The sequence below is a fragment of the Marmota flaviventris genome, chromosome 7, assembly GCF_047511675.1.
Source record: "Marmota flaviventris isolate mMarFla1 chromosome 7, mMarFla1.hap1, whole genome shotgun sequence".
Classification (NCBI taxonomy): Eukaryota; Metazoa; Chordata; class Mammalia; order Rodentia; family Sciuridae; genus Marmota; species Marmota flaviventris.
In genome coordinates this window covers 54400770-54468336 of record NC_092504.1, presented here as the reverse complement: position 1 = coordinate 54468336, position 67567 = coordinate 54400770, and the positions used below count along the sequence as shown (strand labels likewise).

At 34.3% G+C, this 67567-nt stretch overlaps 1 pseudogene; it reads left to right on the top strand.

Moving 5' to 3' along the window:
* Nucleotides 1–9714: 9714 nt before the first annotated feature.
* On the top strand, nt 9715–39065 carry LOC139706501 (UDP-glucuronosyltransferase 2B31-like; annotated as a pseudogene).
* Nucleotides 39066–67567: the final 28502 nt, after the last annotated feature.

The following is a 67567-nucleotide window of genomic DNA, read 5'->3' as shown; positions in this document are numbered from 1 at the left end:
ATTGCTGTTGTGCACAGCTCATTCTTTAGGATGTGTTTATATTGGTAGTAGAAATAGTGGGAAAGTGTTGAGTCATTTATGAACACTTAAGTCTGCTCCAATAAATGGAACTCCAAATGTATGTATTTGACAGTAGATGGGGTACATTCCCTTTTTCTCCCAGTGATTTTTTTAGTTTTATTTCACTATAGTCAGATTTATCTCATTTTAAAAATTTAAATTTGCTGAGATTTCATCTATGACCATGCTTGAGATCTCCTTCATGTTTCATTTGCACTTGAAAATAATATATGTATTCTCAAAATATTCTCTTCAACTTTGGAAGACAAATTATGTTGCTTGACTTTAATATGCATCCAATTGTTGTTCTACATTTTTCTTCTAAAGGACATGGCAAAATCACCATCTCACTTCATTTCTCAGTGGCAATGCACATGGAATTAGAAATACTTTCACCTCAGTCTACTTCCTATACCTTTGAGCTGTTTGGGAAAGTCTTGGTTCCACTAAGTAGTTTTTTTTTTGTTTGTTTGTTTTTTTCACTGTGGGACTTTACAAAAATTTATATGGATGATTTGATTCTCATTTTTAAAAATTGACAGTAGATACACGGTAAGCTCTGACTTACAGGTTGTGATAACATAAAACCTGTACTCTAACAGGATATAGTCAATTTTCATTCTCTCTCACTGACAAGTAAATATATATATATTCATTTCTTTCAGAAGGACAGTGCCATGTAGCTACCTTACAGTATTCTGTGATGTTAAATGTGTTTGGAGAGGAGTGTTTAAAAAATGCCAGTTATACTATTTGGCAATACTATAGTGAATATTCCTCCTCTTCTTATTCCTTCTTTTTTCTCAGGAGACTCTTGCTGCATCTTTCCATAAACCGAATACAAAAACATTAAATAATTTGTAAGACTTAAAGTAATATAATGGCCATTTCATTTTGAACCTGGACATATTCTGTCCTACCATAATCAGTAACAATGCAAAGGAGAAAGAAAGAAAGAAAGAAAGAAAGAAAGAAAGAAAGAAAGAAAGAAAGAAAGAAAGAAAGAAAGAAAGAAAGAAAGAAAGGAAGGAAGGAAGGAAGGAAGGAAGGAAGGAAGGAAGGAAGGAAGGAAGAAAGGAAGGAAGGAAGAACTCTAAAACATTTTATGAAAACTTGGCAAATAAAATCAAAGAGACTCTCAATGCCTTCCTGAATACTTCACACCACTTTAAAATCAAAATGATCCAGGTTTAGTAAAACCTATTAATCTTTATGGGCAAGAAGTCCAGTATCTAAGACACAAAAAATTCTCTAGCCTCAGGCATGATTTGTTTGTAAAACAAAACATCAGTGTTAGGGAAAGTATAGGAACAGTTGGTGGTTTCAGGCATTCAGTAAATCTTAGTTTTCTGAAGGCTAACAGAATACTGAACCATTAAAAGTAGCTGTCAAAGAGTGTTCTGCTACCAGCTCTGCCATCACAAGATCTATGAGCATGAAAAATCTACACACGTGAGAGAAAATTCAAAGACTAACCACTGTAGTAGGAGAAAGTTTTCATTAAAATAGTTCATCTTAAAACAAAAACCAATTATAATCCACAGAAGGAGATCTAATATCCAGAATTAGTATATTCTATTACCCAAAATTTTGGAGGTGGAAATTTAGTCTAATAGTACAGCACTTGCCCAGCATGTGTGAGGCCTTTGTTTTGATCTGCAGCATTGCAAAAAAAGTTTTTAACAGAAATTGAAAAGACATGCCAATAATCAGGAAATTGTGATCTTTACATCTGAAACAAACAGGCAGTAGAATCTGCTAATAGAGGGATGAGTTATATTTAACAGGCAAAAGCTTCAAGATAGCCTGCTGTGGTCCCATCTCTCAGCCATGGCTGTTAATTCAGAGGGGTAAAAGAAACAAACAAACAAAAACAGGAGGAGGGACAAAGGGGGATTGAGAAAAGACAGGCACACAAGGAGAAAAAGGTGAGGCCAAATGGAATATCACCCTCTGAAAGAGGATGAATGGCCCAGAATTAGTACAGCACATTTATTATATAGGTTTCTTCAAAAGATTATTTTTGGTAAAGTTTCAGCAAAGCAGGTAATATGAAGAATGCAGGACTGGTGAGATATTAGGTTCATCTTGTTATGCTCAGAATTCTCCATCCCTGTGAGTTGGTGCCTGAACTCAAAGTCCCAATTAATACAGCTCAGTGCCTTTGTACATAGCCTCCTTGCACTAGTGTCAGCATAACAACTGGGCCATCTTGACCTGTACCTTTCTACAGGTAGTTCCAGGTGAAAATACAGCCATAAGCAATCAGAAACCATGGTTCAAGTCACTGCTCTTCACAATAACCACTATAAATATGTTCAGAGACCTAAAGAAAACAATGTTGAAGAATAAAAGAAGTTGTAATTGGAATCTAAGATCTAATATTGAAGACACAAGTAGTGATAGTAATTATATTGTTCAAAAGAATCAAAAGAAAATATTGGAATTGAAAATTACTGTATTGAAATTAAAAAGTTCATCATAGGGGACCCAAATGTAGGTCTGAAACAGCAGGTGATAAGTCAGTCAACATGGCAGGTTGGTAAACAGTGATTACATGACCCCAAAACAGAGAGATTTAAAAAATGAAGAAAAATGTGTGAGTCCTACATAATTATGGAACATATTTAAGCACACCAACATGTGTAAAGTGGGGGTACAAGAAGAAAAGAGAATGAGCATAAAATAAAACCTTTGAAAATACCTGAAAACTTTTAATATATGATGAAAGACATTGATTTATAAAATCCAGAAGTGCAATGAATTCCAAGTAAGATACACACAGATGTCCAATCACAGACACATCAAAGTAAAAAGTAATGACTAAAGAGAGAAAATTTTGAAGTAGCAAGAGAAAAACAATTCATGACACTCGAGGCACTCCACATACAATAACTATTGACTTCTTATCATAAACTGTGAGACCCACATGGGGCTAATATGTCATATTCAAAACAATGATAAAATTGTGTTGAAGATAAATCCTATGTACCATTATGATGTGGTTAGTTAGTTGCTTGGCTACCTCATTCATGGTGGGTAGAGACACGGAATCAACACACAGACTCTGGGAGCTGGTGAGAGAACTGGCTGGAGACCCACCTCAAGTCGTCGTCCAGTAGCTCAGTTTATTTTTGGAATGCATACAATTGTTATAGGGTTCGAGTGGGGCGGGCCATCAATCATATATAAGCAAGACAGTATCCATAAGCCAATCATCTTAAGCCTAATGTAACCACACTACAAGGATGCTCTAAATATTGCTATCATCAGGAAGGGTCTTTGTCCCTAGGGGTGGGTGTTTCTAAGTTAGGAGTTCCATGCCTGGAGCTCCTGTCTATCACTGTCCTGGCTTGGCAGCTTGGTAACACTAACCACAAATGCTAAGGATGTGGCTTAACTAATGGCTCTCTAGAGCATCCCATCCTGCAGGTGTTCCTATCAGGTCTGAATGAGTGTAGATTCTTCAAGCATTCTGAGCTGCTCATAGCTGCTAGCTGCTAGCTGTAAACTGAAAGTTATTCTAACACCATTAAACTATTTTTTTTCCAAAATAAGAAAGAAATAAGGACATTTTCAAACAAACAAATGTCAGCTTCTTTCCTGGGTGTAAACTGAAGTAGTAGAACGGAGGAATTCTATCTCTTCCTTTTGACTGACGTAGTTGCTTTTATCTAAGAATTAAGTGGCAAAATGGTATTCATGGAGAAGGAAAGAATATGATGCATGTATATTATTTTGTGTTTTGGTCTACACATTTAGGAAGAAGTAGAATCACTTTTGCTTGTGAAATACTTAATGAATTATAATTTCAGTTGGTAGCATGAAGTCATAACTTTCCTCATTTGAAGGTGAGTGTGAAGGAATATTTGAAATCAGAGAAATATGTACAGGTGATATTATAAAAGGGAAATATAAAATCAGTGATAAATCTCACAAAGATTTAAGGCTTATTTGCAGGGTTATTTAGAGCTCTGTGGCCATCACTCATTAGGCATTCCAGAATATCCTAATCCTACAAATTGAAGACCTTAGAATTTCTCTAGAAATTATACATTTATTTAATGCTATTTTTAATTTCATTTCCAAAAATAACAATTATAAACCTCACTGAATGTCTTTACATAGTTATATAGGTGTGGAGTTATGAACAGTTCTAGCACCACTTTTTGTATAGAAATGAGAAATAGTTTTCTCTCACATTTCTGTTTCCTCCTCAGAAATTAAAATATTTGGCATATTACCTAAGGAATTTCCTCATGTTTTCCTTGGAAATTTTAACTTGCTACCTTATTACAAACTAGACTAATTGTGGCAAAGTATTTATGGATATAGCAAGATCAATAAATTGTGGAGCTACAATGGTTGCTCACATTTATACCTCTTACTTTTAGACCTTTAAACAGAAAACAAAAGGAGTTTATTCTACAGTGTTTTATTTTAATGATTTTTTTAATTGAATATACTGAAGTCACATAAAAGATTTTTTCTCAATTTAACTTTGCTTTGCTCATACACTATGTATATAATATACATATAAATTAAAATATGGATTCATATATATGAATGTGTATGTATTCAAATATGTAAGTATCGAAATGCTTGTTTTTCATTTCTCAAATATATAAATATATTGGTTTTATAAAACCACAGTTTATACATCTATGATTATATGATTCCAACATTTTTTTCCAAACATTATCTAATATATTCACATGAAAATTTTCTAATTCCCTGTAGCTTTTTTTTCTTGTTTCCTTAAAGGAAGAATCACAGCATTATTTGAGAAATGAGGAAATCCAAAATGTATTTCATTCAAATCTATCACAATTTGTTATTTTCCCCAAACTCCCTCCCCTACCACCACTTTTTGATTTAGTTTTAAGACTCCCATGGAAACCAGTTAAAACCTTGTCTAAGGTCAACACATTCCGGTGTTTTGTTCTATTTTATTTGAATTTCAGTAGGGATGAATTTTCACCATTCATCCAGAGTTTTAACTCATAGATGGAGAAATATGCAAAGTAATATGAAGGTATCTTTCTATTAGAAAGCCATGTGTTTCTACACTATCACAAATGACTGCATTTCATTATTATTGTAGAATAAAGAGAAATACATGAGATATTTTGAGAATAATGTCAGTTAAATTAAGTTCGTCCTTATTCAATACATAAGTATAAATTATTCAATCAAAAAATACTTATAAACTGAAGAGTATGCAGCACAGGTCAGTAGTGTATATGCAGAGGAACAAATCAGACATTTACTTCCCCCATGTACCTTACATAATACTTGGAAAAATAGCATGTAAATAAGTAATAAAATGAGTTTCAAAAAGGTTATAATAAAGGAGGAACACAATGCTAATGTAATATATCTGGTGCTTAGCAGTCCAGAACTAACACTATGCATTGTCATTATTGCTACTTTTGTTATTATTAATACTACTAAGTGCCTAATTTACATGAGCCACGTTAGATATAACTTCTCACTTAATGGGAAATGGTTTTTCAATAGATCAACCCTGTATTCTCTAACACAGTGCTAGTGAACAGACACTTTATAGATTGGATTAAAAAGAAATGTGTTCACAGTCAAATGTACAAATAGAAATGTTAAAATACTGTAGCAAGTATTATGGGTTTTCTCCAATATCCTAGCTTATATAGAAGATGTTTTTGAGTTATTTAACTAAATATCTATCCCCCCACGATATTGCAGCCAAACTCAACATTCATTTTCTTGTCATTCATGCATTTTAACTATTTTTCACTTCAGATTCCAGGCTTTTATGTCTCTGAGCTTAAAAGTATAATTTATCTTATCAAAATGAATTTGTTTAGTGCCTTCCACCAAGTTTCTAGCCCATTTCTGTAAAGCTTCCTTGAGGAACATGAATCTCACAAACAAAATGAATTCTCAGAAAATGTACATTGTATATAAAATAAATATCTAAAAATTCCTACCACCTGTACCTGAAAAATTACTCTTAGATTATAACTAAGAAGTAATTCTGTCAATATAAAGCAAGATATTCCTTAAAAAAGAACATAGATCCTACTGTATTTTAATTCAATATCAAACTTTAAGACATATATAGAAAACAAGTGTTCTATGTGTATTATTATTTAATCTTCAGAAAATTATCTTTGTCTCCATTCTTGATAAAAAGCAATATAAATAATGATATATTGTTTAAAGAATAAACCCAATATTATCTGGAATGGAACTAATTTAAACTATTGTAACCTTTCACTAGGTACAAGACCTGAACTAAGTCTTGTGGAAGTTTTGTATAATCCAATTCTATTCATTTTTTTTTGGTGGTGGGGCAGGGGTACCAGGGATTAAAATCAGGAGCACTAAAATACTGAGCCACATCCCCAGGCCTATTTTTTGTATTTTATTTAGACACAAGTTCTCACTAAGTTGCTTAGGCTCACCAGTACCGAGGCTGGCTTTGAACTTGAGACCCTCCAGGCATGGGCCAATGAGCCCCAATTCTAGTTCTATTGTTGAAGGAATTTGTTGTTCACTTTAAGAGAAAGTGGCAGTGGCAGTTTGTGTATGGGGCAGGTGTGGGTAGAGAGTAGGAAGAAAATGAAGATAAGGAATAAGATGAAGAATAATGCAACATCAATAATTAGTATTACCAGCTATTGTTATTAATTCATAGAAACATTCAAATTGGCATCAACAGTTGTGAATATTTCTTCTAAATTTTGTAGAAAGAAATTATTCCCCCACATATCTTGTTTTCCTGTTAGATTCATAGATAACTTCAGAATATATTAGAGAAGAGACATCTGTCAAAATTCATCAAGAATCTTAAAAATTAATATAGTCGTTGTTTAATAAGATATTCATAATAATATAGTGGAAAATGATCAAGGTGTACAGAATACTATCTATTGCAGTTATCTATAAAATGAACACTGGATATACTGTGATTATCTTACCTTGCTGAATTAATTAAATCCTTTATCTGCATAATGCATCATTAAAAAAAATTTCATTCAAGAAGGTATAGTTTACCTAAGTCAGCCTCATTATGAATTTAGCTGGAAACTGAGGACAATGAAGAAATATAATAGATTAGTTGAAAAAGTAGAAAGTCAATCTTATTTCATTTTTTTTTACTTTTCCACAATTTTCTCAAATTGAGTTTGTACTATTTTCATAAGGATATCACAGAATGAGAACAAATCCATGTTTGTAATTAGTTCACCAACTGAGGTTGTATGACTCTACCTTTTTTGTTTAATATCATCTACTGAATGAATAGCTTTGGACCACAAACCTGTGAGACAAAGGTTGAACATAAGTTAATGGTGCTATAGTTTACTGGAAACACACAGAGTACCTTGATACCCCATGCAAGTCACAGAAATAATACAATGGTCTCCCTACAAGAAAATAATTATACTTTTGAATAATGCTCTGGACAATGTACAGTCTGCATGGTCAATATTTAGAAAAGTTTTAGCTTGTTTATCTCTTCTCTAAGTTTTTTTTTAAATATAAGCTCTCTATATTAGAAAATATACATTTATGTTCAAAGGTTGCTCATTATTATACAGTGAAAAAAGAACAAATCATGCATATAAAATGCAATGAAGAAAAGAAAAGAAAGAATATCATTTTGGTTTTGAAAACACAAGTAGTTAAACTTTTGTCTCCTCCACATTTGTCTTCCTTTTGTGGGGAAAATGGTTTATACATTGAATCTTGAATGTGTCCCAAAGGATTGGTCCCTGGCTCAAGGCACCATTGGGAGGTGATAGAATTTTTAGATTGTTAGGCCCAGTGGAAGAAAGTTAGGTCATTTGGCATATGCTCTTGAAAGGAATATTGGGATCTAAGACTCTTCTCTTCCTCTCTCTATGTCTCTTTTTTAATTCCTAGCCATTTTCTCTGACATACTTTTCTACTGTGATGTACCCCCTCAAAATCAGCCCAAAGCAATGGTGCCAACAGACTGTGAAATGTCCCAAACTGTGAGCCAAAATAATATTTACTTATCAGTTCATTATCTTAGGAATTTTATTAGAGTAACAATGGAAATTAGACTAACTCACAACAGAGTTTAAATTGAATGATATGGGATTGCTGTTATTTTAGATAATAATTTAGCAGTTGGTATGTATTGATGATATGAAATAAGAATAATTTTCAAGGAATCCCAATCAAACATGCTTTTATCAGGAGCTTTCTAAAGGATGAGGTGAATTAATCAAAAGTTTGTACAGGTCTACACTGGAGAAATGCTGACTGAACCTCTTTGATTGTGGTATAAGTGCTCCCTGTGGGACACAGAAAAGTGAAAAGAAAGACTACTCAAATCCAGTTACTTAATAGCACATTCTACCATAGTATCAACTGGATATCAGGGCAAATTTGCCGTACAGAAACAATAACCTAAGAAATATGATAATTTAAACATGTAGCTATACATGTATACTTCTAGATTCTAAACAGGACTCTTGGAACGGTTTCATTGAAATTCTAAACCATACCACCATAATCGTAAAAATCTTAACCTTATTGAAGGAGTGATTTAAGGGGTGGTGATTGGAAAAGTTCACCAAACTTTAAGATAAGCTATACAGGAATACAGATCTGAGAGAAAGTGAAATCAAATAATTTCATGTGTAACTTCATTTTAGTATTCTTAAATTGAAAAACATAATAACTAAACTAAAATGTTTCTTCAGATAACTTGAGTTCAACACATTTCTTAGTAAAACAATAATTATAAATATCTAAAGGTGAGTTAAGTTCCTAAGTATTTTATTTTTCTAATTTTTTTAGTTGTATATGGACATGTTAACTTTATTTTATTTATTTATTTTTATGTGGTGCTGAAAATTGAACCCACTGTCTCACACATGTCAGGGAAGTGTTCTACGACTGAGCCACAACTCCTGCCCCAGTTCCTATGTATTGTGTGCTTCTAAGAATATATTAAAAATATAAAAAAAAACAGTAACATTAGATTAGATTAGATTGTTTTACACTACTGTTAAAAAGCATTAACAATAACTCTTAAAAATAGTAAGGTAGACTTCATTCAAGTATCTGCATCACAGAAATCGTATTTTCAGTAGGGGAGTCTTCTGGTTTGAACATAGCTTGTCACCACCCATGTTTGTGTTGAGGTTTGGTTGTACAATATTGAGAGGTGTGATTACTTTGTCAACTTTTTCATCGCTGTGACCAAAATACATAAGAACAACTTAGAGGAGATAAAGTTTATTTGGGGCTTAAGTTTTCAGAGGTCTCAGTCCATTGATGGCTAACTCCATTGCTCTGGGCCTAAGGTGAAGTAGCACATCCTGAGGGAAGTCCCAGCAAAGAAAAGCCACTCAGCTCATGTCAGTATCTGGAAGGAGAGAGGGAGAGAGAGAAAGAAAGAGAGAGGGGCATCACAGGACAGATGAACCCTTCTAGGGCATACAAACTTTTATAACCTTGAGGTACTCTACCTTGTGTTTGTTCTCCTAAGTTCCACATGATCAGCCTGTACAATTGTACTTTGAAGTGCAGGAGTTATACTTTAACTTTGGATTGATTTATCCTGAGACATATAAGCCTGAGAAATTGAAGAAAAGAAGAGCTGATAATGTAAAAGAAGCATTACCTTGTACCAAGATGTCTGTGAAAAGGAACTCAGTCGTTCTGCTGATACAACTGATGTGTTACTTTAGCTCTGGAAGCTGTGGAAAAGTGCTGGTGTGGCCCACAGAATACAGCCATTGGATTAACCTAAAGACAATCCTGGATGAACTTCTCCAGAGAGGTCATGAGGTGACTGTTCTGACATCAACAGCTTCCATTCTTATTAATCCCAACACAACATCCTCTATTAATTTTGAGATTTACCCTGCATCTTCAAGTAAAAAACAAATGGAAGAACGTATCACCAAATGGATCTACGAATGGATTTATGATACTCCAAAAGATGATTTCTGGCAATATTTTTCATTAGTGCAAAAAATTTTCAAGAAATATTCTGATACAATTGAACAACTCTGCAGAAATGTAGTTTTAAACAAGAAACTTATGGTGAAACTACATGAATCAAAATTTGATGTTGTTCTTTCAGATGCTATTGGCCCCTGTGGTGAGCTGCTGGCTGAGCTACTTAAAGTACCATTTGTATACACTCTCCGCTTTACTCCTGGCTATACATATGAAAAGTATAGTGGGGGACTTACATTCCCTCCTTCCTATGTGCCCATTGTTATGTCTGAATTAAGTGATCAAATGACATTCATGGATCGGGTTAAAAACATAATGTATATGCTTTACTTTGATTTTTGGTTCCTAACATTTGATGTGAAGAAATGGAATCAGTTTTACAGTGAAGTTCTAGGTAAGCTGGTTCTTTAATTAGTGCTGTGAAACCTAATTTTCCTGTGACTTTGAAGCTGAGCTTGCGTGAATATATAATCAGAAGAACTTTCTCTTCTGTAACTAAAAGGATGGAATGAAAATATAATATGAACAAGTAGTCTCACCAATATAAAAGGGCCCTTATATTATAGGGCCAGTTAGAAACCAGTGGCAATTACTTATTCAAAATGCTTCAGAAAATAATAACCTCCAAATTGAATCACTGAATATTTCTCTGAGCAATTACGTATCCATTTTAGTATTCTTTTCATCTTTAAGGACAGTCATTATTAATCTCACTAAATGTTTTAATGTTGATAGATATGTACATTAATAACATACACATGTATTTCTAGCACAACCATATATATGTACCATGGAGGAAATTGTTTACTTTTGAATAGAATTGTTTACTATGTAAGAAATTAAAATAATATTTATTTGCATTGCTGTGAAGATTCCTTCACAGTTAAAAGTGTCTCTATCTCAGGCACAGAAAGTTATAAATTATGATAACTTATATTTCATATTCCTTTGATAAAATCAAACTAATCATGTGTTAAGGCCTAAAACCTTGGTGTAGAGTGGAACCACACCTTATAAGTCTATATTTCTTAAACTGCATTTACCATTTAAGACAATATGAACTAAATTAAGCATCAGAACCAATCTCTATTTTAATATTTGTGTAACCTTTCTGGCTGTTACCTTCAAAATTGTATATTTTTTACCAAGTTAATACTATTAATTTCTTAATATGAGGCAAATGCAGTAGAGGTTCACTAGGAATTCAGGCATACTCCCTGAATCATTACAGTTCACTTGAAGAATCAAGGATCAAGGGAATGGTTTGCTCAATTGTAAGAATTAGACTGACTACTCCTAGAAAAGATATCTCTACAGTTATGGGAGCACTGATTGTTAATGGATATCACAAAATTCTAAAAATTTAGGTTACTTTTGCACTTTTAGAGAGAAAATAAAATGTGTGTTTACTTCTATGGAGGCATAGGTTAATAACTTAATTATTTGTGATTGTAAATATACTAATGGAACACTAGAAAGTACCCTCACAACTAGTTTATGTACATATTAACATATGTAAAACATCAAATATAGTATGCAAAATGTGCTCAAAAAAACACATACACACGTGCATTTGAACACCTTGCCTACACAAATCCAACTCATTTCAAGGCAAATATATGAAGCATTCAAGGTACATGTCTCTCATTTTCTTTTCTTCTCTTTTCTCCATTCAGGGAGACCCACTACAATATATGAGACAATGGGGAAAGCTGATTTTTGGCTCATTCGAACCTATTGGGATTTAGAATTTCCCCGTCCACTTTTACCAAATTTTGACTTTGTTGGAGGACTCCACTGTAAACCTGCCAAACCCCTCCCTAAGGTAAATCTTCTCCTGTTTGTTTTGTTCAGTTTGATTAACATTTTTGGTAGAAGTGACTCTGCATTCTTAATTCAGAGTGTTTAACTCAGAGATATGAAAAGCAAGATAAAGAGTTCTTCCAATTATAGACCCAGGCATTTCTATGCCATCACATGTAATGGTATTTCATTATTGTCACAGAAGAAAGTAGGATATCGGGCATCCTTGAGAATAATCAGGAAAATTGAGGCCTTCATTATGTAATACATAATAAAGAATCAATCATTTCTTCTAATAAATACAAAGAATATTTATTAAGTGACTGTCATATACCAGAGATAAGTGCTGGATATAGAGAGTTATAAAGTTGACACAGTTTCTGCATCAACCAGACCTTATATTCCATCTGGGTACAGAGACTGTAACAAGTAATAAATTTGTGTGTGTTTTCATAAGGAAATCATACAATACTAATGAAGCCTCCAGCAAAGATCATTAAAAAAATCCTAAAAGCCTTAATAACTAAGGTGAATTTTAAGAATCCACAGGATAGAAAAAGGGGTTGAGGGAGGGAGGAAGACACAAAAGGAAAAGCATATACAATAGTATGGGAAACTACCAAGAACTTCAAGAGTAGTTCTGCAAGAGAAGGCTCAGCAAAGTGCAGATGATGCTAGAGAGGTAAATGAAAGCCAGATACTTAGTAGTTATTTAAAATATCTGTGAAGTGCATTGGGTAGCCAATGAAAAGAGTTAAGCACAAGAGAAATATGAATAAAGATTCCATTTTGAAAAATTTCAAAATGCAGTCACCAAGCAGGATTTTAGAGGGAAAGGCAATGCATAGGAACCACTCAGAAAGTTGTTGCAAGACTGCAGATAACAAGTGATGTAAACATGGATGAGGTTGCTCTTACATGTGACTATGCTTTTTTATCTATTAATAGTCAAACTTCACATTCTGTTACCTGAAAAAAGTAGATAATACTGATTCACTATGTCCTTGGTACAAACATAGGACCCATAGCAATATTCGCTATTGTAATTATTCCTTTTTTGTTTCTATAAAACTATTTTTCCTTCTGAAAAGCTGAACTTGGTTATCTACTTTTAAAGACCCCAACTATACCCAAAAGGTAGGATTAACTCTTCGAAATAGAAGTATTTGGGTATTTTTACATTTAATTCATTTTAGCATACCCTAAACACTGCTGTGTACATTAATTTGGATTATATTCAAATTGAGAGATAGAAACTCACAATATGGCTGAAACAAACTACCATAGATGTTCTCTTGTAAATGTAGGCCACCCAGGTACAGTATGATAGCTCTATTACCAATAATATTAATTAGGTAATATGTGCCAGGCACAGTGGATACAATTTCATATATAACAGAAACTAGATTTCTGAAAAATCAACACTGTATTTTCAGCCAAAGACCTAGAGAACAGATATTCCATCAATTTGCTTAAAGGTAAATGCATGAGTTTTGGCAATCAAATGAGTAAGTGGAATTGCTGAAATTATATTGTAAGTGTTCAAGCTCTTCACAACCTTTTAGCTTTAAAGTAATTGCTTTTTTCAATGATATGAATGTGTGGCCTTTACTTGTCTTCATTCCAGATTTGAACTCACCTGAGAAGTGAGACCACTACATCTTAGATGATGATAGGGATGTTACATTGAGAGAGCTTTCTGCCATATGCCAATCTTAGAGGACACCTCAGGAAAACTCCCTTGGAAAACTTAGGCCTCAACATCACAATTTCCTGACAGAATGATCATAGAAAATTGCAAACATAATGATGATCTAAGATTTCTTGTCATTTATTTTTTAGTCCAGCCCTTTAGTTTACAATTACAAAATCATTCTGTCAGCAAATAGGACAATATTTCATAGGAGGAAACAGAAGAGTCTTAAACATTTTAATTAAATATCATGCTTAGAAGAAAACATTACTTTCCATACTGTTATGTGATCTCTTAAGAGTTTCTTTTTTTCTACCTTTTTAAGGCACCATCATATTGAGATCTTACTCAAGCCTCATATTCAATAGAATTATTATTTTTTTGTGATAAGTTCCATACAATACAAACAGAAAACCAAAGATAGTGAAAGTTCTGACTAAAAACTGAGACAGAGTTATTGTAAGTTTTAAACCATTAACCTCTGATCTTGAGAGATTTCCCCATTCACAGTAGGAGAGAGTGACCAGGTCAATAAAAGGGAAAGACAGCAGAGAGAGGAGGAGGAGGATGAGAAGGTAGATAGCAGTGTGATCATGATACGGAATAATAGTAGCAGGTGTTATTTAATAGAATAAACAAGGTTAGAATACAAGCCAATATTACAAACACTGTCTTCTTGATCTTTATTATATAAAGTAATGCTACTCCAAATTACTTGCCTTTCCATTAATAAATAGATTCTCAGACAATTTCTGTATTGTTTAAATACAGAAATTTGTCAAAATGTCAAAGATCCAAATGTATCATTACTCTTAACAATGCAAATAGCCTTGGGTTTCACAGTACACCAATTGTAATTATACAAACAAAAATCAAATGAATGTAATCTGTGTTCATGGCAGTTACTTATAGAATACATATTGGAAAAATGTCTTACATTAATTAATTAACAAATTAAGTGATGTCATACATTAAGTAATGATCTTAAAAGTTATTCTGGTACATACGACATCATCACAATCAATTTATTTACTTGTATATTTATTTTTGTCTCTCTTTTGGTACTATGGATTCAACTCCTGTGCACTCAACTACTGAGACATGTTCCCAGCCCTATTTTAGATTTTATTGAGAGACAGGGTCTCACTGAGTTGAATAATGTTTTGCCATTGCTGAGGCTGGCTTTGAACTTGAGATCCTCCTATCTTAATCTCCTTAGCTGCTGGGATTACAGGCATGTACCATCTTGCCCAGTACAATTACTTTACAAATAAATGCTTAACTACATTAAGTCATAACACAAGTTTAGTTGGAGATTAAAATGCAAAATACTGATTATAATAATATCATTCTTTGTAAGAAGAAAATAATTTTATATATACAAAAGAATTTTAATCTTCCATTGACATTATATATGTGCATGTATCTATTCATGTACTTACATGAACAGAAAAAAAAACACAATGAAAAAAATTCAAATTTTGAACAAACAGTATCTCTAAATGAACCAAAGATCATTTTGGCAAATGTTCTTAAACATTGCATACTTTTTTCATGCTCTTCCAAATTTTCATATGATTAAATTATTTTTCCTTTAAAAATAATGTTGCAGAAAGAAAGACTGGGACCTGTCGATGTCAGAGATTAATTGGTTTAACAAAAGGGTATATTTATAAGACAGTAGTAGTAAGAAATCTTTTACAATACAAAATTAAGAACATTTTGAGCAGGGAGAAAATATATTGAATATATTGTTGTACACATTGCTCTAGGTTACTGGAATCACAAAATAGTCACAAGTTCCAAGGAGTAGTGTAATGTCCAATATATGTGAATGAGCTACTCAACAAGTTGACCTGTTCTATAAAAGGGCCAGAAGAAGTCCCACTGTGGTGCAAGAGCTCCCATGGTTCATAATGAGGTGAAAAATAAGGGTTCTTTACAGCCACTGATACACAGTTCATTCTCATAGGACTTTATTATCATTAAAAAATTTCAGGGAAAAAGATGAGACATATAAATAACCCAAAGATATGATTACTCAAGTATATGTATCATTCCAATGCAGTGAAAATGCTGATTATGGATCAGTATAGTTCTGGACATGTACAGGACTGTTAGGATCATTAGAATTATGTAAAAGAAAATCCAAACCATAATATTAATCTACTGAATGCTAGTGTTTGTTCATCTCCAGTTTTTATGAGCTATTAAAGAGGAAAACTTGGGAAACTCTCACAAATTATAAAGTAAGGAATGAAATACTATAGAGATAGGAAACATAAAAATGTACAAAAATCCTATGCACAGGTAACTTTACTCTGGGCTCACAAGGACCGAAATAAGTACTATTAATTCCAAACTAAAAAAATCATCCAGATTAAAATCCTGGAATAAAATCAAGTGAATTACTATAACAATAAGAATTATAACCAAGTGCTAGCTATAGCATTTATCACAAAAAATTAACATTAGTAATGAATAAAATTATAAATTAAGAGTCTACATATAATAATTTCTAACATCATCTCTTGAATTACTATTTAATGGCTCCATGTCATTTCTTACATACACACACACTTATTTCTACAAGTAAGCCAATGGAGCCTTCTATGTCATTACACAATCTCTTTCCAAAAAAAAGTGAGTGACTGGGTCAATTTAAAAATATCCATAACTTCCAAATTCTAATAATACATGCTTTTCCCTTCTTAGTATACATACCAATTATTTCTCTGCTTTTCCTACATTTTTATTGGTTCACTTGAGTGTACATAATGATGAGATCTGATGTTACATAATCATACATGTACACAATATAAGAGAATAGTTTGGCCAATAAAACTTCCCAGGAATTTCCCTTCCCTTCCCACCCCCCTCCCATTGGTCTCTTTCTCCACTGACCTCCCTTTGATTTCCATGAGATCAACCCTCATTTTTTTTCCATTTTTCCTCTCTAGCTTGCAAATATGAGAGAAAATATACAACCCATGACTTTCTGAGTTTCACTTATTTCATGTAAAAGACTCTAATTCCATTCATATTTTTTTTTGTAAAATGACATAATTTTATTTGTTATTTTGGCTGAATAAAACTCCATTGTGTATATATACCACATTTTCTTTATTCAGTCATCCATTGGCAGACACCTAGACTGGTTCCATAGTTTGTGTATTATGAGTTGTACTGCTATAAAATGGGTATGCATGTATCACTGTTATAAGATGACTTTAATTCTTTAGGGTAAATACTGAGAAATGGTATACTGGGTGATATGATATTTACATGCTTACTCTTTGAAAACTATCCATACTGATTTCCCTAGTGGTTGTACTCATTTACAATTCCTCCAATAATGTAAAATTTTTTTCTGCATATCCCCTCCAGCATTTATTTTTCTTTTTATTCTCAATGACTTCTATTTTGACTAGTGAAAGATAAAATCTCAGTGTAGTTTTCATTTCCCTTGTTTGTAATGATGTTGATCATTTTTTGTTTCCATATTTTTGTTGCCTATTTATATTTATTCTTCTGAGAAGCATCTTTTTAGTTCATTTTCTCTTTGATTATTTGGGTTGTTTGAATTTTTTTGGTGTAAAGTTTTGGGAATTCTTTATATATTCTAAATATTAATCATTTGTCACAAGGTGTAATCAAAGATTTTCTTCCATTTCATAAGTTATATCTTCACAATTCTAATTGTTTCCTTTGCTGTTCAGAAGCTTTTTAATTTGATGCCTTCCAATTTATCTACTGTTGGAATTATTTCCTGACCTTTAGGTGTTCTATTTGAGAAAGCCATTGCCTGTGCCTATATGCTGGAGTGTTGACCCTATATTTTCTCCTAGGAGTTGTATAATATTGGTTCTAATTTCTAGGTTTTTGATCCATTTTGAGTTGATTTTTGTGTAGGGTAAGAGAAAAGAGTATAGTTTCATTTTTCTGCAATATTCCCAGCATCATTTATTTAAAAGGCAATCTTTTCTCCAAGTATATTTTTTGGCATGTGTGTGGTTTTCTCTGTGTTTTCTATTCTATATTACTGATCAATATGTCTTATTCATGTCAGTACCACATAATTTTTGTTACTGTAGCTCTGTAGTATAATTTGACATCAGACATTGTGATGCCTCCAGCATTGCTTTTAGGGTTATAATTGCTTTGACTATTATGGGTCTTTTTTTCTTCCAGATGAACATTAGGATTATCTTTCCTAATTCTGTGAAGAAGGTCATTGATATTTCATGAGGATTACATATATATATATTATGTATATTGCTTTGTATAGTTGGTGATTTTAATAATATTAATTCTACCTATCCATGAACATGGGAGGTCTTTTCATCTTATTTTATGTCTTCTATAATTTCAATCTTCAATTTTAGAGGTTTTTAACTCTTTTGTTAGTTTTATTCCTAGGTATTTGTTGTTGTTGTTGTTGTTGTTGTTATTTTGTTTTGAGGCTATTGTGAATGAAATAATGCTCTTGATTTTTTTTCTCTGCAGACTCATTGTTGGTATATAAGAAAGCTATTGATTTTTATATGTTGATTTTGTACTCAGCTACTTTGTCAAATTCATTTATTAGCAATATCAGTCTTTTGTTGGAGTCATTTGGCTCTTCTAGATATAGGATCATATCATCTACCAACTAATAATTTGACTTCTTTCTTTCCTGTTTTCTCTCTCTTATTCGTTTATCTTTCCTTGTTGCTATTTTACTGGTTTTGGAATTGATTTGTTCTTCTTTTTCAAGGGCCATGAAATGAAAAAATAGGTTTTATGTGGAATCTTCATGATTTTATTATACAGGAACTCATAGCTATAAACTTTTCTTTTAGAAATTCCTTCATTCTGTGCCAGAGGTTGTATTACTATTCTCAGTTGAGTTTAAGAATTTTTAAATTTCTCCCTTAATTTCTTCTATAATCCATTTTTATACAATAGAGATTGTTCAATCACCATATGTTCATATAGATTTTGTATGTTTCTGTCATGTTGATTTTTAATTTCATCCAATTATGATCTGGTACAATATAATAAGTAATACCACTTGTTTTGTATTTGATGAGAGTTGCTTTGTTGCCTTAAATATTGTCTGTTTTGGAGAAGATTTTCTTGAGCTGCTGAGAATAAAGTATATTCAGATGCTGTTGAATGAAATGTTCTATAGATATCCATAAGTTCATTTGACTGATAATATTTTTCAGGTCCAAAGATTTCTAATTATTCTATGTCTGGATGACCTATCAAAAGATGAGACAATTGTGTTGAAATTACCAAGAATCATTTTATTCAGATCTAACTGAGGCTTCCATTGGACTAGTGTCTCTTATGTAATTAGTTGGATCCATGTTTATGACTTAAATATTTATAATTGTTATATCTTCTTGTTGGATTATTTATTTTACCAGTATGAAGAGACCAGCTTTTTCTCTTCTGATTAATTTTGGCTTGAAGTCTGTTTGCAGATAAGAGTAGATAATCCTGCTTATTTTCTGATTCCATTTGCATTATGTATCAATTTTTATCTTGTTACATTCAGCCTATGGCTGTTTTTACCTGTTAGGTGTGTTGTTTGTGAACAAGATATCATTTGGTCTTGTTTTATAACCCATTCTTCCAGACTATATATAGTTTAATTAAAGAATTGAGACAATTTATATTCAATGTCATTACAAAGAGATGTTTTTTAATTCCTGTTATTTTGATTCATTTATGTTTAATGTGGTCCTATTTCTCATTTGCTTAGCTACTCTTCCCATCAGATTTGCTCATTTGTGAACTTCAGGGTTTGTTTTTTTATTTCTTCTATATGGACTCTTTCATTAAACAATTATTATCATCATGGTTGCTTATTTTCTTTACTTTAGTACTGTCTGAATATTCAAATTGGCCACTTTTTCTTTTATATCTGATGTTCTGTTTTCAGTATTGTCTACTGTAGTATAAAGATTTTCAACTGTCCTTTTATTTGATTTATTTTATCATTGACTTTCAAGATTTATGTTTGGTTCTTTTTCAATATTTCTATCTTGTTGAATTTTTCATTTATATTCTGTAATGATTTTTTTAATACATTCAATTGTTTTTCTGTGTTCTCTTGGAATTCATTGATCATTTTTATAATTCATTGATCATTTTAAAATATGATAATTTCATTGATTATAGTTTATAATTATTTACTTTTTGAATTGTATACCTGATGTTTTAAAAATATCAATATATTTGGCATCAGTTGTTGCTAAGTTAGGAACTTTTAAGTGATTTCATGTTACCTTATTTTTGCATAATTCTTATAGGCTTGTGTTGGGTTTTATGCACATGTTAGAATGGATTTGTCTTCCATACTTTTAAAAAAAAATTAGTTACAGATGGACACAATACTTTTATTTTATTTAGTTAGTTTTTTTATGCGATACTAGGGATCAAACCCAGTGCCTCATGTGTGCTAGGCAAGCACTCTACAACCTAGTCACAACCCCAGGCCTCTTCCAATGTTAAGGCATAATATTTGCCTGATTTAAAAAAAAATTCCAAAGTGTCTTGGACTGATCTGGATTAAGACTCCTTTATAAGTATGGTGTTCACAACCTTTGAATTAATTCTCTCTATTTGTCCTGTGCAGTGGATTTCCATAGGTGGAAACCATGAAACCACCCCCAGCTGTTTCTTTCTTTTTTTTTTTAATTTTTTAGTGTTGGTTGTTCAAAACATTACATAGTTCTTGATATATCATATTTCACACTTTGATTCAAGTGGGTTATGAGCTCCAATTTTTACCCCATATACAGATTGCAGAATCACATCAGTTACACATCCATTGATTTACATATTGCCATACTAGTGTCTGTTGTGTTCTGCTGCCTTTCCTATCCTCTACTATCCCCCCTCCCCTCCCCTCCCCTCCCCTCTTCTCTCTCTGCCCCCTCTACTGTCATTCATTTGTCCCCCTTGTATTATTTTTCCCTTTCCCCTCATTTCCTCTTGTATGTTCTTTTGTATAACCCTGAGGGTCTCCTTCCATTTCCATGTAATTTCCCTTCTAATCTTCTTCTCATGCTCTTCGACCCTACTCTCTTCTTAGTTCCTCTCCTTATATCAAAGAAGACATTTGGCATTTGTTTTTTAGGGATTGGCTGTCTTCACTTAGCGTAATCTGCTCTAATGCCATCCATTTCCCTGCAAATTCTATGATTTTGTCATTTTTTAATGCAGAGTAATACTCCATTGTGTATAAATGCCACATTTTTTTTTATCCATTCATCTATTGAAGGGCATCTAGGTTGGTTCCACAGTCTTGCTATTTTGAATTTTGCTGCTATGAACATCGATGTAGCAGTGTCCCTATAGCATGCTCTTTTTAGGTCTTTAGGGAATAGACCAGAAGGGGAATAGCTGGGTCAAATGGTGGCTCCATTCCCAGCTTTCCAAGAAATCTCCATACTGCTTTCCAAATTGGCTGCACCAATTTGCAGTCCCACCAGCAATGTACAAGTGTACCCTTTTCCCCACATCCTCGCCAGCACTTGTTGTTGTTTGACTTCATAATGGCTGCCAATCTTACTGGAGTGAGATGGTATCTTAGGGTGGTTTTGATTTGCATTTCTCTGACTGCTAGAGATGGTGAGCATTTTTTCATGTACTTGTTGATTGATTGTATGTCCTCCTCTGAGAAGTGTCTGTTCAGGTCCTTGGCCCATTTGTTGATTGGGTTGTTTGTTATTTTATTGTCTAATTTTTTGAGTTCTTTGTATACTCTGGATATTAGGGCTCTATCTGTAGTGTGAGGAGTAAAGATTTCTTCCCAGGATGTAGGCTCCCTATATACCTCTCTTATTGTTTCTTTTGCTGAGGAAAAACTTTTTAGTTTGAGTAAGTCCCATTTGTTGATTCTAGTTATTAACTTTTGTGCTATGGGTGTCCTATTGAGGAATTTGGAGCCCGACCCCACAGTATGTAGATCGTAGACAACTTTTTCTTCTATCAGACAGCATGTCTCTGATTTGATATCAAGCTCCTTGATCCATTTTGTATTAACTTTTGTGCATGGGGAGAGAAAGGGATTCAGTTTCATTTTGTTGCATATGGATTTCCAGTTTTCCCAGCACCATTTGTTGAAGATGCTATCCTTCCTCCATTGCATGCTTTTAGCCCCTTTATCAAATATAAGATAGTTGTAGTTTTGTGGATTGATTTCTGTGTCCTCTATTCTGTACCATTGGTCCACCCACCTGTTTTGGTACCAGTAACATGCTGTTTTTTTTTTTTACTATTGCTCTGTAGTATAGTTTGAAGTCTGTTATCACTATACCGCCTGATTCACACTTAATGCTTAGCATTGTTTTTGCTATTCTGGGTCTTTTATTTTTCCATATGAATTTCATGATTGCTTTCTCTATTTCTACAAGAAATGCCGTTGGGATTTTGATTGGCATTGCATTAAACCCATAGAGAACTTTTGGTAATATCGCCATTTTGATGATGTTAGTTCTGCCTATCCATGAACAGGGTATATTTTTCCATCTTCTAAGATCTTCTTCTATTTCTCTCTTTAGGGTTCTGTAGTTTTCATTGTATAAGTCTTTCACCTCTTTTGTTAGGTTGATTCCCAAGTATTTTATTTTTTTTGAAGATATTGTGAATGGAGTGGTTGTCCTCATTTCCATTTCAGAGGATTTGTCACTGATATACAGGAATGCCTTTGATTTATGCGTGTTGATTTTATATCCTGCCACTTTGCTGAATTCATTTATTAGCTCTAATAGTTTCTTTGTAGACCCTTTTGGGTCTGCTAGGTATAGAATCATGTCATCTGCAAATAGTGAGAATTTAAGTTCTTCTTTTCCTATTTTGATGCCTTTACTTTCTTTCGTCTGTCTAATTGCTCTGGCCAGTGTTTCGAGAACTATGTTGAACAGAAGTGGTGAGAGAGGGCATCCCTGTCTTGTTCCAGATTTTAGAGGGAATGCCTTCAATTTTTCTCCATTCAGAATGATGCTAGCCTGAGGCTTAGCATAGATTGCTTTTACAATATTGAGGTATGTTCCTGTTATCCCTAGTTTTTCTAGAGTTTTGAACATAAAGGGATGCTGTACTTTGTCGAATGCTTTTTCCGCATCTATCGAGATGATCATATGGTTCTTATTTTTAAGTCTATTGATGTGGTGAATAACATTTATTGATTTCCATATATTGAACCAGCCTTGCATCCCAGGGATGAATCCTACTTGATCATGGTGCACAATTTTTTTGATATGTTTTTGTATCCGATTCGCCAGAATTTTATTGAGGATTTTTGCATCTAGGTTCATTAGAGATATTGGTCTGTAGTTTTCTTTCTTTGAAGTGTCTTTGTCTGGTTTAGGTATCAGGGTGATGTTGGCCTCGTAGAATGAATTTGGAAGTTCTCCCTCTTTTTCTATTTCCTGAAGTAGCTTGAAAAGTATTGGTATTAGTTCCTCTTTAAAGGTTTTATAAAACTCTGCTGTATACCCATCCGGTCCTTGGCTTTTCTTAGTTGGTAGTCTATTGATGGTTTCTTCTATTTCCTCAATTGATATTGGTCTGTTTAGGTTGTCTATATCTTCCTGACTCAATCTGGGCAGATCATATGACTTAAGAAATTTATCTATGCCTTCACTATCTTCTAATTTATTGGAGTATAAGGATTCAAAATAATTTTTGATTATCTTCTGTATTTCTGAAGTGTGTGTTGTGATATTGCCTTTTTCATCCCGTATGCTAGTAATTTGAGTTCTCTCTCTTCTTCTCTTCGCTAGTGTCGCTAAGGGTCTGTCGATTTTGTTTATTTTTTCAAAGAACCAACTTTTAGTTTTGTCAATTTTTTCAATTGTTTCTTTTGTTTTGATTTCATTAATTTTAGCTCTGATTTTCATTATTTCTTGCCTTCTACTCCTTTTGCTGTTGTTTTGCTCTTCTTTTTCTCAGATTTTGAGATGAAGTATGAGATCATTTATTTGTTGGTTTTTTCTTTTTTTAAGGAATGAACTCCACGCAATTAATTTTCCTCTTAGAACTGCTTTCAATGTGTCCCATAGATTCCGATATGTTGTGTCTGTGTTTTCATTTATCTCTAAGAATTTTTTAATTTCCTCCTTGATGTCTTCTATAACCCATTGATCATTCAGTAACCTATTGTTCATTCTCCAAGTGATGTATGCTTTTTCCTTCCTTCTTTTATCGATGATTTTCAGTTTCATTCCATTATGATCAGATAAGATGCAGGGTATTATCTCTACTCCTTTATATTGTCTAAGAGTTGCCCTGTGACATAATATGTGATCTATTTTTGAGAAGGATTCATGTGCTGCTGAGAAAAAAGTGTAACTGCTTGATGTTGGGTAGTATATTCTATATATGTCAATTAAGTCTAGCTTATTAATTGTGTTATTGAGTTCTATAGTTTCCTTATTCAACTTTTGTTTGGAAGATCTGTCCATTGGTGAGAGACGTGTGTTGAAGTCTCCCATGATTATTGTATGGTGGTCTATTAGACTCTTGAACTTGAGAAGATTTTGTTTGATGAACATAGCTGCACCATTGTTAGGAGCATATATATTTATGATTGTTATGTCTTGTTGGTGTATGGTTCCCTTGAGCAGTATGTAGTGTCCCTCTTTATCCCTTTTGATTAACTTGGGCTTGAAATGTATTTTATTTGATATGAGTATGGACACACCTGCTTGTTTCCGAAGTCCATATGAGTGATATGATTTTTCCCAACCTTTCACCTTCAGCCTATGTATGTCTTTTCCTATCAAATGCGTCTCCTGTAGGCAGCATATTGTTGGGTCTTGTTTTGTGATCCATTCTACTAGCCTGTGTCTCTTAATTGGTGAGTTTAAGCCATTAACATTTAGGGTTATTATTGAGATATGGGTTGTTCTTCCAGCCATATTTTTTTATTTATGTTACTAAACATGGTTTGTTTTCCTCTTTGATTATTTTTCCCCCTTTACTGTCCATGTCCCACTGTTGGTTTTCATTGTTATTTTTCATTTCCTCTTCCTGTAATGTTTTGCCAAGGATGTTTTGAAGAGATGGTTTTCTAGCTGCAAATTCTTTTAACTTTTGTTTATCGTGGAAGGTTTTAATTTCATCTTCCATCCTGAAGCTTAATTTCGCTGGAAACACAATTCTTGGTTGGAACCCATTTTCTTTCAGTGTTTGAAATATGTTATTAAGGGATCTTCTGGCTTTCAGAGTCTGTGTTGAAAGATCAGCTGTTATCCTGATTGGCTTACCCCTCAATGTAATCTGCTTCCTTTCTCTTGTAGATTTTAAAATTCTCTCCTTATTCTGTATGTTGGGCATCTTCATTATAATGTGTCTAGGTGTGGGTCTCTTATGATTTTGCACATTCGGCGTCCTGTAGGCTTCTAGGATTTGGGATTCTGTCTCATTCTTCAAGTCTAGGAAGTTTTCTCCTATTATATCATTGAATAGATTGCTCATTCCTTTGGTTTGAAACTCTGTCCCTTCCTGTATCCCAATGACTCTTAAATTTGGTCTCTTGATGTTATCCCATATTTCTTGGATGTTCTGCTCATGGTTTCTTAACAGTCTTGCTGAGCTGTCTATGTTCTTTTCAAGTTGAAATACTTTATCTTCATTGTCTGATGTTCTATCTTCTAAGTGTTCTACTCTGCTGGTAGTATTCTCAATTGAGTTTTTAAGTTGGTTTATTGCTTCCTGCATTTCTAGGATTTCTGTTTGTTTGTTTTTTATAACCTCTATCTCCCTGTATAGTTGATCTTTTGCTTCTTGGATTTGTTTATGTAATTCATTGTTGAAGTGATCTTTCATTGTCTGATTTTGCTGTCTGATGTCTTCCTTGAGAATCCAGATCATCTGAAGCATGTATATCCTGAATTCTTTATCTGACATTCCATCTGCTGCAGCTATTACCTCTTCTAACGTTGAGTTGACCTGCATTGCTTGTGGTCCTTTCTTTCCTTGTCTCTTCATATTGTTCGCATTTCTTTCTGCTTGGTGAAACTTTGTGCTATTGGATTTTCCCCCTATATATTTATATTGGTCTTGTATAGTTGCAAAGTCTCCCTCGCAGGCGCGGGCGGCGGCTCTGCCCCTCCTCCAATTGGGGCAATGTGCCTACCATGCCGACAGGCCGCTGGGCCTGTTCTGCCGTTCAGTAGCAGGTCCGCCTACCTTGCAGGCGCGGGCGGCAGCTCTTTCCCTCTGCGGGCCGCTAGGCTTGTTCTGTCGGGGGTCGCAGTTCTGCCTACTTTGCAGGCGCAGGCAGCGGCACTGCCACTCTGCAGTCCTCTGGGGCTGTTCTGCAGGTGGGTCGCAGGTCCGCCTACCTTGCAGGCGTGGGGGTGGGCAGCTATACCCTTCCGCAGGCCACTGGGCCTGTTCTGTCTGTCGGTTGCAGGTCTGGCCTGTTCTGTTGGTGGTCGAAGTTCTGCCTACCTTGCAGGCGCGGGGGGGCGGCTCTGCCTCTCAGCAGGCCACTGCTCCTGTTCTGCAGGTTGGTCGCAGGCCCGCCTACCTTGCAGGAGTGGTTGGCAGCTCTGCCCCTCCGTGGGCCACTGGGCCTTTTCTGTCGGTGGTCACAGTTCTGCCTACCTGGAAGGCGCGGGGGTGGGGTGGGGTAGGGGCCAGCTCTTCCCCCAGCAGGCCGCTGGGCCTGTTCTTTGGGTGGTCACAGTTCCGTCTACCTTGCCGGTGCGGGGTGAGGGGGCGGCTCTGCCTCTCAGCAGGCTGCTGCTCCTGTTCTGCCGGTGGGTGGCAGGCCCGCCTACCTTGCTGGAGTGGTTGGCAGCTCTGCCCCTCCGCAGGCCACTGGGCCTTTTCTGTCAGTGGTCTCAGTTCTGCCTACCTGGCAGGTGCGGGGGTGGGGGGCGGCTCTGCCCCTCAGTAGGCCGCTGGGCCTGTTCTGTGGGTGGTCACAGTTCCATCTACCTTGCCGGTGTGGGGGGCGGGCCGGCTCTGCCTCTCAGCAGGCCCACCTACCTTGCCGGTGTGGTTGGCAGCTCTGCCCCTCTGCGGGCCACTGGGCCTTTTCCATTTGTGGTCACAGTTCTGCCTACCTGGCAGACGTGGGGGGTGGGGGGCGGTTCTGCCCCTCAGCAGGCCTCTGGGCCTGTTCTGTGGGTGGTCACAGTTCCGTCTACTTTGCCAGCGCGGGGGCCCAGCTGTTTCTATTTGAGATCTTATCATTAGTTTGAGTTTTATCTCCATTATTCTCTGTATTAAAGTATAGTTAGTGATTGAATAACACGAATTTTCATGTGGAGCAAGATGAACGGTATTTTGGTTGAATTTATTTCAGCAATGCACTTCTCTACCCTGTAAACCTGTAGTGTCATGGTAGATATCCAGCTACTCACAGAATAAGGGGAAATAAACAATAACAACATTGGATACAAATAATATACAGCATTAAAATAAATACCTGGATTCTATTATGACTTCTAAAATGTTAATTGCTACAAAAAACAGAAAAAGTAGGTGAGCAATTGCCAACAATTAATCAGTGCATAAATATAAACTAAACTGACATGAAGACAAGAAACAGGTGTCAACTATGTCATCCACAGAAGTAATAATTGCAATAACATTACTGGTGGGATCAAGAGTTATATAAACCAATTAGTTTAAAGATGGCAAAATTACAGTCAGTAAGAGGAAACAATGTGAGACAGGAAGATAGGGAAAAAAAGTTTGAAATTTTAAATAGTGAAGAGAGAGAATGCAGAAGAGAGAGCAGGTGAGAGTTATAAGGATGGAGGAGAAAATAAGAGAAATAAATAAATGGAGAGAAAAATAGAGAATAGATTTTTGCTATAACCAGGAGAATAAAAGAGAGATACAGAAACAAACAATTAAAAAAATACAAATATATATATATCCTAACTCTCAAAAGACAATCCAAGGAAAAATAGCTACATTTAAATAATGCTGAAAAAAAAGAAAGAAATGTATATATGTCCATAAACCAATCAGTAATGGAAGAATACACAAACACACAGAAAGAATAAGAAAAGGTAAAATATTCTTAATGATAAATGAAGGAATCATTTCCACTGAGGTGGCCAAAATTGTCAGAATGGATGGTTACTGACTATACTCAACTATTTATCTTTGCATTTCTTTTTTAGCTATGTACTGAGAGTAAAAGCAAAGATTGGATTTTGTTATCACCTTCCTCTTTTTGTGTTTCTCTCTGAGCTACCATTGGGAATAGCCTAAGACTGAAGGTGTTTGAAATAATTCTCAGCTTCCCTTCTTACCAGTATGACATAGGTTGGAAAGGGAATAAGTGTCAGTTGGAGCTTTGTGTGCACAGACCAGATCTAAGCACTCCTGGGGTGGGGTTGCTGCAGTGTTCTATGAAATGAGTTCTGATGGAGGAAACTTAGGTCTAATCAGACCTCAGGGGTTTTGTTTGGTATATACATACTCTGAAGAAATTAGATGGACACACACCTAGGCCCTGGCACTTGCTTATCTCTGTAGGGAGTCTGAGTCTCAGAAGCCTCCTAAGAATTCTACTCATTTCACAGGGGAGCTGATCTTCCACACATTCTGCTGTTCACCTGCACATCTTTCCTAGGCTCAGTCCCTGAACATTTCAATAAGTTCCTTGTTCAGATTCTCACTCACTTCAGCTGGTCACAAGAGCCACCAGCTCAAAGGAAAAGCAAGTTGTGCTGCCCCTTTGCTTTTCTGACTTGAATCCCCTGGGGTAAAATCTTATCTATACCTGTTTCACTCCCATTTAGCTAGGTACACTCTAGGCCACACAGTAAGCATTCTAACGGTGTTTGCTCAGATCTCCTCTTTCTGGTAACAGACACTGTAGAAAGGCCACCTCAAGATGAATCCACCTTATCTGTCCCCAGGCAGTAAATAAAGAGCACTTTTCAATCACAAGTGCTCAGTGGAGCCTCCGGATCAGCTAAGTTCATGTTGCTTCTCTGATCTCAGGTTTTTTTCATACCAAATATGTCCACTGTGTTGCTCCCTGCATTTTTCCTTTCTCTGTGGTAGACAGCACCATTACTACTGCTTGTAGCTGCTTCCACAGTTTGGTGTCAATGTAGTCTTCTTTGTTTAATGAACCCAAACTTCTGAGTTTCTGAGACACTCTCACTGTCCAGTATTGAATTTTAGTGAAATCCTTCTATCACCCATCTCACTAAGAAGCAGTATTCTCACTGCTTGTATTTGGATCCTTGGAGCAACTAGAAAGGCAGCCTTCCTCTAAACTCATATCTTGTATCCTCTCCCTCTTCATCTTTTTTGATGGAGCAAATGTTTTATTCACAGGAAATGGAAGAATTTTTACAGAGTTCTGGAGAAAATGGTATTGTGGTGTTTTCTCTGGGGTCCATGGTTTCTAACATACCAGAAGAGAGAGTTAATATAATTGCATTTGCCCTTGCACAGATTCCACAAAAGGTAAGAAAAAGTGCCCTCTTAGTGACCAAATATGTAAAAAGTTTGTTAAACTTTATAAAGGGTTTGCTTAATGAAGCATCCTTTATGAAGCATAACCTATAGTGATATCTCTAATTGATCTCAAATATCATGTTTTTAAACAAAAATATGTGTGGTAATTCTAAACAGTAGAGAGTGTTTAATTCATGTTAATATTAACATTGTGATCATAAAGAATATATTTTACAGGTCCATTGTGAAATTTAATTGTAAGGGTATCACAGGCATTTATTTACACAGGTACCACATTCTTTCTGGGTACTTCTTTCTTTTCCTTGCAGAATCCCTGAGGGCACTATATACATGGCTAATGTTATCAGAAAGGTATAAAATTAACTCATAACCACCACAAATGCTAAGCAGGTATTAAAGAAGGCTGAATTTTATCATGATTTTAGATACCCCAGGCAATCCCTTATTCCTTGCTTACCCTCATTTAAGAATAGTATTCTTGCCATGATATTCTACTTTATCTTTGGCCCAGAACAATGGAGTCCGCCAATATGTACTGAACTGCTGAAACGGTAAGCCCAAAATATATCCCCTCCCCATTAAAAAAAGTATAAATTTATTTAAGAAACTGTTCCTGAAGTTTTGAGGAGAAAGGCTACCCAAACCATGGGCGAAATTCCCACTCAGTCACATGTATTTGTAGAAAAAGAAAAAACAGTTTGCACCAGTGGATGGGATCCTGACAATGTCTGACAATTAGAGAAAGTGGAGAGATTAGTTCTGCCTTTGAAATGGACCTTGTGCATTATGAAATGTACCCCAAAGGACTTTGCTTCTAAAACATCAGACTAATACATTTTAAGAAGGAAGAAGAGAGTATAAAGAAGAGTCAAGCAGAAACAAGCCTGGCATGTGGTGAAATTCAAAAGTTCCCACCTCCACAAAATGCTTTAATACCAAAATTTCTAACATAACCACTCTCGTGGTCTTTCAGTGTTTTCCATCCGCTTTGCAGTTTCCTATCTGATATAGGTTTCTCCTAATTGCCCAATTATTTTTCCTTCTGTAGACCTAAATGTACTTTGCTGTTCCCATTGCATATAGAGGATAAGCACTTAGAAATTATACTCCAGTTCATGAAGATTGCTTTTAATTTCCAGAGTCAGCTCCTAGACATAAATATATCTTGGATATATATAAGACTAGTAGCAAGATTTGTACTGCATCATTAAATGATAACACACAGTTTTAAAACATTTAGCAACCTCACAATTTTGAACTTTATTTCAATATCCATGTAATTATTTTTAAGTTGCAAATGGGTTCTTCCTTTTAAAACTTAAAGAATTTCCAAATTCACCAATATTGATAGAAGTGTGGGTCAAGGTCCATAAGTACCAGAAAAAGGTTTCTTATAGGTAGGGTTTAATAAATTGAAGTCAAATACAAGTTACATGTAATTCTTAGTTAGTATTCATTTATTTCTCACAGTAGCTGACTGCATTGGTTTGCTTTTATGTATAAAAAACAATGCAAACTGAAATAAGCATCTTAAACAATACATGTCCTGTCTAATCTATGTCACTCACAAGAAATAAACATAATGATATTAATTTGGAAAATGAAATCTAGGATAAAATTGCATAAAACAAAAATAATTATGAAGTTGTATTTTGTATTTTCATAATTCTTGTTACTTAAAATCGTACTTATTTCCTTATGTGTTAAATGTTGAAGTAGATGATCTCTTAAATTTTTAGAATGCAAACATGCTATAACATTAAACTTTAAATCATAGAATAAGGCATAGTCTTTACCAAAAAGGTCATCTGGAGATATCAAGGCAAGAAGCCAGATATATTAGGACCGAACACTCGAATATACAACTGGATCCCCCAGAATGACTTTCTTGTTAAGACTCTGAGATAAGTCCTAAAAGCATGAGTACCATCAATCTGGATGCTTACAATTCAACAGGAAACATTTTATTCAATACTTGTTACTTAAAAAAAAAATCAAACACAATGTTCAACTTCTTTTTAATTATTTTCCAGGCCCAGGGATGGTTTGAAAAAACAAAGCAAAAAGCTGCAATTTCAATATACACCGTCATTATATACAGAATCCAAGTTATCTTTATTTCTGGTGCAATTACCTCTGAAAGAATTTGTCACTCAGTTCCTGGATTGCCTTTCTGTGTTTTTGTATGTCTTTCACTTATTCTTTCCTCTCCTGCAGGTGTATTTCAAATACCTTTCAAAATGGCATCCAGGATTATTTTTATGGACAGTGACACATTATTTTCTCTAGAAATTAATGCACAATCTTCAATAGGAAGTGCAAACACATTTTGTAATGAAGTGTAGGCTCTCTTTTCTCTGAATTCAGTACCATCACCATCCTATTCCCTGCTGCTTTGGACATGCTACATAGCAAACTTAGCCACTTCAGTTTTTTAATGAGATAATATGCTAACATGTCCTTCATGACCCTATTTTTCATAAGTGCATATTGATAATTTTACTAAAAAATATTCTATTTTTTCTACCTATTAATGTTGTATTCAATATTCAAGTCTCAAGTCATGTACTCTCTCTTTCATGTAGTTTTCGGTTAGCACTCTAGTGGACTAAGGTGCTTGTTCCTTTGAGATATGAAAACAATAATTAATGCAGGGTCATGTTTATAATAATTTGTCATCTAAAATACACACTGATCCCTTTAATGTCTTCTGATACACATGTCTCATGTTCTTTCTAAGATTTACATTATTAATTTTTCTCACATTGAATCAATTCTAGGTCATCCAAAAACCAAAGCTTTTATAACTCATGGTGGAGCCAATGGTGTCTATGAGGGGATTTACCATGGGATCCCTATGGTGGGCATTCCTTTGTTTGCGGATCAAGCTGACAACATTGCTCATGTGAAGGCCAAGGGAGCAGCTATTAGGTTGGAATACAGAACACTGACAAGTGCAGATCTTCTCAAGGCCTTGAGGATGGTCATTAATGACCCTTTGTGAGTACAACAACTTTGACATTGGGTAGTATTCATAGAAGGATTGTCTTTTCATCAATGAGTATAAATTTTAGCCCATTTTGAGGAGGGTATTTTTTCAATTAATTAATTTTTTATATATAACAGTGGAATTCATTACAATTCTTATTACACATATAGAGCACAACTTTTTATATCTCTGGTTGTATACATAGTGTATTCACACCAATTCATGTATTCATACCTGTACTTTGGATAATAATTATCATCACATTCCACCATCTGAATAACCCCATGCCCCCCTTTTCCCCTCCCATATTGTTTACATTTCATCCTGTTGAAAATGATGTCCTCACATTGCAGCTTTAGAAGTTATAAGGGGTCTTAGTAGGACGTAGTCCCTTTTAATTATGAACCATAAATATCCACTGAAATCTTATTTCATCCATATTCTCCTTGTCTTTTCAAATGTAAAAGAAAACAACTCTTCTCTTTTAAGTAACTATGAAATTTATTCTATTACAAGTGTAACACTTGAATGGTTTGATTGATACCCCATGGCCATTTTCTATTAAACTTTATTTTATGGTTCATGGTTCAGATGATGAAATCAACTCCTTTCCACAGATGCTCTGATATATACAAAACTTATTGGTGATAGAATTTCAGAGAGTGGAGATCTAGGGAAGTACTGGCTTACCCATGAGGATACTGAAGCATTGAACTGCCAGTTCCAATGTGAATATTACCTCAATAGGTTAAGAGGTACTTATGTCTGACTTACAGATCACAAAGTCTACAAGAACTGGTGAACTAGAAGACTGGAAATTAATTAAAACAATCAGCATACGACAAGTAACTTTATTTCAGAAATGTGAAACAGAGGTTTTATAAATGAGATGTATTTAAAAGACGTAGGGAATGCCCAGTTCTGAGTGATATTTTGGAAGGGAGCCTGCTGTCTAATTAGTAAAATAAATTTTAGAACATATAACTGAAAAAAAATAAGGATTCAACCCATATTAAATCTATTTTCAACCAGTTTAACCATTACTATTTCACAGTTATATACAACTTCAAATATCGTAAGTATTTCAAAGTTGCATTGATCTTATAAATTACATACGTAAATGATTACTGCACCATTTCTACACATACACAAAATGTTTGCCATATTGAGCCATTTGCAATGAGGATTTAATTTTTAAATATTACAGGATCTTCACAAGAAAAGAATGATAAACTTATAGAAGAGATATGACAGTATTTTAAATCCATACTTAAAATTTCTGCAACCATAAATTATTTTACTCAAAAATTATTTCATCAGTATTAATATTTTCACAGATTTTAATGATGTATAACACACAATATACCATTTATATCTGAATTAAAAAGTGTGAATTCAAATTCAAATACATTTGATGTTTCCATAGTTATAAAACTCTTAAATACTATAAATTTGGAAATTTTATCACAACAAAGAAATGTGACAATGCATTGAAGTCATTTCTTATTGCCATCTAGACTAGGCAAACTCCATTTATTTTTTGTCTCTATACATCATCCTATTCTAAATATTTCACATAAAATGATAATAAAAATTATTGTCTTTCAAAAGGTTTCATTCACTAGTGCTGTTAGTTTCATTATGCTTTGCCAAGGGTCAGACTTTATTGTTTTTTATTGTCGAATAACGTTGTGTTTTTGGAAATATTCAAAGTAATTTATCAATTCATCAGTTAATAAAGGTTTCTGTTTCCAATTTTGATTATTATGAACAATGTGTATAATTTGTATGAACATAAGAATTCATGTCTTCTGATAATTTCTAGTTATAGAACTGTTAGATCATATGATAATTTTATATGTATTAAGATCTGCCAAACTATTTTTCAAAGTAGTTGCAAAAACTTTTGCAGCATAAAAGCAATATAAGAGAGTTCCAATTTTCCCATATCATTTTTAGCATTTGTTAATACCTGTTTTTTTTATCGTAACTATCCTAGTAAAAAGGATTGTAGCTCACTGTGGTCTTGACTTGCATTACATGATAGCTAAGATCATCATTTTATGTGCTTTTTGGTCATTCACTTATCTTCATGAGAGAAATGTTAGTTCCAACCTCTTGCTCATTTTTATCAGGTTATTTATATTTTAATTATTGATTTTAATATTTCTCCATCTTTTATGGATATAAGTCTCATTAGGTATATGATTTGCAAATATTTTCCTAATATTCCATATGGTTGATTTTTTTTAACTTTGTGGTAATCTTAGAAGCACAATAAAATTTTCTTCATGATATTTAATAAAACAAAACTTCAGTAATTAACCTTTTCCATGCTGCAAAAGGAAATTATATGGAGTATATAGTTTCAAGGTAGAATGACTGTCTTCAACTCAACTCTCATTTCTCCTAATGATAGTATTATTGTTTAAGAAAGGTATCACTTAATGGACAAGTTCAAAACTACATTTCCAAGAAAAAAAATAGTAACACAATGAATAATAAAAATACTCTGAGAGAAATTAAGAAAGAATGGGAAAAGAGACATAAAACAATATATAAGCGAAAAAGAAAATATAGATTAAAACATCAGACTTAAATATGAATATATCAGTTTTATATTATGTCCTAAAAGACTTTATTTCCCTAAAAATATCTCCTCCTTCTCCCTTGATCCATTTCCTCTTGTATAATTGTCTTCCTGTTACTTTTATATCACCTACCCTGCCAGATTCCACATGTGTGGGGAAACATGAAATATTTGTACTTCTGATTTTTTACTTACTTCTACTGAAATGTATACTTCCATCTATCTTCCTACAAATGACATATTTCCTTCTTTATGGTTCAAAAATACTCTCTCTCTCTCTCTCTCTCTCTCTCTCTCTCTCATGTGTGTGTGTGTGTGTGTGTGTGTGTGTGTATGTGTGTGTGTGTGATTTAACATTTTTTTTTATCCATTCATTTGTTGATGGAAACCTGGGCTGGTTCTATAATTTGGCCACTGTAGATTGTACCATGAAGACTGAAATATGCAGGTATCTCTATAGTATGATAACTTTATTTCCTTTTAGTATATACCCAGCAGTGGTATATCTTCATTATTTGGTAGTTCTATGTTTATGTTTTTTGCGGGAATTTCACCCTAATTTCTATGTTAGCTGCACTACTTCCAATTTCCACCAACAGTATATAAGTATTCCCTTTTCCCTGCATCTTTGCCAACAATTATTTTATTTGGATTCCTGATAATAGTCATTCAGACTGGGCTGAGATGGAATCTCAGCATAGTTTTAATTTGCATTTTCTTGTTGGCTAAAATGTTGAAATGTTGAACGTTTTTAAATATATTGGGTTATAGTCAGATTTCCCCCCCGTGGCCAAAATACCTGACAGGAATAATTTAAATTACAGAAAGAAAATTTTATTTTAGATCATAATTTTAGAGGTTCAGTTCACAATCAGCCAATTCGATTGCTCTGGGCCTAAGATGAGGTAGAAAATCACAGCAGAACATCACCACAGAGGAAAGCTACTCAGCTCATGGGAACCAGGAATCAGAGAGAGAGAGAGAGAGAGAGAGAGAGAGAGAGAGAGAGAGAGAGAGAGAGAGAGAGAGATAAGGATCCAGGGACAAATATAATGCCCAAGTTTACACCCCCAGTAATCTCCTTCTTCCAGCCACACCCTAGGAATAGTTACCACCAGGAATGCATTCACTTCCATTCAAATGAATTAATCTGCTGATGAGGCTGTAAATCTTATCATCTAATTATTTCACCTCTGAACATTTCTGCACTATCATATGAGCTATGCGGGGGATATCTTATATTCAAACCATAACTTGTCTGTTCAGTTCATTGGCCAATTTATTGACTGGTTTATTTGGAGAATATTTTGGTATTAAGCCTTAGAATTCCTTATGTAGTTTGAATATTAATCCTGTCAGAAGAGGAGAGGGCAAAGTTTTTATCCTATTCTATAGGCTGCCTCTGTGGTGGTTGTTTTCTTTACTATGCTGAAGCATTTTAATTTGGTGAGACACATTTTTTGATACTTCCTATAAGTTTCAGAAATATAGGAGTCCTGTTTAGGAAGTCATTGCCTGTGCCTATATCTTGAAGTGTTTCTTCTTGTTGGTTCAAAGTTTCAGGTCTTATACCCTGTTTGTGTTCATTCTTGTACAGGGTGAGAGTTAGGGATTGAGCTGCAGTCTTCTACATATGGCTCTCCAGTTTTACCAGCACCATTTTTAGAAAAGGCTGTCTTTTCTCCAATGTGTATTTGGGGCACCTTTCTCAAGAATCAGATGGCTATAGCTGTCTGGGTTTATTTCTTGGGCTTTTATTATATTTCATTGTTCTGTGACTCTTTTTATCCCACACAATATTATTTTTGTTACTATGCCTCTGTAGACTATTTTAAAATTGGAATTGTGATAATTCCAGCATTTCTCCTTTTGTTCAGAATTGCTTTGGATATTTGGGGTCTTTGGGGCTTCCATATAAATTTTATGATTTTTATTTTAGTTCTGTGAAGAATTCCATTGGTATTTTGACAGGGATTTTATTAAATCTGTAGATTGGTTTCAGCCAGATGGCTATTTCAACAGTATTCTTTCTGCTGATTCATGACTTTCCATCTCCTAGTATCTTCTTTCTTCAATATTCTATAAATTGTATTTACAAAACTTACACTTCCTTGATTACATTAATTCCTACTGATTTTTCTTTGAATGTATTGTTGAAAAATGTTTTTTCTGATTTCTTTCTCACTGAGATTTTTATTTGTATATTAAAAAAGCTATTGTGTTTTGTGTGGTGATTTGTATACTATTACTTTTCTGAGTTTGTATTTCATTATGAGATTTAAGTCTTCTAATTGATTCTTAAGGATCTTCTAAGTGGCATTACATATGACCTGCAAATCCTATAATTTGATCCAATAGTGGGTACATAGGTATTCTTACTTCACCATCCCTGCAAGTTAATAGTGATACTTCCAGGTGATCACTTAGGATATGCTGTGTATTTCTTGTACTATTGGGGGCATATTTTAGAAAATGTAATATATTTTATGTTATTATGAAATACATTTAAAACAACATAAAATAATAGAAGAAATGCCTACGACTGCTGTGCTAGTATGGCCAAGAAAAGTACCTCTGAGGAGTGACATGATGGCCAAGACCTTAGCAATGAGAAAGAAGCAAGACTGGGGGTATTGTATGAAAGGATGCTCAAGGAAAAGCAAGATGAGATTATAAAGTATGAAGGTGTCAAGGGAGAACACAATGGTGACACTGGGGAACAGGAAAAACACACATGTGCCTAAAACACTAAAAACTAGGAAAGGACCCACAATATGATTCACTTATCCGACTTCTCAGTATGTATTCAAAAGATCTGAAATCAGTATACTATAGGAATTCAACTACATTGATATTTATAGTAGCACAGTTCATTGTAGCCAAGCTATAAAACCAATGTAGGTGCCCTTCTACAGATGAATGGGTAAAGAAATTGTAGTGTATACACATAATGGAGTATTGGTCATAAAAGATGAAATTATAGCACTTGCCAGTAGATACATAGAACTGCAGACTATCATGCCAAGTGAAACAAGCCTGTCTCAAAAAGCCAAAGGTCAAAATTTTCTCTCATATGTGCAAGTTAATCCAAAATAATGGGGTGCATCTGGGAGAAAGGGAAAAAAGAAGAGAGAATTTTATCAAAAGAGAGGAAAGATCAATAACGTGAACAAAGGATATTGAGGAGGAATAATCAGGAACAGGAAAAGGGAAGAAGAGTGGAAAAAATCTGGCTAAACTTTATGTGTACATTTGTGGCTATATCACAGTGAATCCCAATATCAATTATACACAAAAAAACACTAATTAAAAAGTATAAATAAATTTCAGAAAGATCAGTAGAGTAGAGAGAGTGAAGCAAGGGGAGGGTATGGGAAGACAGGAGTGCTAGGGGCTGAGTTAGAGGAAGTTATGTTTCTTGCTTTTCCTACTAAGCATAAAACTACCTGTTTACCAGATGATCCCTGCTACACTGAAATCTTACACCTACTGAAACCCTTTTGTCTGTACTGCTATAACTAAAGCAAACGCAGGCTATTTCTAATGTTACATATAACTAAAAAAAGTCAATAAAAATAAAACTAAAAGGACACATATGCCTAAACAGAATGAGTGAGAAAAAATGATATCAGAAATCATGGCCAGTGTCTAACCCATCAGAATCTACTTGTACAAGAATAGACTTCAATTTCATTCTACTTATGATGAGAAGTCATATAAAGATTTTGAGCAGGATAGCTTCATAATTAGATGTGTATATTTTAATAATCCCAAACTGGTTAATGAGTGGAAAATACAGTAGAGGGTAAAAAAGAAGAGGAAATACAGAGAGAATAGTTAGGAAACACTGCACACCATGATATGATTCCTCTTTAAAAGCTTCAAGGTGATCTTTTACAAATTATGTGCTTTCTCTCTCACTTATTGGACTCAGAATTGTTCATAACTATTTCCTCTGATGGAAAGAATTTGACTCACCTTCTTGAAATTCCATGGGCACTTTTGAAATATTTATACATCAGAACATAAGTTAAAATCAGACATTAGATGGTGACAAAAGAAAAAAACAAATCATATGCAGGGCAAGTCTTTGATAATTATTTTAAATCATCCATATGGCACGTGTGAAAAACTTTCATTGACTTCATGTGCATAGACAGATTAACTTACTTTCAATTTGATCCTTTTATGTTTCACCCTTAGATATAAAGAGAATGCTATGAAGTTATCAAGAATTCAGCATAATCATCCAGTGAAGCCTCTGGACCGAGCTGCCTTCTGGATTGGGTTTGTCATGCGCCACAAAGGAGCTAAACACCTCTGGGTGGCTGCCCCATGACCTCTCCTGGTTCCAGTACTACTCTTTGGATGTGATTGGGTTCCTCCTGGTCTGTGTGGCAACTGTGATGTTCATCATCACTAAATGTTGTCTGTTTTGTTGCCAGATGTTTTCTAAAACTGGAAAGAAGAAAAAAAGGGAGTAATTTTATCTAGGCCTGGCTCCTCCCGTTGCTCCCATTAGAGGAGGTTATATGGCCAGGGTCCTACCTACCCTAACAACTTTTCACAAATCACTTTGTCAAGTCAAATTTTATCTCCATGATATTCACTCCCTGTATAAGAGACAGAAATATTTCAGTTCAAGGAAAAGTTATTTGAGAAAATATAATTAAACCATATGTGTTTATATTGCCATTTGTTTCTGTTTTGTAGCTTTCACCCTTTTGAAGACAGAGTTCACAAATTAGAGTGTTGGGATTTGCCTTTCCATTGGTTTTCCAGGAAACTGGAAGTGATGCTTACCTTTCATTGTACATTGATCCCCAGCATCCCTCTTTCCTGAAAGATGAAGAAAACAAAGTCATTTGTCAGTGGCTTTAGAAATGTAGTGATGCCTACCTGCTTTCTCTTATCAAATGGGTGTATGTGGAAAATATTTGGTTTCATGAGATCATTCATTTTTGCTCTTAGCCCTTTAAAAATGTTCACCTAGATGTCCTCATTTTCATTCCTTCTTTCGGTGAATATATAAAATATCAATTTATTAAATTTTTGATTGAACAGTATAGAAGGATCTGACTCTAACAAAGTAATAGCCTGCGTTTGCTTTAATATAGCAGTATAGAAAAAAGGGGTTCCGTAGGTGTAAGATTTCAGTGTAGCAGGGGATCCTCTGGTAAACAGGTTGTTTTATGCTTAGTAGGTCATCTCTGCACACTTCTGGGGAGCTGTTGTTTGATTAAGACTGTGAGCTAAGGCAGAGAACCAGCATGATAAGTTGTTTGGGAATTTCACACAGGAGTTCCCAGAAAAGCAGCTTCCCTGCCTTATGTTGGCTCAAACAAACCCATAATTCATATATGGCTTCCAAAAAATCTTACAAAATTATGAAGTCATAGTGTTAACTGAGCTGGGAACTTCTGAGACACTGAGGCAATGCAAAGACCCCGTTCAAACCCCAAGTCTTGTGATCAGTTCAGAATAATTTCAGACATGTCACTCAGAATAACAGGAATGAGATTACTGAAGGGATATAGCAAAAGGGAAAGGGGACACTCTCAAATGAGAGAATTGTTCCTCTCAGAGAGGAAAAGGAAGACATGCCTCTCCTGCACTTGGGTTTCATTGGGAATCCCAGAGAAGTTTCCAGTAAGTTCTGCCCAGGTCCACCTTTGGATTTTGACTGAGAGCAAGGTGACATCAGACTTTGAAGTACTGACTGTCATGACAACTATAGGTCACTTTGGCCCATGCTGTTTAGTTTCAATTGGATTTTGTTGTTATTTTACAACCTGGAACTGAACTCAGTGCACTTGACCACTGAGCCCATATCCCTAGCCCTATTTTGTATTTTATTTACAGGCAGGGTCTCACTGAGTTACTTAGGCCCTTGCTAAATTGCAAAGCCTGGTTTTGAACTCATGAGCCTTCTGTCTCTGCCTCCTGAGTCCCTGGGATTATAGGTGTGCAGCCTTGTGCCCAGCTTCTAATTGGATTCTTAACCACACATTCTTACATATTTTACATTGAGGAAGAACTATTGTTATCTTCCAGAGTTTCAGAATCTTAAGACAAGTGTCTCTTGGTTTCCTCCCATTAACATTATCTTGAGTCTCCATTTTCCTGAAGTTAACAGGTAATTTGCTGAGGAATGTGACATATCCTGTCCACTTAGTCCAGGCAGGGCTGCAGGTCAATTGCTTCTTGGAAAATAAAGCATGTGGGGGGTCAGCACAGTGAGCCCATTTTAGAGAATTTTTCTCTCAACTTTGTGTTCCCATCATTTCCAAATGTCTGCTTCCTAATGAGAAGAATTATTTTTAAAACTATCACTTAATGCACTCAAAGTATGGAAGAAAAATGTACATTGAAGTGTCAGAAAGCTTTGGCCATCACTTGTATAAGACACACCAGGGACGCATATACCCAACACATGGAACTCTGAGGACTTCCTTAGGCAACTGAATACAGTTTACTATTGCAATGTTCACTTTCTTTATTTTTGAAAACTGATTTCAAACTTCAGGAAATGTCTTGATGAATATAAGCACAAAGATTGAGGACTTATGCACATATTTCTCTAGTACAACTGTCTGTGTAGCACCCAGAAAATTGTTTCCCTTTAGTTCAATTAGATACTTAATTTAGAAACAATTTTGTCATTTTGCCTAATGAATTCCTTCTCAGTTTTGTGAAAATGTTTTAGTCCCAGATTAGGAGGCCTATAAATATGGTTCTAGCACATCCATATTTCTTTACTAAGGGTGTGCAGTTCATTATCTTTAAGGCATATAATGTTAAAGCATAGAAATGCAAATTATTAGTCTTGTGTTTTAAATTGTAAAGTAAAAAACTGACTGAAAGGATTTCTATTATATATTCTTAACTACTTCCATCTCTTCCTTTAAATTATTTTTATATAATAAACATTTGCAAGCTCCTAACATGAACTAAAAGCAGTAGAAGATATAAAGCAAAACTCATATTCAAACTCCTTTCAGTTCACTTGCAGAAACAAGGATCAGAGTTCTTCCTCTGAATTGTACAAAAGAGATGGAAGAATGCTGGAAAGTTCTTTCCATTAGTCTCATACATTGAATGAATATATAACTCAACATATTTTTTACATTTGTGTCTATTATCATTCCAGATTTAGAGGATAAACAAATACATGGTTGCCTCTATACCAGCTGGATTACTATAATGATATTTAAGATTTGGAATAAAGAAATGATTACACATAGTCTGTTCCCCACATTTTCTCAGATTGTGTCATATATATTTTTATATGACACAATTTACAGATATGTAAATATAAGCAACATATATGTAATAAACAGACTTATATACATATTTTCCATGCACACATAGTAGGCTTATTAAACTACATGAACTTTTAAGCATTTTCACCTTCATTATTGAAAGTCCTTTCAGACACCAGGCATATGTGTATTTACATGACAACTTGCCAATAGTTGTAGGACTACAGCTTTAATCTTCCTTTTCCTGTCCAATATATTATCAGAGACAGTGGCCAAAGCAGATATCTGGCTCATTCACACCTACTGGATTCAGAGTTTTCTTTCCCAACCCTACCAAATGTTCATTTTGTTGGAGGACTCCACTGCAGACCAGCCAAACCTCTGTCCAAAGTAAACCTGTTCCCATTTAGTTGTTTCTATCTTTCTTACATCTTCATCAGGTATGATTCTTTCTTGCTCAAAATGACTCACTCACAGTGTCAGAATTACCTGAAATGGATCAAAGATACCTATAAGTTCGAATTCTTGCATGTCTATACCACAACAAGTAAGTGAATTTCATTTTTGTTACAGAAGAATAGGGACTTTTGATGGGACTTTTGAGGATAGGGTCAATTAAATGAAGATTTTCTTTACTTAACACATAAGAAAATAGCAGTCATTCTCTGAAAGAATATTGAAAAGGGAGTAACATGTATCACAGGAAAGTGCTGAATATGCAGAAAAACAATGTAGCACAGACTCTGCCCCAAACACCCTTTCATTCTGCATTGAAAGTTAGACAGTGAGCAGGAAAGAGAAATTGTGTGAAAATTGTTATAATAAGGAAAGGCCGGAAGTGTTTCCTGTCTACCCCAATGGTACTGGTGTTCTCAGGAATACTTCCCGAGAGGACACGAGTCTCCATACCACAGCTGCTGACAGAACAGTAGAAAAATGTATGTTGCACACGTCAAGGAGTAAAAATTGTGTGTTTTTAATGAGTACCTATTAATTTGTACCTCTTGTATTAGTAGGGTGTCCTGATTTATAATCATAAACAGATCTATAAGCATATTCTTTAAAAGAATCAAAGAATTAATGTATACTTAATGAATATCATATCTTCATGACATAATTTGAAAGCAAGCATTTTCTACTACATCATTACTTGATATTTCAAAGGATGCTTTTGGTTACTTTCTTCTTAGTAGACAGAAAATATGATTTTATTCAAAGTTTAGATCCAAAAAATGGTAATTCTCAATTCCACAAGCAGAGAAATGAATATTCTGCAAAGTCCAACCCTTGGCTAAATGATTTCTTCATTCACAATAAGGAATAATGACAGTGTCAACATAAAAGTTAAAAGAATAGGTAAAAGAAGAAAAGAAAAAGGATGATTAGCAGACTAATCATGACCAATAAGAAAGGCTATTATGGTAGTGAAGTTTTGGAAACAAGATTCACATCCACATTGGTGATTGTCAGATCTATGTGAATTCTAATTGTTCCAAAGAGCTTCCTTACCATTTGCTATTACATTCCCAGAAATTTCTGTAATTTACAGGGATCAGATATTTGGAAAATGTATCAAAAATCTGAAAAATACACATTATCTTATTTATTGTGTATTTTAATACAGCTAGATGGATGTAAGGTTTTGGAAAGTTCCCAATATGAAGAATTCATAAACGCCTGAGGTGATACAGGCATTGTCATTACATATTATATATTATATATATGTATTGTACTATCACACCAATATATATATATATATATATATATATATATATATATATATATATATATATATTACTATCACACCAATCTCCTCAAATCACATGACTGTTATGAGAAAATCAAAATTTTACAATTTGTAGTAAAGGAGAAAAAATAAAAGTGCATTTTGCCATTTACTTTACAATAAAATTGATAAATTATGTAGAGACAAATAATTAAGGTGTACATAATATTTATAGTAGTTATTGATAAGACAGACACTGAAAGTTAATTACATACATAATATGGAACAGTGATGTTAAAGCTTATACTTCTTTCATGTTATTACTATCATTTTATCAAAGAATACTCAACTCCACTGTCAGCCATTATGCAAATATATTTGGAAAAAGAGGGCAAATGGTAAGTAATATTATTATTTTCTAGGAGGATGAAAATCTTTATATAATAGTATTAGAGTTCTCTAAATATGTGCCTTATATATACACTTAGTTGTATGAATAGAAAACAGAACAAAACACTCATATTTATATGTGTTTGTTATCTAGGACAGAACCAGGTCCTCCTGAATATTAAGGAAATGTTGAGACACTGAGCTATATCTACAGCCTTTAAAAAAATAATTAAATCAATTTAAATTTTGAACAATAAGGAGATTATTAGTAACTAATATCCTTTTTCATAATATTTCAATATTTATAATAAACTTTTTAATTTTACAACAGTGTTACAGAATGAGGATGTCTTGTCATTATCACTGGTTAGTCAATAATAGAAAGATTTGTTACTCAATTATGTACGTAATACACAAATTAAATAAATAAATTATTTAAATAATGAGAAAATATTTTCCACAACCTGGGTGTAGGAAGATCTAGCAGAGCATCAGTGAGATTAAATAGTGAATAAAATTGCCTACAGTACTAAAGTTCTTCTGAATCACATAGAATATCTGATGTACTGTATGAGTCACAGGAACACTGTATTCATCATGAGCAGATGCCATCAAGCTAAAATTATAATTTTGGACTATACTCTATAGATAATATAGGGCCTGTAAGCTAAATATTATTTTATTTCAATTTTCCTTTAAACCGTTTTTTCAAACAAAATTTAATCACTGGTTTTTAAGCAAAATATACTAATTGGTTTGGCAGTATGTAGACATCCTTTCACAGATGAAAACAGAAAACAATAAATTGAAAATAAAAACAATAAGAAACATAAGAAAATGATTTTGACAAATTTCCAATAATTTTTGGATCCCCATTTCATATTTTGGGAGATACTTTATTGAACAAGCAGTATTATTCTTGTATAGAATATAAATGTAGCAAGAATCAGAAACCACCTGTTAGGATAATTCCAGGAAGACAATTCCAGGAAGCATGTTCTTTTTCTTCAGGACTTCTTTAAAGATTAAAGTGAAATAATGAATTGTGTACCTAGATCTCTACTGGTGAAAAGCCTGGTGGAGCTCTCCCACCAGTGTGCATGTTTATCTGGCAGACACAGTAAGGTGATAACAAGCATCTGTCAGGGTCAGTCTACACAGCAAAATCTACTTAAATCTCAGTTTTACAATGTGAATTCAAGGCAAACATGCCATAACTAAACAAGTAAAGAAATATGTTCATAAAACATGTAGACACAAATTTGTATGGAGAATCAATAGACCTGTAACTATTTCATAGAAATTCTAAATCATAATGCCAGGATCCTAAACTCCAGCGATTCTTAAACTCCCAAGGATAGCAAGGATTTAAGATGGAATTTATTATATTATTATTAAATTATTATATATTATTATTAAATTATTATTAAATTTATTATATTATTATTATATTATTATTAAATTATAGGGAATTTTAGAAAACAGAGAAGGGTAAGTAAAAATTCATCTGAAATGTACCTAATTTTACTTTTAGAGAAAGAAAGGACCAAGAAATGCACCATATTGCATCAAATAATCCTCACCATCATATTATTGTGTAGTATTCTGTACAACAGAATCTTGCACCAAAAACAGGTTAGTAATAAATGTTTTTTTTTTTTTTTTAGTAAAACCAGCACAATTTTTAAAAAGTCTTCACATAATGGCCCTTAAAGAAAATCCAAAAACAAAACAAACAAAAACCCATAAGATCTGCAAAGAGTATTCAGTGAAATTTGGCTTTTTAAAAATTTCCAGATAATTTCCTTGAAATAAACACAAGTGATCTAGCAGAACTACAAACAAGTACAAATAAAGATGAAATAAGATCCTATAGCATACTGTAATACAAGAATATATTTTAATAAATTATGAAAGTAGAAACTATCATATTATTTCATGGCAATATCACCTACATACAAGGTGTCCTAAATATCCACCTCACTACACTTATGTAAAAAGTTTTCATGACAATCTTAGCAAGTTTAAAAGCAGTAAGGAAGAAAAATTTTAGGACCATTTCAGCAGTTCTAAGGATCATTGTGATGGGGTTATGCAAGAGAGGAGAGACATTGTGCTTGTCAATGAATACAACAATCACAAAAAGGATTTATAATGAATATGCATGGTGGAGACCATGGAAAAAATATTAGTAAGAACAAACATTGGAGATCAAGGAGATTCTCATGAAAACAAAGTAACACTGTTCTGCTTTTTAGAAATTTTATTTATTCTTTTTAGTTATATATGACACTAGAATCTGTTTTGACATATTAGGCATACCTCGAGTATGATTTTCCATTCTTGTGGTTGAACATGGAGCACATAGGAAAGATATGTCTGATTCATTCCACTATTTTTCCATTTCCCTCCCCACTTTTTCCCCCAACTTCACCCTGTGCAATCCAATAAACCTCACCTCTCCATCCCCCATCTGCAACCCCACCAATTGTGAGTTGCAAATGAATATCAGAGAGAATATCGTACCTTTGCTTTTGAGGGATTGGCTTGTTTCACTTAGCAGAATAGTCTCCAGTTTCATCCATTTACCAGGAAATGACATAATTCCATTCTTCTTTATGACTGTGTAATATTCCATTGTGTATATGTACCACATTTTCTTTATTCATTCATCTGTTGAAGGGCACATAGGTTGGTTTCATAATTAGCTATTGTGAATTGAGGTATTATAAACATTTATGTGGCTTCATAAATATAGTGTGCTGATTTTAGGTCCTTTGGGTATATGCTGAGAAGTGGGATAACTAGGTCAAATGGTGGTTCCATTCCAAGTTTTCTGAGAAATCTCCATAATGCTTTCCATAGTGATTGTACCAATTTGCAGTTTCACCAGCATTGTATGAGTGTACTTTTCTCCCCACATCCTCCCCAACATTTCTTATTACTTGCATTCTTGATAATTGCCATTCTGGCTGGAATGAGATGAAATCTCACTGTAATTTTAATTTGTAATTCTCTAATTACTAGTTATGTTGAATATTTTTCATATATTTGTTGACTGATCATATTTTTTTTTGTATGAACTTTCTGTTTGGTTCCTTTGCCAATTTATTGATTGGGTTAGTTGTGTTTTTGGTGTTCCATTTTTTGAGTTCTTTATATGTCCTGGAGATTAATGCTCTATCTCAGGTACAAGTGACAAAGATTTTTCCTCATTCCATAGGCTCTCTGTTCATGTTTTTTTTTTTCCTTTGCAGTGAAGAAACTTTTTAGTTTTATATTATCCCATTTACTGATTCTTGATTTTATTTCTTATGTTTTAAGAGTCTCATAACAAGGTTCTCACTGAACACAGAACACTGCTCAGACAACACGTGTAGAATGGTAGAAGGTAAGGAAAATGATAAAATATCCATGGTTACCAGAGAGAAAAGGTTAAGAATTCTTGTTAGACTGATTTGCAGGATTCGAGCTAAAACTGAACTTTGCAAAAAAATAGCCGAGATTCAAACAGTCAGAATCTAGAAGAGAAAAGAGATCTAAAGATTCTTACCAGACTTTTTCAAGGACAGAATCTACATCAATACTCCCTTGTAGTCAATGAGGGAAAAAATCACTTCTTTCTCTGAACAATCTAAATTGATTTACTTATCTCATCCCTCGCTGTTGTTTTCTCAACCAGCTCTGTCCTAGGTTGAGACTGGTAGCAGAGAATATTTGCTGAATGATGTTAGCAGTGAGATATTTAATGAAAAAAAATTCAATTAAAACAAAACAAAAAGTTTAATCATTGGTTGTTTGGTGTCTCTTTTGTGAGGGAAGTCAATTGAGATCTCTAGTCTTCAGTCCAAATCACCATTGATGGAGTGAGGATGAGAATGGCCATCTGATAAATTTTCTGGTGTATGATTTGAATTTTTGGTGATGGTTTAGGTATCAATGTCACAGTCACAGTTATTTCTAAGAGCAAAACCTGAAAGCATTCAACTTCAGTAGATGGGATATCTTTAGAGAGCCCAATAAGTATCTGCGGAGTCAGGATATAGTTCTCTATGGACAAAGTCAGGAGGCCTGGAGCAAATATGGACAGTTTTATTTGGTAGTTATATTCACATATGGAAAGGAATTAGAATTGAAAATTCATTGAGTGTGGACACATGAAACTGTTAAATTTACATGTTAAAGCAGCACGAGATGATGTGCTATAACATTCCATTTTAATAAAATGTACCTACAATCCTTAAGCTCATTTATGATCAGTGATAATCTAAATAATGTTATTCTTGACAAAATGTGTCTCACTGCTTTGGATTTACAGGATTGTTATTTACATCAGTACATAAAGAATTGAAATTGACTACCTAGGGCTTTGTAAGTTTGCCTTGTTGAATCTTTTTGCTAGGAGTATAAGATGAAAATTCTAATCTCCTCTTAAGGCTGGGAAATCAATTCAGTTGTCAGAGTTCACCTTTATTAGTTTTAGATTTGGGTAAATTCCTCTTTTGTTGCAGTCCCCAAGATATTTTTAGGTTCATAGACCAGGTGAGAAATACCTTGTGTATAAAAGCAGATAGGAGAGAATCCTCATGGCTCTCTTGTCATAAAAAAAATTTCTTGGTTTATTAAAAAAAAAAAAACAAATACCATTAAGTTAAACTCATGTCAAAATTTCATAAATGCATAGTTACATTCTTTAATTAGTGTTTCAGTGGTTAATTTTTGTTTAAATGGGATAGATATGCAATTATCATATAGAAGGGAACAGTATATATCATGTTATCAAGCTGATATGAAGATTTTCAAAAACTGTTTGGGGGAAGATATACTATGACATCAGCAAAACTAGATATAATCTCAAGGTTTATCTTGTTAACCCTATGTAGCCAGTTAATACATACAGAACAAAAATTCAACCTTGTAACATACTTAATACTGATTGTTAAGAAACACAACTTTGTTTATTAAACCAATATCAAACTAATCTTTTTTACTAAATATTTTATTCAAATCATGTGAATATGAAGTATGTTTAGATTTCTTTTTTCTCCTATATTTCTAGATGTTTGGTTAGATCTAATACCTACATATGCTGATTTACTCTAAGTCACTGTGAATAGAAATCTCATGAATTTCATAAATTTCATAAAAAGGGCATTTTAGTTTAGGAAATATCACATATACATAATACATATTTACATAAATAAACAACTGCATAAACATGAACAGACACCTTCACAGATCCTAAGGCCTTCATTCTAAAATTTCAGCCAGGGATTAGAAAACAGTATAGTACAAAACTTAATGCTTTACACCTGTAATGGTTAATTTGAATTGTCAACTTGATTGGATTAAGAGACACCAAGGATTAAGAGGCTAATGTGTGTGTCAGGGTGTGTCTAGGAATGATTGGCATGTGGGATAGCCAACTAAAATGGAGACCCTTCCTAAGAATGGGCAGCATCATCTAATAGGATGATGGATTTGATAGAATAAAAGTTAGGAGAATAAGGAAGCAGCAGCAGATGCAAGCTTGATTCTTCTTGAATGGGTTCTTGATTGCTCCTGCAATTATCTGAGGATATCAGACTCTCACGTCTTCACTCTTCCAAAGCAGTATCTGCCAGTGGTTCTCTGGAGGCCTTCAGTCTTGGACTAGGGTAGCACCATTGATTCCTTGTGTTCTGGAGCTTCACATTTTTGGATTGCATAGCTACTTGCTCTTCCAGCTTTCCAGCCTGCAAACTGTAAATCTGTATTATCCAGCTTCTGGTCATGTAAGCTAACCTAATATGTTCCCTTTATATAATTATACTTCCTGTGATTCTGTTTCTCTAAAGAACCCTCACTAAAACAATCATCATATAATATTTCATCCAAACTGTGTTTTTGATTAAAAAAATAACAAGTTGAAATGACTTACTTAATATGCAGTAAGATTTTGAACTAATATTTTTGAAGAAGGCTTTTAATATTTATTTTCTCTTGGCATAAAGGGCCTATCTTATGGTGGCTGAGTATTAGGCTGAGGAGAGAGACATCTTTTGCCCTCTAGTGTATAACATATTTAATTTATTTCTAGTTAGTTTTTTTTTTTTTTTTTTCTCCATTCAAATTCAAATAGTTGCCTCTAGGGGATGCTGAGTCTCTTAAATGCTCTCAGTTGAGCCAAAAGAATAGTGACTGGAAGAATCTGAAAGCTGAAGAGGGAATTATAAAGGGTGGCCAGGGGCACAGAGTGAGAGAACTAGTATGACCTCAAAAAGCAACATATCAAAGGTTGTGAGGAGCTGAGGGGAACTATGAAGGTAGAAAAAAGAGCAAAAGGAGGAAGTGGTGATGCAAAGGAAGAGGTTTTAGGGAAGCCAGTGTGGGTGATCATAGGTTTTGAAGAGAAACTTGCACACATCTGACCACAGTCTCAGTAGTGAAGTTTTAGATAATAACTAAGTATCCAATATGAATTTGTAGATAGGCTGTTTGTCATATACGTATATCTTCTATAACTTATGTTCCTGGGACTTTGCTTACCTATGAATCTTAGGAAATAGTGACACTGTACCTAAACCCAAATGAAATTTAAATATATTACACTGTTCAAAGATCATTAAAAAGACAAAACATTCCATGTATATTCAGTATCTAGAGAAACAGGAAATAGAAATATGATAGTCAAGACAGAGCCTGGAGAAAAGAGAATTGTGCCCAATTTATATAATTTCTTGGTTTTGCAGAGTAGTAGTGTTCTGGAATTGTTGGCATTAGGATATAAATATATGTAACATTACTGACCTATGTACCTCACAAAGGTTAAAATTATATATTTATGTTATGTGTATTTGAGTTTAATTTTCAAAAGAGCCACTATTCTAGTATGTCCTGAAAATATTTATTTTTTCTTTCCTTATGTGTTTAAACCAGTCATTAGTCTTTGCTCTGCTCTTGGATTTGTGATGGTGCAAATTCTCTCCTTCATAGGAAATAGAAGACTCTGTCTAGAGCTAGGAGAGATTGAGTTGTGGTGTTTTCACTGGGTCCAATGGTTGGAAACATGACCAAAGAAAAAGCTGTTTGATTGTATGAGATGATTGCATGAGACTTTGCCTAGATTCCACAAAGGTTAGATAAGATGACCTAATGGTACAGAAGTATGGAGAGAGTCTATTGAACTGTCTATAGGGTCTGATAACAGAAATTTCCTTGCAAAAGGGGAATTCTTGTGATATCTTTAATTTGTCTCAGCATTCACTTTCACTACTAGATAAACATGAAAGCTGCTAAAATAATGCAAAATTTATATGTGATTTAAAAAATTTGGCATTAACACTGTGCTAAGAAAGAAATACATTTAACAGGTTCAGTGTGAAAATTGATATTATGTTGATATGCCAGATACACAGGAAATTCCCAAATTATTTATTTTAAGAAAGGATGTCCTCTTGTACCATGCAGGACACCTGAGGACAGTGTACATATGAATGAAGTTACATTTTAATAAGCACTAGCACAATGATGACAAGTAAGTATTAAACAGAGAAATCACATCCCACATATTGTTATGGCTGTTTACCAGTGAGGAGTCCTTGCTTTCCAGAATGCTGAAGTATAACACCAGAGAAGCAGGCCAAGGCTAGTTTAGAGTGGAAAGTAGAAGATTTATTAAAGGACAGTAGAAAAGACTTCTCCCCAAAGGAAGAAGAGGACCCAAGATGTAGAATGGATGGAAGGTGAGGTCTTCCCTCTTTTATAGCTAAGGTCTTCTTTCAGTTTTCCCCACATTCCTGTCACATTCCTGTCCTTTGTTCTCTGTTATCTTGCAGTGATGGAATGTAGGTGGGAAGGCCCAAAGGTTGGGGGACAGGTGGGTTGAAGGAGTAATCTGGGCAGGAAGGGCTTTTGGATTAGCATCTCCATGGCTCCAGACCTTTGGGATATTTTCAATTCCCCCAAGTGCTACCCTGGTTTCCTGGATTCCATTCTCAATAATGGCCTCCATTTTATTCATATATTTACCTAACTACACTAACTACCTATTCCATTCATCTCCTAAATGATGAATGAGAGCTATTCCTGGTGTTGTCTATTTGCCATTCAAAGAAGGAAAGGCTGGGTAACTACCAAACCAACTAGACTTGGAGAAAAAGAAGAATTAACCTGCCCTGGTAACAGGCCATGCTAGTTTCTCAAGATTGAAGATGACTGAGTTAGGTTAGAGATAGAAAGCTGCCCTTACCATGGACCCTATATCTTAGAAAAATGTGATTCCACAAGGGAAAAACAATGTAATAATTTATTTTAAGAAAGGCTGTCTGAGTAAACTTTCTCAAATATCACTCAAAAGGAAAAAAAGTGAAATATTCAGTTAAAATTTTACTACTTTAAAATACAGATTTGTAAAGAATAAAAAATGTGGGAGGTCATTAGAAATGTTTATGTAGCTTATTGTCCTAAAATTAAAATAACTATCAATATATATATATATATATATATATATATATATATATATATATATTTCACATTGATAAAACAATTAAACATAGCATACCTACCAAACATTGCTAAATATAAATATTCTTACATAAAACACTTTCCTCTATTTAATTACTATTCTAGTTGTTCACATTATTATTCTTTCTTATTTCTTGTTTTCATATATCATTTCATTATCTGTCATATGAGAAGCATTCAGCTATAGAATTTCTTAATCTCTTCCAAACATTAATATGATATATTTGAGATTGTCTCAAGGAATGAGAGGGCTGCTTTACCCTAACAGGTTTTATGGAGATTTAATGGCAAGAATCCAGATACATTAGGACCCAATACTCAACTGTATAAGTGTATTCCTTAAGGTGACCTTCTTGGTAAGAATGAGAGAATGAATTGTTCTGCTGGAATTCAGGACCCCCAAAAGACCACCAGAGACCAAGATCCATGTAAGCAGCAAAGAGGTGTTTATTATGAGCTAGCTCAGTTTTCCCCAGGCACCCAGCAACTGGTGATGCTGAGAGGCCATGAGCCCAGGGTTTGCAGCAGTTTTATACATTCTTTGGGGAAGGCAGGGACCCCACATACATCATAGCATCTCTTATCAAATCATCACATACTGAGGGAAAATCAAACAACAACTCTAAAACATGATTAGCATATCAAGTGGCAGAAAAAAATCTGGAAAGGAATATTGATTTGTTCAAGGGGTTGACACACTTAAAATGATTGGTTTAAACCATGAGCGTGTCCCAAGGGGGGTACATGCCAAGCTGTAGGGCTTCTAGCTTAGATATTGGTCACCACACCTAGGTGGGGGCCTTCTGGAATTTCAGAGATTTTGATATCTTGGCCTATCTTAGGTGATCACCATCTACAGCTTTGCTGAGAACTGTTTCCACAGAGCTTTTCTGTGGTATTTTCCTGACTTTAGTACTGCAGTTGGTCAGGAATTAAGTTTCAGAGCAAAATGAGGTCCCAAGTAGAATGAGGTTGCTTAGGTCTTTCAGAATCATAAAAATATGAAGAAAAGTCAATCTGAAACATAATAGTTGCGTGTATTTATATGTACTGAAAATATTAATGAAAAATTTATTAATTACCTAAGTTTTATGTATTTACTCTCTTGTCAGGGAAAAACAAATACTGAACAACTATTTGCATTTATTATATGTGGCATAATAAATTATCTCTATTTCAGTTGTAATTCCCTTTCATAGATTTTTAGTAAATTCCTGCATTGTCTCTGTCTCCAATTTGTTCAATTTTAGACCTATCCTTTGAACTACCACAGGACTATTTGAAATGCCATAAAAATAAGATCCTGTTCCTTTACTAAAATGTTCTCTGCATTTTCCATAACAAAAAAGAAAACACATTTTTAATCATGAACTGTACTTCATTTCATGATGAAGTGTAGTAAGTCCTACCTCTGATTCCAGCACCACAACCACCCTGTTCCCTGCTGCCTTGGACAATGCATTGCACACTCAAATTTGTCAATATTCCTTTAATAGCACACATTCACATCCCTCAGTGTCAATGACTACACTTGGTATTATTACTATCAGAATGTCCTCTTTCTTTTTCTCTACATGGCAGCCTTTCTTCATCTTTCATGTCTCAAATCACACACTCCCACGTAGACTTCACTTATCTCATCAATGAACTTAGGTGCTTCTTGTGCTGAGATTTAAATCAATTTTAGTGCAATTCTCATGGTTATAATACTCTGCTATCTAAAAAAAATAATTAATTTTCCATGGTTTATGTTCTCATCTTATTTCTGACTTACAACTGATAGTTTCCCTTAATGTATTCTAATTCTAGGTCATCCAAAAACCAAAGCTTTTATAACTCATGGTGGAACTAATGGCATCTCTGAGGCAATATATTATGAGATCCCTATGGTTGGTATTCCATTATTTGGGGACAAAACTGACAATATTTCTCATATTAAGATCAAAGCAGCAGCTGTTACATTGCATTTTCACACAATGACAAGTACTGATTTATTTGAAGCATTAAATACAGTCATCAAAGACCTATCATGATTTTATCAATTTTTTTCATTTAGTTGTATGTATAGATAGACTCCCTTGATAGTGAAAATAATTTTTTTCTTATTTTTAGTCCAATTTTCAATAATTAAAATAATTTAGACAATGTGATATGTGCTTTTGCTAAATCAGTTCTTTTAAAACTAAAAATCAAACTGATAGCATTGATGCATGACTAGTTATCATATAATCCATGTGATGCTAAAAAAATATTTCCTGTGTAGCTAAAGTAAACAATTTTATTTTAATAATACAACAAATACACAGAAAAGCTAAATGAATTTAAGGGAATTTTAGATAATATTTCAAAACCTCAATTTTTGAAATTAGTAATCTTTTTATATTTTGTATACATTATTATGAAGTGTGGAGTGATTTGATAATATATGTAATAGCGAACCCAGTTAATTTTTATTTCTATTCTTTAAATACTCATAATGTCTATTTCAATGAAACTTTAAACTCCTCTTTTCTACTTCTTTGTAAGATATATATGAAGAGTTGTACCCTATAGTCATCTGACTGAGCACTTCCAGAACTTATTCCTTCTATCTAACTGTGATTCGGTACCTGTTGCCAATCATCACTAAGTGCTGTCTGTTTTGTTGCCAGAAGTTTGCTAAAACAGGAAAGAAGAAAAAAGTGGAGTAGTTTATTAGGTTTGAACCTGTGAGTTCTGATATATGGGCTTCCAGTTTACTCCAGCAATAAGTGGATACAATACAAGATTCCGTGTTGTCTGTGAGAAAGGAAATTTTCAAAACATAATTGAATATTAAAGTTTATTTTCCACAGGTTTAATTCCTGGAAAAGGGGTATAAACATTTTAGGTTAAAGAAAAATCAAACATTTTTGAAGATTAAACAATATGAATCTATGTAGAATTTTAACATATTGATTTATTAATCATACCAAAAAAACTTGATTAGCATAATTTCGATTATGCATTGAGACAAAAAAAGTAAGTAATCAGTCAGGGGATTGATATGGTTTCTCAAATTCTCAGCCTGCTTTAACTTCATTTTGGTGCAGATTTTGTACATTTAATTTTCTTGAAGAAAGCACTCATTAATTACAATTTTGTAAAAAGTCTACTCTTCCCTTTGGGCTTAAAAGACCAGTATTGCTGGTGTCTTTTATTATAATCCAGTCTCACCATCAATTCTCTCCTGAAGCATGAAGAAAGTCATTTTCGTTCTTCCACTTAAATCACTTCCCCCAAAACTAAAAACATAATGATTCCTATCTGCTTACTACAGTACAATTGAGCTATTGAAGAAAATATTTGGTTTCATTAGCTCATTATTATTTAATCTTAATCCTTCAAATAAAATCTCCTGGTTGCCCACTCTCATAATCATACTTTGGAAACAGATACTAATTTTCCATTTTAGGTTTGGTAATATCTAAATCGTTTGGAATGACTGAAAGTAAAATCATATTTTTCCTTCAAAACACAGCATGTTATCTATTATAATCAACAGTAACAGTGAAAGCAATACAAATTATATAAATTGTGTGGAAATAGGTAAATCAAATTATAATCACTACAAAGCCTGTCCTTAAAGAAAACATCATGGAAATTTTTTATGCTGACCGTGGCCATGGCCCAAATTGAGAAATAATTGGTGTTTTAGTCTGCTTTTTGGCTGCTGCGATTAAAGACCCACCAGAACAATTGTAGAAGGTGAAAAGTTTATTTGAGGGTTTAGAGTTTCAGAAACTTTAGTCAATAGAAAGCCTGCTCATATCCTTGGGTGTCCAGGTGAGATAGAACATCATGGTGGGAGAGTGTGGTGGAGAGAAGCAGCTCATATGATGATCAGGTAGCAGAGAGAGAGAATCCACTTGCCAGATACAAAATATATCCCCCAAAGCCATGCCCCCAATGACCCGCCTTCTCTATTCACACCCCACCTCCCTCCAATTACTACTCAATTTATCCTATCAGGTCATTAATTCACTGATTGGTTTTGGGCTCCCATAATCCTATCATATCCCCTCTGCACCACCTCACATTGTTCCACATGTGAGCTTTTCAAGGACACCACACATCCAAACTCTAACAGTTAATTAACAGTTGTTATTATCCAAGCCTGACAAGAGACATTATCCAACTCAAGATATCAATTCAAAATAAATATTAAAATTCTTTTTCATCTCTTTTCCACTTCTTATTGGTGTATTCTAGTCTTACAAACTGATTGGATTTGGTGTGATATATTTGTACATGTGCATAAACACACAATGTAACAATATAATTTGGCCACTATCACTCACCAGCACTTTCACTCTCCCTCCCAACCTCCCATCTTTTGGTCCCTTTCCTCTGCTAGTCTTCTATTGGTTTTTATGATATTCACACTCATCTTTCCTTTTCCTCATATGAGAGACAACATAAAACCCTTGGTCTTCTGAGATTGAAATATTTTGTTTAACATAATTATCTCCAGTTCCATCCAGTTTCATGCAAATGACAAAATTTTATTTTTCTTATGGCTGAATAAAGCATTGTATGTCATGTTTTATTTTTTACATATAATTTTGTTGGCCATTTGTATCTCTTCTTTTGAGAAGAATCTGTTTAATTTGTTTGCTTACTTAATAATTTGGCTGGTTGTTTGGTATAAGGTTTTTTAATTCTTTATATATTCTAAATATTAATCCTTTTTGAGAACATAGTTAGCAAAGATTTATATATATATATATATATATATATATATATATATATAATCATATATCTTCTGTTATATATATATATATATATATATATATATATATATATATATATATATATAATCATATATTCTTTATCCATTCATCCTTCATCCATTGGCAGACATCTAAGCTGCTTCCATAGTTTTGGCTATTTTGAATTTTGCTATTATAAACATGGGAATGCAAGTATCATTATAATAAGATGACTTTAATTTTTCATGGTAAATACTGAGAAGTGGTATAGCTGGATCATTTTATGTTTTCATGCCTAGAATTTTCAGGAATATCCATACTCATATCCATCATAGCTGTACAAGTTGACAATACCACCAACAGTGTAAAATATTTCATTTTTCTCCACATTATCTTCTGCATTTATTATTCTTTTTATTCTTGGTGACTACCATTCTGACTAGTATGAGATAAAATCTCACTGTAATTTTGATTTGCATTTCCATGAAGTTTAAAGATGTGGATTTTTGTTCCATATTTTTGTTGGCCATTTGTGTGTCTTTTTTGAGAAGTATCTGTTTAAGCCATTTGATGATTTAATAATTTCGTTGGTTGGTTTGTAAATTTTTTTTTTTTAATTCTTTATATATCCTAGATATTAATCCTCTTTCAGAAGATAGCCAGCAAACATTTTCTCCTATTCCACAGGTTCTTTCTTTACAATTTTCATTGTTTACTTTGTGTGAAAAAGCTATTTAATTTGATGCCTTTCAATTTTTGTTTTACTTTTGGCATTATTTCCTGACCATTAGGGGTTCTGTTGAGAAAGTCGTTGCCTGTGCCAGTATGCAGGATTGTTGACCCTTTCTTTTCTTCTAGGAGTTGAATGCTTCTTGTGTAATTCCTATGTGTTTGATCTACTTTGGGTGGATTTTTTTTTTTTTTTTTTTTTTTTTTGGTAGGGTGAGAGATAGAGGTCTAGTTTTATTCTTCTACACATGGATAACCAGTTTTCCCAGAACCATTTCCTACAATCAATCTTTCTTCAATGTATATTTTTGGCACCTTTGTTAAGGATCAGGTAACTGTAGATATGTGGGATTTTCTCTGAATCTTCTATTCTGTACCAATGGTGTATATGTCTATTTTATACCAGTTCCATGCAGTTTTTGTTGCTATAGTTCTATAGTATAATTTGAAGTACAATTAGGAGGAACATACCTCAACACAATTAAAGCCATGTAAGTGAGACTCACAGGTAACATGATATTGAATAGGGAAAGTTTGTAATATTTTCTTTAAGTTTGGGATCGAAAGAAGGATGTTCACTTTTACCATTCTTACTCAATATAATATTGGTGGATCAGCCCAGAACAATTAACCAAAGAAAGAAAGAAAGTTCATCAGATTTGAAAAGGAAGAAGTCAAACTGTGTTTTGATTCCACATCATTTTATATACAGAAAGCCCTACTTACTTCACCAGAGAGCTTTTGAATGAAAAATACAGATGCAGCATTCTTGATAATGTTATTGGATACAAGATCAATTAACAAAAATGACTAGTCCTTCTAAATAGCAATAAGAAAGTACCTGAAAAAGCAAGATTCAATCCAACATACAATAGTTATAAAACATAGTAAGCTAGGAATAAATTAAACATGAAAGGTAAAATAATTATAAATTATAAATTTTGAAACACTGATGAAATAATTTGAATGACACACACACAAACAAATGAAAAGAGAGCAAGAACCATGAAAGACACAAAGAGAGAGTTCTTCTGAACAAAACAACACAGTGAGAGATATTATAATACTTGTCTCCAAGTATATTACAAAGTTATAAAACTGAGACAGCAAAGGATTAGCATAAAAATCTGATACATGGACTAATATAACAAAATAAACCAAAAAAATCAATCCTCCAATTTAAACTCAACTGACTTTCAATTAGGGACTGTAGGGGTTATGTGTTTGGGATTGGGTTCTTGATAGCTTCATGATTATGGCATGCTTGGTGACTAGGAAGTTTCTGTGCAAGGACACAGAATGCCTGGATGCTGGGAAAATTTTTAACAGCCTTGACCTTGATTTCAGGCACACAGCTCCTGGGAATAAAGGAACTATCTTGTTAGAAAACCACAATGTTTCACTGAGACTAACCCTGTCCACATAACAGTAACTATACAATGAGCTTTCTTGAGAGCCATACAAAGCTCCTAACATTGAACATTGCAACTAAGCATGAAACTGTGGAATAAACTGCATTATGTTGCAAAGTGTGTAACCTGCATAGTAATACAATGAACAATATGTACTTATGATGCCTATGCTCTAAAGTAACCTATTGATATAAATGAAGGTAGCAGCTCTGCTAAGAGTCAGCCAAGTATATGATGCATGGCATTTTTGGTTGAAAGGTGACGCCAGCTAGCCATGGAGATGATATGATTATGTTAAGATTTGCATTCATGTGGATATTGGACTCCTGCTGTTCACCTGGGCCTGCTACAGGACTCCTGGAGAGTTCCTAATGGTTGGGGAAGTACAGTAGGAGGGACTTTCACAGGAGGAACTTCCTCTGGGGGTTCCGGGAGAACACCACGTGGGTGGATCTGCGATCTTCCCGGGGGCGTACAGAACATTGGTGGCAGTTTCAAAAAATAAAGTTTGTTCCTGCTTGAGTGGCTCGTGATTTTGTGCCTAGCCAGACTGCGGCATTTGGTGGACCGTACGGGGAACGCCTGAAGCTTGGAGGTGAGTAAAATTGCTCGCCCCTGAGGGAAGGCGACAAAATGGGTGACCATTTCAAAAAACAATGTGTTCTTGTTTTGATTTATTTTGTTTTTGTTTCAAGCTGCCTATCCCTAGAATTTTCTCAGGCAAACTGGGAAAAATGGTTGGCTCAATGTTTGAAGTTGTTCGGCCCTGAGAAAGAGAAAATTGATACAACTATTCTTTGTTCCGTTTTTGTTTCATTCTGTTTCGGTTTTGTTTTATGCTATCTTATTGGGTTGCGTTACCTTTATAGTAGATTAGAAACTGGTAAAAAACAAACTGAAAGACTGTTAAGTAAATTGTTAGAGGTCCAGACTATGGTAGAAAACATGTTAGGTCAAGCAAAAGAGAAGGTCTCTCAAGCTAATCAGACAGAGGAAAATTTGAAGAAAGAAAGCTTAGAGGAAAAACAACCATCAGGCAGGGAATTACAACAGGAGGCTGCTACTAACTCCATTCTATCACCAGAGGGCGTAATTCAACCAACAGCTCCATCTACAGCTGTGCGGCCCTCAACTCCCGTAGTTGATGGACGGAATCCTGAGGCAGGACCCCAAAGATTAGCATGCCCTGTACTTGAGCAGGCAGGAGGGCAACGAATTCACCATGCTTTAGATTTCAAAACAGTGAAGCAATTAAAGGAGGCTGTAACAACCTATGGGCTGCAAGCACCCTTTACTGTGAGCATGGTAGAATCCATTACCAACTTAGACATGACGCCAGCAGATTGGGCTAACATTTGTCGATCTGTGCTAAATGGAGGACAATATTTGTTATGGAAGGTTGCCAATGAGGAATTTTGCATGGAGACAGCTAGGCAAAATGCAGCAGCTGGTTACCCTCAAAGAAATCTAGATATGTTATTAGGAAAAGGACCTTATGAGGGTCAACGGCAACAAATTGAATATGATCCTGGCGTATATGCACAAATTGCTGAAGATGCGGTTAGGGCATGGAAAACTTTACAGGGGCATGGAGATTTACAAGGACAATTATCTAAGGTAATACAAGGAACTAATGAACCTTATGCTGAATTTGTAGATAGGCTTATTCAAACAGCTTCTAGAATATTTGGAGATACATAATAGGCAATGCCATTTATAAAACAACTGGCTTATGACCAAGCAAATCGTTGCTGCAGAGAGGTCATTAGACCATGGAGACATGAAGATTTAAACACATATATTAAATTATGTAGAGACATTAATGAACAAGGGCAAGTCTTAGCAGTAGTACAACAGGCTTTAGATGCCAGGCCAAAAACATGCTATAATTGTGATCAAACAGGACATTTTAAAAGGAGTTGCCCCATAGGAGGAGGGTTTAACAAAGCTAGGTATCAAAGGAATAGAATACCGGGTATTTGCCCATGATGCCGTAGAGGGAAACATTGGGCTAATGAATGCCGTTCTCAAACCACCATAGAGGGTATTCCGTTATCAAAAAACAGACAAGGACCAAGTGTTTACCCACGATATTGTGGAGAAAGGCATCAGGCTCCATTGCCAAAAAACGGACTGGAGGACCCAATGCTCCGGGGCCCAAAACCACAAATATACGGGGCAATGGAGGAACCCAGCAGCACCATCAAGGTAGTGCCCAGGACACAATGTCCATTAAATCCCTCATCAGACAAACTAGAGGGAGTGCAGGGTTGGACATCTGCGCCTCTGCCAGAGCAGTACTAACTCCAGAGATGGGAGTTCAAATCATTCCCACAGGAGTAAAAGGACCTCTTCCGCAAGGAACAGTAGGCTTATTATTGGGACACAGTTCTTCAACACTAAAAGGATTTATGATAAGTCCTGGGGTAATTGATCCCGATTATGAGGATGAAATAAAAATTATAGCTAGTTCTCCAAGAGGTATATCAGTAATTTCACCAGGAGATAGAATAGCACAGTTATTAATAATACCCAGCCTGCATGATAAATTTTCCAGTCATACTGTAGAAAGAGGTTCCAAGGGATTAGGCTTCACAGGTGTAGATTAGGCTATGCTGTCTTTAAATTTAGATTCTCACCCCATGCTAAAACTAAATATTCAAGGACATGACTTTAATGGGCTACTGGACACAGGTGCTGACCTTAGCATCGTATCTCGTCAAGTATGGCCAAAATATTGGCCATTACAACAAGCCACTCAAACGCTTCAAGGCCTAGGAGTGGCAACTAATCCCCATAGAAGTTCAATGTTATTGGATTGGAAGGATCCTGAAGGATGTGAAGGAACTATACAGCCCTATGTATTGGATCATCTTCCTATAAATTTATGGGGATGAGATGTCCTAGATCAACTAGGTTTGACATTAACAAATAACATTAATCCTAACGTGCCCACTATTAGGGCTAGACAAGGCTTTAGGAAAGAAAAAAAGATTAAGGGAACAAGAACAAGGTATGACAGCACCAATTCAAATAGATCAAGAAATAAATAGACATGGATTGGGTTTTGAGAAAGGGCCACTGAGACAATGAAAATCACTTGGAAATCAGAAAGACCAGTGTGGGTTCCTCAGTGGCCCCTGACTAAAGAAAAGATACAAGTAGTCCATGACCTGGTCAAACAACAATTAGCGGAGGGACATATACAACCTTCCGTATCTCCCCATAATACTCCCATTTTTGTCATTAAAAAAAAATCTACCCACTTGAATCAAAGTGTGAAATATGATATATCAAGAACTATGTAATGTTTTGAACAACCAACAATTAAAAAATTAAAATTAAAAAAATTAAAAAAAAATCTGGTAAATGGAGATTATTGCAAGATTTAAGAGCCATTAATAATGAGATGGTTATTATGGGACCTGCTCAATCAGGGATTCCCCAATTGTCTGCTTTACCAAAAACCTGGTATGTTTTAGCTATAGATATTAAAGATTTTTTTTTTTCAATTCCAATTCATCCCGAGGATAGTCCACATTTTGCATTTACTATCCCTTCACTAAATCATGAAGGTCCTGATCAGAGTTATGAAGGAAAGTACTCCCTCAAGGGATGGCTAATAGTCCAACTATGTGTCAAATTCATGTTAACAAAGCAATCCAGCCACTTAGAAATCAAAATCCTGAACTACAAATATTTCACTATATGGATGATATGTTATTGGCACATAAAGATAAAAACACATTGCTAGAATGTTATGCTACACTTACAAATTTATTAAAAAAATTATAATCTAGAGATAGCAATAGATAAAGTACAATTAAATCTTCCAATTAATTATTTAGGAGTTCTATTATCCTCAACCATGGTCCGTCCACCAAAAATTCAAATACGAGTAGATCAACACAAATCACTTAACGACTTTCAAAAGTTATTGGGAGGCATAAATTGGATAAGGCCTTATCTAGGCATACCAACAGGAGAGTTGGGACCTTTATTTGATATCCTAAAAGGTCCATCAGATCCAAATTCACCCCGAATGTTGACACCTGAAGCAAGAAAGGCATTAAAAATCATTGAAACATATATGGAAAATATGCATTTGGATAGAATTGATATAAGTTTGCCTCTATTATTTATTGTACTGCCAACAAAAAATATTCCTACAGGAGTATTTTGGCAAGAAGGTCCATTATTGTGGATACATTTACCTTATTCTCCTAACACTATTCTTACTAGATATCCTGAGGCTGTAGGACAATTAATACTCAAAGGAATAAAAGCAGCAAAGGGAGTGTTTGGGATTTCTCCCAATAAAATTTTTACTCCATATACTATGGATCAAATTGATGAGTTAGCTAATGAGTTAAATACTTGGGCAATAATCATGTGTAAATCTAATGTTTCATTTGATAATCAATTACCATCTAATCCTTTGTTGTCTTTTTGGTCTAAACATCCTGTAGTTTTTCCAAAGATGACAAGAAAAACCCCTATCATGAATGCTCCAAATATATTCACTGATGGGTCAAATAATGGTACAGCAGCAGTAGTTACCCCTGATCAAACTTTTACATTTTTAGTACCCAAACAATCAGCTCAAAAGGTAGAGCTTAATGCAGTTTTACAAGCTTTTGTGATGTTTAAAGATTCTGTATTTAATTTATTTTCTGATAGTCAGTATGTAGTTAATGCTATAGTATCCCTTGAAGATGCTGGTAGGATTTTCCCTTCTTCTACTGTTTTCTCTTTGTTTTCCAGTATACAAAGTCTAATCTGGGACAGAAAAGATCCATTCTTTATAGGACACATCAGGGCACATACAGGATTGCCTGGAGCCCTTAGTTTGGGCAATGAATTAGCAAATAAATCTACACATGACATACATATTTTCTCCACAATAGAAGAAGCTATAAATTTTCATAAAAGGTTCCATGTCAATGCTAATACTTTACAAAAGCATTTTAAAATAACTAAAGAACAAGCCCAACATATAATAAAACAATGTCAAAATTGTGTGACATTTTTACCACAAGTTAATCTTGGAGTCAATCCTAGAGGACTGATATCTAACCATATTTGGCAGATGGATGTCACACACTTGCCAGAATTTGGAAAATTAAAATATTTGCATGTTACAGTTGCTACTTCTTCTGGATTTTTGATGGGCTCCCTTCATGCCGGAGAAAAAACTAAAGATGTTATAGCTCATTGCTTACAAAATTTTGCCACTGTGGGCATTCCAAAACAGTTAAAAACAGATAATGGTCCTGGTTATGCCTCTACCTCTTTTAAACAATTTTGTTCATCATTTGGCATTACTCACATAACAGGAATTCCATACAATCCACAAGGACAAGGCATAGTTGAAAGAGCTCATCAAACTATTAAAATGTACTTATTAAAACAAAAGGAGGGAATTGGAAAGGGGTATATATCCCCCAAAGATAAACTTAAAATAACCCTTTTTACTCTAAACTTTTTAAATTTGGATTCATCAGGGCTTAGTGCTGTGGAAAGACATTTGTATCCAAAAAATGTACATAAGCCTAAGGTACTTTGGAAGGATATTCTAACAGGACAATGAAAAGGTCCTGACCCAGTGATAGTCTGGAGTCGGGGCTCTGTTTGTGTTTTTCCACAGGGAGAACAGCAGCCGATTTGGATTCCAGAGAGATTAACCAAAACAATTTCTACAGACCAAAAGGAAGATGATTTGACTCAAATCCATAACAGCTGATATCCAGAACTCCAGCTTGGCTATTCTTACATCTGCGACAGTGATTAACCAGGATGCTTTTTTCAATATCTATTTTATTATTGATTTTTCCCACATCATAAAGTTCTATTTTATTTTTGAGCTCATACAGACCTAGGTTAATGTTTTTCTGATCAGTTTTATTTTTTGACTGTGGAGTTTTTAAACATTGCATTGGAGATTTCACCTAGGTAAAGCTACAAGGCCTTTACTATTGTCTTATGTGTTGTATGTTATGTGTGCACAGTTCTGTTTTGTGTTGTAATGTCTGTATGTGCGTATGTCCATATATCATATATGAGGAGCACTCATGAATATGGATCCAAATTTTTTTTATTATTCACGTGATTTTAATAGTTTAATTTATTTGGGTAAACAGCTGTTGAGTGTTGTTTTAATATATGAACGAATAGGAGGTTAACAGATCTGTTTGTTTACTTTCACCTTTCCTTTTCATTATATTTAATAATTCTGTTCAGGATAATGTAAATTGTTCTAAAAATTGTTTTCTTAGTACCTGTTGAAATGTTACATATTTTTTTAGCATCATTGTCAGAATTCCTATTTTCATCCCAGTGCCGGTGAAGACAAAGATGAAACCAAACTACAACTTCTTCGAGAGTTATCACAACAAACTGTATAAACCGATACATCAATGATTAATAACTCAACAAGTAATGCTCAATCAATGAGTCGATTTATTTTGGGAGGATATGGACATATTGATAGATTCCTCCGCTTTGAACTGCTTACAGAACTTGCCTGGACTATGTATCACTTGTATGCATTGTGATCTATCTGTTGATGCAGCGAATTATGGTAGTGCTAGCGTATCTTTGCTGATGTGTCACCAGTGATGCAATTTTTCCTAGGAGCCGTCAATTGACTTGGTGTCATGGCATTTCTGTATCCTCCTCCCTTCCACTAGTGATGGTCTAATTTGGGGGGCCAACAGAGGTGAGGCAAAGAACCTCACCCCCCCACTGGTGCATAGGCCTATCTACAAGTATGGCTATATGCTGGACCGGTAGTCAGTAATGGGTATGATCCAATTGCAGTGGTATCAACCGAAGACAGGAGGCTGATGCCTAGAGGTCAGTTTTCTGATGACGGGTAAGAACCATATGTTGAATTGGACAAACCTAACAGGCACGGTCCTTAGCCACATTGCTTGTTGCTTAATTAAACAGAAGGGGGGACATGCTAAGAGTCAGCCAAGTATATGATGCATGGCATTTTTGGTTGAAAGGTGACGCCAGCTAGCCATGGAGATGATATGATTATGTTAAGATTTGCATTCATATGGATATTGGACTCCTGCTGTTCACCTGGGCCTGCTACAGGACTCCTGGAGAGTTCCCATTGGTTGGGGAAGTACAGTAGGAGGGAGTTCCGGGAGAACGCCACATGGGTGGATTGGCGATCTTCCCGGGGGCTTACAGAACATTGGCGGCAGTTTCAAAAAATAAAGTTTGTTCCTGCTTGAGTGGCTCGTGATTTTGTGCCTAGCCAGACTGCGGCACAGCTCAGGTGAGCAGCTTTTGCTTTTGCCTCTGCACTTTGTTTCTGTCTCCTTTTATTTTATATTTTTGCAGATGACCAAGAAGATATGTTAAAGAATGAAGAGTTTCTTCCATAAAGAGTGATAGGAAGTTTGAATTTCCCCATGTTGAAGAGTAAAACTCTACGTCTTCCATTCACCAAATAGTTAATCAATTCAAAAATAGAATAAAAATGTAAATGTGAGCACCCCAAGAATAAAACTACTGAAAGAAAAGTTTCAAAAATTTGGTTTGGGCAAATGGTTATGGACTCTATCCCAAAACTAAAAGAGAAAATTGAAAATTGAATCAGCAAAGGAAAGAATCTGGAGAGTTAAGAGAAAAACATATGGAATGAGAGAAAATATTTGCAACCATTTATCAAAAAAAAAAAAAATATATATATATATATATATATATATATATATATATATATATATGTGTGTGTATAATATATATTCATATATATTTATACGATATAAAAATATATATTATATATCATATTATTATAACATATATATACATATACATATATATATATATATATATATATATATATATATATATATATATATATATATATATATTATAAACACATTATATATATTAACCTTAGTTATTCATATGTGAATGGGAATGTATGCTGATTCCATAGCTTTGCTGTTGTGCATATTACTATAATACCAACAGTCCTTTGGAAATCTCTTGTATACTGACTTCAAATCCTTTGGATGCATGTCTTGAAGTGGAATACCTGGAGAATATGATAGTTCTATTTTTAGTTTTTTGGGTGAATCTCCATCCAGTTTTCGATAGAGGCTATTGAACATTTCATTCCACCAAGAGCACATGAGCATTTTTTCTTCTTCACACCCTTTTTGGCTTTTGTTATTTTGTTGTTCTTGTTGTCTTGATAGCTGCCATTCTGAC